This window comes from Benincasa hispida, chromosome 5 (genome assembly GCF_027475165.1).
Source record: "Benincasa hispida cultivar pf3 chromosome 5, pf3_genome.v1.1, whole genome shotgun sequence".
Lineage (NCBI taxonomy): Eukaryota > Viridiplantae > Streptophyta > Magnoliopsida > Cucurbitales > Cucurbitaceae > Benincasa > Benincasa hispida.
In genome coordinates, this window is record NC_143482.1 from 28509557 (window position 1) to 28581645 (window position 72089).

General features: G+C 36.1%; 1 protein-coding gene and 1 pseudogene across 1 annotated transcript; one reads left to right on the plus strand and one right to left on the minus strand.

Moving 5' to 3' along the window:
* Window positions 1–1399: 1399 nt before the first annotated feature.
* Window positions 1400–45314, minus strand: LOC150036019 (uncharacterized; annotated as a pseudogene).
* A 4452-nt stretch (window positions 45315–49766) lies between these two features.
* On the plus strand, window positions 49767–52273 carry LOC120078106 (UDP-glycosyltransferase 74F2-like). The gene is made up of 2 exons (XM_039032322.2): window positions 49767–50704; window positions 51358–52273. The coding sequence occupies exons 1-2, from the start codon at window positions 50075–50077 to the stop codon at window positions 52090–52092; spliced, it is 1365 nt and encodes a 454-aa protein (XP_038888250.1). The 5' UTR covers window positions 49767–50074; the 3' UTR covers window positions 52093–52273.
* The last annotated feature ends 19816 nt before the right edge of the window (window positions 52274–72089 follow it).

The following is a 72089-nucleotide window of genomic DNA, read 5'->3' on the forward strand; positions in this document are numbered from 1 at the left end:
CTATATAACGCATAATATCAGAGCGCATAGTAGGTTCAGAGATAAAGTTACTTGCATCTTTATTCTGTTCTCTGTAATCAACGCATGTACCCTAGAGATAGAAATACATGTGGCATTCCATTAATGTTGAATTAAATATGAACTAAGGAATAGAAACACCAACACATAACACTAACACTTAGTTTGTAAACCAACATTCATACCATTTTCATCTCACTTTCAATGTACTCACAAGCTTGTTACTCTCACTTGGGATTAAAGCATATCATCAGTACTAAAGACCATTCATCCATAATTTTCCCTTCTCCCTCTGAACTCCTACATCTTCTTGTATGCTTGCATTTAGGTTAGTGAACATAATTCACACTTAAGCAAATTTAGGAACCCTCTACATTAGATTGAAAATAGAATCTGCGTTAGACTACTCTAGAGTCCCTACGTTTGACCCTTGACTTATCAGGAATCTTACGTTAGATTTATACTTAGATCTGATTTAGGAAAGCTTGTATGCATTTCACAAGGTATGTTTACATCCACTTCAATGTATCGCCTACTTTTCTTAAAGAGAAGTTAATCCATCATCCATCTCCACTCATCTCATCCATTCATTACCATCCTTTATCTTCACTCATAGCACTTTTAGGCCTAAATCACGAGGCAAACAAGAATCATTCAGCCTACAAGCAAAGGCATACAAATCATTGGATATCATTTTACCACGATGCAACATTTGAGCCTAATCATAAAGATAATGCTTAGATAAAACTAAAGGTTTTATAACTTAAAGATATGAAAGCCACCATACCTTTGATTTGAACCAAGTAGAGAATTCTAACTGTTGCCTCTTATGCAAATCACCATGTCCATTATTTGATTCAAATACTCTCACATTCTCCCTATGTTTTGCAAGTTAGTTTAACTTTCTAGTTATATTAAAAATAAAAAAAAGTGAAAGGTTGCACCTCATCACAATTGTTTAGAATGTATCAGTGTGATTTCTCTAACTCATCAAGAGTTAATTGTCGAAATAGCCCACAGCTAACTATCGTATATGTTTAGAAAAAACTAATAGCCCACTATGCTCACTAATTACCCTTTTTCATTTCACATTGCGGCTTGTAGGATTCTTGCTCAACATAGGAAAACTTATTGAATTCAATTGATTTATAATATCTTGTCTAGATAATATATTCGAAGCTACTAGCATTTCTTTTTTTCCATCATGTTGCCTACTTTTACGCCATGAATGTGTAAAATGTATATATCAAAGATGCCCCATATAACAAATTTTTCTCTTTAGTCTCATTAAGCTTATATCAACATTACAAACTAGACATGCTTTATAACTTTTTGTCCTTAAACTAGATAAATCAGCAAAAGCTAGAAAATCATTGATTTTTCACAAAAGTGCAACATGAAGTTGGAAGAAATAAGCACTGAAACTATCATATGTTCGAACACCATTAACCCACAACTCATTTAACTCATCTACTAGTGGTTGTAGTTAAATATCAAATTCTTTACCAGGAGACCTTGGACCAGGGATGAGTAGAGATAGAAACATAAATTGTGCTTTCATACACTTCCAAGGGGGCACGTTGTATGGAATAAGCATAACTGGCCGCATGCTATATGATGTGCTCATGTTTCCAAATGGGTTAAAACCATTTGAAGAAAGTGCTAATCTGACATTACAGGCATCCAAAGAAAAAAAAGGGTATTGGGCATCAAAATGCTTCCAACCCTCAACATCAACAGGATGTTGAAGTATTCCTTCAGTTTCACACCTCCTATCTTTGTACCATCTCATATCCTCAGTAGTATGTTTTGAAACAATCTTGAACATTACCACGAGAGTAATCTTATTATTCTTTAGGATTCCAATAAAGGGATAGATGGTATCAAACTATTGGGAGAGGGAGAGGAGAACAGGGTTTTAGAGAGTAGAGAGGATTCTCTTTGTGGTTTAATGTATAACACTTGTGTGTCGTGTATTGTCAGTGTATGTGTCTCCCAAAGGGGACATAGGGAAGTCTTTATATAGAGAAGCGCCAAGCCATTTTTCTAATCCTTTTCCTATTTTCCTTTTCCAAAATTAATTAATTAATTAACATTTATTTAATTAATTAGTCCAATTAATTAAATAACACTATTTAATTAATTTAACACAATTAAATAACACTTATTTAATTTAATTTTCGCATTAATTAAATAACTATTTATACATTAAATCCAATTTAATATATATATATATAATTATCATAAACATCATATGTATATGTGCAATACCTCTCTGTTAATTAATTCTTTGTGAATCTAATTCACTTAAATTAATTAATTGAATATTATTCAATTATTACTTTCTAATTTAATTTGAATTATAGATCATATCCATAATCAATTATATATTAATCACATTAATATATAGTTTTCTCAAATTAATTTGAACAATTAAAATCATCCCTCTTATATATCCTCTAGTGAGCTAACAAGGGAATCTGGTGGGCCTACAGATCAGAAACTCCAACGATATGAGATTAATTGGCTAAACTCAATAATCAAGTTAATCAATATTCGGTAACTATGTGTACACTCCACTAAAGACCCACAACTCCACTCTTCCACTACAAATATATTTCTGTGTCCATGGATAAAGACCAATAACAGCAAGTTAGTCCTTCACAAGTGTTCGTAACTCTAACTGGGTCAAATTACTGTTTTACCCTTGGGTTACCTCTGACTTCTTAAGTACCAGTGCTCCTCTAATGAACAACTTGTTTATGGTCCAACAAATAAACAAAAACCCCTCTCGGACCAATGAGAGGATAGGGCCCTTTATTCAAGTCTCGGAAACACTCATCTACTTACCCTTAAAACGAGGAGTGAATTCCATCTTGTATTATTATGTTCCCAGCTTTTCACTCGATCTTGTCCTTAAAATGGTATGCATATTGGGTCGACCAACTGGCCACCCTCATCCATACAAATAAAAGGACAGTTCCTCATGAACAGGAGTTCATAATACACTCAGGATTAAGACTAAGTTACCTAGGTCATCCAATTGAAACAGGAACCTAACTAGCTAACGGTGTTACATCTACTGGTTACTATTTCGCAGTTCAGTCTTATACAAACTCATTGCATAGGATACCTCCACTCACATGTAAACTACACGAACACGTTGGATCATTGTGTTTATATCAAATACAAAGTGGTTCATATCCAAGTGTTATTAGGATAAGGTACCCAGCCTTATCCCTATACTATAGACCCTTCAAGTTGTATCTTTAACATTGATCCCTGTATGCCTCCACATATAGTTCAAGACTCATAAGCAGCCTTGGATGTTAGTTTATTGGATTTAGGGTTATTAAAACAAAAATAGACCAACAATACAAACAATAACATTTATTGAATTAACATCTATAACTCCTTATTGATGACGGTCAATTAATAATATTTACTATCTACGAGTTTTAGGGCATAAAACTGATGGAACATAAAAAACGCATGCATAGTGGAAGCGATGAAATCGACAACATTCTAATTGCAATAAAAACAAGAATAAGCAAGGAAAAGGGATAGAAAATACAACCTTTGAACCACCCCAATCTTCCTCACCCAAGCTTGATCGACACCTCCAACGGTAAATCCCACTATTCTTTGGTTGAGGAACACGGTTGTGGGACCGTTATGTTAGTGAAAATAAGAGAATTTCATTATAAAAAGAACGAGAGTAAAGAGAAATGAGGTAGAAGTTTTTAGGTCAAAAGTTGTGGAAGCATTAGTCTTGCAAAATACAAAAACAAAGCCTTTTGTAGAGAAAACGCATGCAAAATCTCATGCAAAATCTCATTTTGCATGTCTTCCACCTCAAACTAGATTAGCATGTAATCTATAGGTGTCAAGTTTGGGAAATGCCACTTCAATGTCCACTTAGTTAGTGGGAAAATCCAATAATTGGATTTTTCCACTAACTAATTTTTTAATAAAAAAATGAAAAACAATTTTCAAATTTTAGAAAAGTATTTAATTAAAAAATTTTCATTAAATAAAATAAATAAATTTAATATCATATATTAAATTGTTTAAGACACCTAGCTTTGATTAATCACATTAATCAAGTTTAAAAAATACTTACATGCTAATGATCAAGTATACTCTAAAAAATAAATAATTATTATTTAATTATTTAATTGTAAATTATATCTTATATAAAATACAATTCTCCCTTAAGACCGAATTTGAACATTTCAAATTCTTACTTCACCTAGTTCTTCAATTTTGTCCGTATTAAGCTAGTAAGGAGAACTGATGGACCTACAGATCATAGGCTCCAACGGTCTGAGACTAATTGGTCAAACTCTTTAACCTAGTTAATCAACATTCATTAAGTAATAGGATGTCCACTATAGCCTGTAGTTGCACTCCCCTCACTGTAGATATATTATGTATCCATTTGATATAATCGTCATCAATAAGTTGATCCTTCACAGGTTGTTCACAGCCTTAGCTACATAAAATACCGAAATACCACTGAGTTACATCTTTTCTCCTTAAGTACCACTGTCCCTCTAATTGATTTAGGATCATAATCACTAAATCTGTTCCCTCTAAGGCCAACGAGAGGATGAGGCCCCTTGTTCAAGACCCGGGATCAACCCTTAAAGGAAAAACCTTTCAACTATCCCTGAAATAGGTAGAAGTGACTTCCATCTTGCAAATTCTATGTCCCCAGCCATTTACCCGATCTTATCCCGGAAAAGGAAGGCATATTGAGCAGCGAGGTTGGGCTTACCCTCACCTATTCAGACCAAAGGATAATCGCGAATAAACAGGAGTTTATAGATAGCTTAGGATTCAGATCAAGTTATCTAGGTCATCAAGAAGTGAAATTAATCAATGTTAACGGTGTTAATACATAACAGTGATTATTCCGTGGTCTATCTTTCACAATCTCATCGTGTAGAGCACCCCCGCTCACATGTCTCGACCTGAATGAACTGATCACATCATTTATGACACTTTAAAACATTTGTAACAATCATAAAGCAGGTCGTATTCAATAGTATCTCCAAAAAAAGGTACCCAACCTAATCCAAAAACTATAGACGATTTAGGCTATTTTACTCAAACTTAATCAAGTTTATGTCTCCACATAAAGTCAATGTATTCATGACAATAGCCAAGGGTTCGTAGTTTATTGGATTTAGAGTTATTTACAATCAACAACACTTGTCTGAATGAACTTCATATATGTTTACTATTTAAAAAACTATGAGTTTTAGGACATACAACCCAACAAACTCCCACTTGAACTATCACTCTTAGTGGATTACAACAAAGTTGTGTTATGAGAGAAAACTAAATAGAATAAACTAGGGCATCTCATACCCATATTTTCTCCCACTTACCTATTTATTCTACATGTAATCCTAAACGCTTTAGGTGACCCTTGAAAATCTTAGTAGAAGGGCCCTTGTAAACGGATCAGCAATATTGTCCTCATTCTTAACAGCAATCCAATGTTCATAATCAGGATTGGACTGATACCTATTGACAATCCCTACTGCAAAGCATATGTCTGGACAAGTACATAGCATTGCATACATCAGACTTTTGACTGTTAATGCATAGAGAACCCGTCTCATATCCTCAACTTCTTGAGGTGTCTTAGGATAATGTTCCTTTGACAAATGTATTCCATTCTGGAAAGGTAAAAGACCTCTTTTGGAATCCTGCATCTTAAACCTAGGCAACACCTTGTATATATAAGATGTTTGAGACATGGCTAGCGTTCTGTTCTTTCTGTTTTGAATTTGAATCCCAAGAACATACTGCGCCTCTCAGATCGTTCATTTGAAATTGGGCTGCTAGCCAATTTTTAATGTCAATTAGGTATCCTACATTATTCCCAATAAGTAGGATATCATCTACATACAAAACTAGAAATTCTATAGTGGAGTTGATGATCTTTTTGTATACACACGATTCATCAACATTCTGTTCAAAGGCATAAGATTTTACCGTAGTATCAAATCATATATTCCAGGATCTGGATTCCTGTTTCAATCCATAAATAGATATCTTCAATTTGCAAACCTTTTGCTCCTGACCCTGTTCAATAAACCCTTCTGGTTGGACCATATAAATACTCTCTTCAAGATCTCCATTTAGAAAGACAGTCTTGACATCCATTTGCCAAATTTCATAATTATAAAAAGTAGCAATTGACAAGAGTATCCTAATTGATTTAATCATAGCAACAAGTGAGAAGGTTTCCTCATAGTACACCCCCTCAATCTGGGTATAACCCTTTGCTACTAACCAAGCTTTATAGGTCTGTACCTTCCCCATATGGTCTCTTTTACGCTTATAAATCCACTTACAATCGATAGGTCTTACCTCATCAGGTTTATCTACAAGTTCCCAGACTGAATTAAAGTGCATAGACTCTATTTCAAGGTCTATAGCTTTGATCCACTGATCTCGATCAACATCATCCACTGCCTGTTTATATGTTAATGGATCCTCTAAGCCATCATCAGAGCCTGTTTAAATGTTAATGGATCCTCTAAGCCATCATCAGATATGTTGACTTCGGTTTCAATTAAACCCATATTGCGGTCAGCTATCTCACAACCCTCCAACTATGTCGAGACTCTCTCAACTCTTGAGTAGGATGTGACGGACCAGATGTCCTTGATCTATATATAACTCTTGTTGATGTGCAAGGCTGATCGAAAAATTTTGTTGATTCGTCTGTGGCATTATTTGAAATCTCTTCCAATACGAGTTTACTACGGGGTTTATGATCTCGAATGTGGTCTTCCTCTAGGATTGTGACATTTGTCGATACAATTATCTTATCATCTTGAGGATCATAAAACTGACCACCTCTTATTCCTTTAGGGTAACCTACAAACAGGCATAATTTTGAACAATGTTCCAGTTTCTTAGGATTTTGCACCAAAACATGTGTCGGGCAACACCAGATCCAATAATAACGTAAACTAGCTTTACGTCCTATCCATAACTCATAATGTATTTCTGAAACACTTTTAGAGGGAACGTTATTCAAAATGTAAGCTGCAGTCTCTACTGCATACCCCCAGAACGAGTTAGGCAACCAAGCATAACTCATCATGGACCGAACCATGTCCAACAAAGTTTTGTTTCTCCGTTCAAATACATCGATCTGCTGAGGCATTCCCGTGTTCTATCATATAGTCCTGGAATTTCAAGTCCAAATCCCCACCTCGATCAGATCGAAGTGTCTTAATAGATTTACCTAATTGGTTCTCAACCATGGTCTTAAATTCCTTGAACTTTTCAAGAGCTTTAGACTTAAAATGAATTAGGTAAATGTAACCGTACCTTAAATAATCATCTATAAAGCTGATGAAATATTCATAACCTCCCCATGCTTTAACACTCATCGATCCACAGAGGTCCGAATGCATGAGCTTTGAGGTTTCTTTGGCTTGAAGAACTTTTCAAGAAAAAGATATTTTTGTCATTTTTCCTTCAAGACATGACTCACATGGCGATAAAGAGAAATCTTCTAACTTGTTTAGAAGTCCATTTTTCCCGTCATCAAGTTTTTGGCGTCGTTGCCGGGAACTTGGCAGCTAATTGTTTGTTGAGTTTTGTGTCTCTACAAGCAACCTTTTTATCTTGGGAGTATTATAGCTTGTGCGACCAAGTTGCAAACAATATTGAAGTGTAGGCGATGCGCCAAAAGCCAGTATTGACCCCAAGGTAGGAGGGCAATCAGTCACATGAGCTGAAGGTAATTCTAAGCATATGGTGGCCAACATGCGCCCAACGATTGTCGGAAGTTCCAAAGGTCAGGATGAGCTTCTTAACCCAAGCAGTTGAGAGCCATCTCCTGCATGGAAGACTCCTTGCGGTGAAAACACTCCAATTTTTCCAGGGATGTCTTCTACTCTATCTTTACCTTGCTTTCTTAGTTTAGTTTATTTTTATTGTTATTTTGGATATATGGATGCTTCCTTAGTTGTGGTGCGATTGCTCCTTGTAGGTGCGATAATAACCTCCTCAGTGCGCAGTACAACGAAAGAATTCCCTCCATCCCTCAACGCATGGCTTCGATCGCGTGGATTCCAACGCATGATCGCATGCGTATTTTGCCTAAGGTCCTTTTCTTGTTATCTTTCATGAATTATCCTTCTGAAATTCTCCTTTCCCGATTGCGATCCTTTGCAATGTTTCTAGGATGGTACATATAATTCATCGCATCTGCTAACTAAGCATCACAAGGTTCTCTTGACTTTTAATAGCTTTTTCAAAATTTGAAAGTCTTAAGTTTTATTATGTGCAAATCTTTGCTCAACCGTTTGTTACCACATTCCTGTAAGTTTGTTTTTAGCTTTGCGGTGAGAACAATGCCAACCTATAAGTTTGGGGGTGGCAGTGATCTCGAAGAATTACGTTCATTACATTGCGGTCATTGAAAAAAAAATGCGTGTTTTGGAGAATAATAACTGCACTGTCAATGCAATGGGAAAACCCATGTTGATAAGAGTTAAGTTGTGAAAGTCACTTACCCGTAGTTGGATGTCCGCATGACACACATGGGGGCAAGCCAAAACAAAAATGAGTTGTCAAGATCAACGCATAGCGCAACTCCTCTGTCCGGCGCAAGCCAAATCAAACAAGACAAGAGTTGAGTTGAATATGGAACACAACCAAAGTTGGATGCCCAAATGACACACGTGGAGGTAAGCCAAGACAAAGAGTGTATCCAGGTTCAATGCCACATTCAAATAAGTCACCGTAAATTTTTGAAGTGTTTTGAACGAACGCATTCTCAAAAGCCAAACACAAAATTACGATGAACAAATAAAAAGGTTTTGAGCAAATTCTTATCAGATTTAAACTTAGAAAAGATGTTTTTGAAGAAGCAGCCAAAGTGAAGGAGAGCATTGTGGCGATGGTTAGAGGTATGAGGAAATTATATTCTGAGAAGCTGGTCATCGCAAAGGAAAGCAAGAAGGTCAGTTAAGAATTTCTTGAGTATAATGCATGCTTGAGGACAAGCATGATTCTAAGTTTGGGGGTGTGATGACGGGCAGAAATGTGTGTCATCATAGGCCATTTATTTAGAATTATGAGGGCTGTTAAGCATAATATGCAGCAATTATGTTAGGAATTCATGAGAAAATGAGTTTACATCGTTCTGCATTAAGAATCTCGGTTAATCCATTATTATGCATTATTATGCATTCAACAGTCTATTTTTGTAGCTAACGCGGGAAGTGGAAGCAAACGTGGAAGCTGGGCTACCGCATAGACAACCGCATGCGGAGCAACTCTCCATTGCAAACGCGAACGCATACGATCAACGCATGGGTCTTGCGGTAATCAGCAGCATGCGTCCATCGCATAGGAGTTCTGAACGTCAAGCGATTGTGGTCATCATGTAGAAGTTGCGGTATCAAGCGAATGCGGTCACTGCACGATTGTGGCTACACAATAAAGCATAATAGTTGGATCACCGCAAGGTTGGTGGAATGAATACATCAAGCATCTCTCGGGAAAATCAAAAGATGATGTTGACATTTCACCTACCACGCCGTTAGCAGTAGAGATTCAGAAAAGGACTAACACACCACGAATGTCAGAATCAGAGTAGCCCATAAATGTTGTCGATGATCCAAGCTATATATAGAAGCCGCTGAGTAGAATTTCAATTTATCCAGGGTTTTCCCTTGCGATCCAGACTAATGCGTGAGAAGAAAGCTTGAGAGTTCTTCATTTCCTTTTTCCATTTCGAGTGACGACCGAAGCCTTCGATCGGAGTTAGATCTCGAGAGAGTCAGCTCCACTGCCCTTCCATGGCACCACCGGCAACCTTGACGCACATCCGCTGGAAGCAAGACATTTCTTCCAGCTGGTCATTTCATTTTCTCTTCTTTTCTTATGTTGCATTGTATTACATTTTGTGATTAAGGAATTAATACATTATGTGTTCAATGCATTTCTTTGTTTCCTTCGATTCCATCTACATCTTTTTTTACTTAACATCCATAACTTCTTTGCATCACTTAGTGAGATTGCTAGAGTATCGCATACTTAGTCATGTGGATTAAGGATATAAAGCATGTAGCAAACCACTGAGAGGTATGCGTTGCGTGAGTATGTGAGTAAACCTTATTTGCTTAGTGTGAAGCTGTAGCAATGTCTGTCTATAGACGGATACAATGTTTGTCTATGAGTAGAGTCAGCAACAACTAACTGCCCGGGAGGGAAGTGGTTGGTCGCATTAAGCAATGTAAGCAAGTATTCACTAGAGATAGGAATAATCTTATGTCAGCAAAGTTCATGCGGTTACCTTGTCTTATGAGCAAATCATTCATCATTTAGGCATACTTAAGAGAGTAGTCTAAAACCCAAATCTAAGACTTGAGAGAGAGGATTGGAATGCATAAGCAAGAATGGGGAACTTAGAGATAAGCTCCGTTTGCTATCACACAGCGTATGCACCCTACGGAGAGGCTATTACATGCATCCAGTAGGATACGGTGGTATGCGGCCATCACGCTCATGTGGCGAGAGCACCTGAGCGAGTTATAAAGGTTTAGGCAGACATAGGCATCCCGACACTATCGCATATACATCGCATACGTCCTAGAATTAGGCTCAAGTGTGTGTAGCATGATCGCATAGCTTGCATTCGCTGAGGTTGCCCTTATGATCAAGATCAGTGTTGCATCGAAGACAACTCCCCATTTTATCTATTTTTCCATCCATTTACTTCCTGTCAATAGTTATCGTGTCTCTACCTTCCATTCATATTCTCATTGCGTTGTGTTAGTTTGGAGTAGAAGTAGTGTTAGCATAGAAACCCCTTCCATCATTCTTTTTTCAACCGCCGCATACACATTACTGCATACATCTAGTACAAGTCCCTGAGTTCGATCATTGCATACATTCGATTAACGCATAGTTCATTCCAACGCCTGACCACCAACGCATGATAATCAACGCATACACTAAGAACATGCATCGCATAGTGCGTTCACCTAATTTTAGTTATCAAGTCCTTGATGATTTGGTAATCTAATTTCTCGTCATCACCAACCTGAAGAGTAATCTCATCTTCTTTAAGCTACCTCAAGGAACTAGTTTCCTGAGAAGAAAAACAAACATGATTAGTGGCCCCTGAATGAAATATCCAGGTAAAATCTTCATTCTCCACTATACATGTTTCAATAACCAGTAAATCTACTTTACCTTGTCTTTCTTTTTTAGTTTTCTTCTTGGCAAGATATTCAGGGCAATTTCTTTTCCGATGCCAATTTTCGTTGCAATGGAAATATTTTCCTTTGGAAACTTCCTTTTTGCCTTTCTGTGCAGCTGGAGCCTTCCCCTTCCCAATTTTCTTCTTTTTCTTTTGAATACATCTATTCTTGGAGAAAGAAGGGCCAGATTTACTCCCAGAAGACGATTCTTTCTGGGGTTTCCTTTTTTAGGTGGAAGCAACATTTGCTTCTGCCTATAAACCTTTATATTTCAATAAAGATTCGTAAATCTAGAGTTCGGTGAGAAGAGTCATCAAGTTATACTCAATCTTATTAATCATTGCATCGTTTTGAATTGAAAAAACTCTTCGAAAGAGACTGCATGATGAATCCAACTTGAATCTTCTCATTCATGATGGCTCCGTTTAGTTCTACAATATTGAAGTGAACTATCATGTTCAAAATATTTTCCCTTACAGAGGTTCCTTCATTTTGTAGTTTTAAATTTATTTAATTCTGTCATGCATGACAGATGTGGACGGTTGTCCAAACAGGCCCTACAAAGAGTCCATGATCTCTCTTGCAGTAGCTAACCTCTCGTGTTTCTTAGATAGTACATCAGATATACTGGCTAAAATATAAACTCGAGGCTTCTCATTAGCTTTGACCCATTTGTCATATGCATCCCGAACTGTTCAATTTGCGTTAGGACCAGGAGATGGAGGACACTCCTATGTTAAAACAAATCGAAGATCATCTATTATTAGTATCATGTTTATATTCGATTTTCAAGTTTCGTAATTATTGTCGTTAAGTTTTTCAGAAGCTGGAAATTGTATAATGGATGTTGACATTGTTGAAAAAATAAACAAATTTATTAGAGAATTGATTTTAACTCCTTTTAATCCAATTTATTTAGCAAAAATAATGTACCCATTCTATTTATTATTTTGCTACGATACTTTAGTGAGTCAGAATAGCCCCCACCGAAGGGCAGTTGACTACTCCTTCATTAAATCAAGACATTCTTGACTAAATACTAATACCAAAATAACTCTTATCCTTATAGTACTTAGTTACCATTAGTCAAGAACTTTACTAACACTTAGTTAGTCTTGTAAGTGTATACCCGCCACTTTCGAATTACAGAGATTAAAATCAAACAAGCCCTCGAAGAAGAAACAATTGTTTGAAAACGGACCTAAGCAACCCTATCCATTTCTGGACTTCACGAGTTTCGAATCCTATGTTACAACCCTCCGAAGGGATAGTCATCACTAAACGACTAGCAAAGAGTTGCATAAAGCCAACTAGCAGGCACTACATAGGAATCTCACGGTGTGGCCTAATGGAAGGGATCGTAGGATGTGTTGACACACACCCTTCACCCATTTACTATGAACTACTTTCCCTATTCACCTTGTTATTGACCCATGCAAACACTTTCCAAAGGGAGATTTCCGCTAATAGCAACTCGAAGTCGAGCATGGATCTCACGGTGTAAACTTTTAGGGATGTGAGAGCTAGAAATAATATATCTCATATACTATTAATCTCCCACTGAAGCTCTCTACTTTATAAAAGATTGGGTATTTACTAGGTTATTAATCGGCTATATTGAACTACCTAAGTCTAGGTGATTTTTCCTAATATAACTCTTATATCAGGATTAACCTATGATGTCTAGGTGATAAAATAATTTTATTATCTTACACCACTCATGCATGCTCATAAAACTAGGGTTATTGATTTAGACGCCAGTTTGATCTCCAGGTAGGAGGTCTTCCGTAAACCGTCAACTTAAGTACCCCCAACCTTCGACAAGATCTCCCTAGGTAAGTAAACAACTCTTGTTTTACAAGTAATCGACCTATTCTAACTCTTAAAAATGCGATTAAATTGCACCGGTTAACCCTACGTGAGCATGTATCTTATCTTTGTTATAGATTTTAATAGTCTGGGTTATTTTATAAAAATTATAAAATAAACTATAACATTTATAACCCTAGAACATTCATTTATAGCATGCTTCCTTAAACAAACATGCTTTATTATAACACTTATATTAAAACAAAGCATGCATATTATATACATTATAACACTTATAACATATAACAAATACATGCCACATGTTTATCCTATGGTGGGGTTTTTAAAAAACTATATGGCATATTTTATGCACACATAATAAAACAATATTATACATCACATGTATAATAAGTAAATTGAAGGAACTCTTAATGAAGAGCATCCATGAGCGCATTCGGATCTTTCCGATTTCATTATGACCGAAATACAACACATACATTCTAAATGACAATTATGCAAATTAACACTAATTAACGGCATGCTTCGAAAAATAAAATACAAGGGAAAGAGTTCTCATACCAGTTGAAGACTCTCTTCAAACGTCGAACTCAAAGCAACAGAAGAACCTCTCCTCGAAATCTATCGCTCAGCAAAACAGTCGGCTACAGCAGTACAATCGTCAACACGAATAGTCATGAACAAGAAAGCAGCAGGGACGACATCACCAATTAGAGCCCTTTGTATTCTCGGAGTGAGAATCCAAAGTGTAGTCTTTGGTGAATTTGGTAGAGGTCGGAGAAAAGACAGATCGTGTAAACGATAAACAAGTGGAAGAGAGAGAGCTATGGTATAGCAAGGATGCTTATCGTTTAGATGAAGCTAAACAATCGTGTAGGTTTTACTAAGAAATCATTTAATAAAAGGTATACGATCATTTAGAAACGTAGCACGCTATGCGATCGTTTAGGGACAGACGTGCAATCGTTTAGGCTCTGATGTGCGATCGTTACGTTTTAACGCCGATTGCGAAATTTTGTACTTTTCGCCAAATGAAAAGAAATTTCATTTTATTCATCGGTTACCAAAACCGAATGTGGCTGCTCCCACTAACGCATGATTGAGGAGAATAATACGGCCAATTATCTCATAATTAACCAATTTAATAATAAATGAATATAATCATATTATATTCTTACCCTATGGTTTAATATCATATATCTACTATAGTAATTTCTCCTCCACTTGATATAAATTATATTTATATCAAATTTCCTCCAAAATAATGTATCTTATACATTTAGCCAATTATATCATATATATTTAACCAGTTCAATTATACCATATATCATCGAACTCCCTCTTGTCATTTGAACATTTCAAACTGACTCAAACATTGATTCTCGACTTTATGCAAGCTACCTAGGGGACCTAATGGACCTGTGGCTCGAAGCTCCAACGGTACGTGAATAGTTGACTAAACTCTTTAGCCACAAGATCCAATATCCGTAAACTGTCAGGCATTCCACTAAAGACCAATAGCTGAACTCTTCTTACCACAGATATAATTCTGTGTCCATCGGATATAACCAATCATGAGTACAATGACCCTTCACATATGCTCGTAAGTACAGCTGGGCCAATTTACCATTTTTCCCTTGTAGTTACATCTCACTTCTTAAGTACCACTGATTCCTCTAATGAACAATACAACATAGTCCAACTATGTTTGAACACCTCTCGGGCCAAGAGAAGGTATGTGGCGCCACATCGTTCAAGCCCCGAAATCAGCCCTTAACGAAGCTATTTATCTACTTACCCCTGCCTCAGGGAAGGAGTGAATTCCATCTTGTATAACTGAGCTCCCATCTCTCAAATCAGATGAATCCCCAAAATGGTAGGTTTGAATCGGCGACCTGGCCACTCGCACCCATACGAATCAAAGGACTGTCCTCAATGGCAGGAGTTCCCAACTCACTCAGGATTAAGGTCATGTTACCTATGGTTATCCTAGTGAATTGAAGTCTCTATCATGAACAGTGTTATATAACGAGACGTTAACACTTCGTGATCAGGTCTTATACAAACTCTTTATATAGGACACCCCCGCTAGCATATTCCCTACATGAATTATCAGGATCAGACCATCTATGACAAGTCACAACACTTGTGACCATTCCACAAAGCGAGCCGCACCCGTAGCGTTACTAGGATAAGGTCTCCCTCCTATATCCATATACTACAGACCATTTTAGTTATCACTCAAGACATGATCCACTTGTATGTCACCACATACATGCTTGAGTTACATACAGATAACCAGTGATTTTATGTTTATTGGTTTGTGGTAAAGCAAATAAAATATACAATTGAGCAAAATAAAGATGTGAAATAAATATCATATATTATACAACACAAGCGTTTGTACAGACAGCTTCCTACTTGTTCCAAAAGCAAAGTGGGGTGTACATAAAACTAGTACAAAACAATAAACTAGGGCATAAAAGCCCAGTACAAGAAAATATCCCACTTGCCCTAATCTAGCCGCGGGCGATCCTATAGACCCATTCTCCGTAGATGAGCCTCAAACACTGTAACCGTGAGAGCCTTCGTAAACGAGTCAGAAACATTGTACTCTGAAGCGATCTTCATGACGATCATGTCTTCTCGATGCACAATCTCGCGGATCACATGATACTTTCGTTCTATGTGTTTGTCGTGCCTGTAACTCCTCGTCTACTTCGAATTTTCCACTGCACCACTATTATCACAATATAGGGTAATGGCCCTAGACATATCTGGAACAACTTCCAGTTCTGTCAAGAACTTCCTGATCCAGATGGCCTTCTTAGCAGGTTCGGAAGCTGCTACGTACTTCGCCTCCATAGTGGAGTCAACGATGTACCTCTACTTAGTGGTTCACCAAAATACAGCTCCTTCATTAAGCATAAAGACTGACCCTGATGTGGACTTGCGAGAGTCCTTATCAGTCTGAAAGTTAAAATTCGTGTATCCAGTAAGGATCAAATCCCTAGATCCATACAAGAGCATGTAGTCCCCCATCCTCCAAAGATACTTGAGGATGTTCTTTACTGCGGTCCAGTGACCCTGCTGGGTTAGACTGATACCTACTGACCATGCCCACAGCGTAATAGATGTCTAGACGAGTACAAAGCATCACATACATCAAACTTCCAACGGCAGACACCCGTCTCATCTCCTCAACCTCTTGAGGTGTCTTAGGACACATATCCTTAGACAAAGTGACTTCATGTCTGAACGGTAGTAGGCCTCTTTTGAAGTCCTACATCGAGTACTTGAGTAACATCTTGTCAATTTACGATGCTTGAGATAGTGCTAGCACTTTGTTCTTATGATCCAAAAAGATCTGTATACCTAGAACAAACTGAGCCTCTCCCAAATCTTTCATTTGGAATTGGGTCGCTAGCCAATTCTTAACTGCAGTCAGTAGACCTACATCATTCCCAATGAGTAGTATATCGTCTATGTATAACACTAAGAAGACTACTGAAGCATTGATGATCTTCTTGTAGACACAAGGTTCATCAACGTTTTGGTCAAAGCTATATGACTTGATCGCAGTATCAAACCATATGTTCCAAGATCTAGACGCTTATTTCAGCCCATAAATGACTTGATCAATTCAGCTTCCAAACCTTTTGCTCTTGACCTTGGGCTATGAATCCCTCGGGTTGCACCATGTAAATGGTCTCCTCAAGATTTCCATTCAGAAAGGCCGTCTTGACGTCCATTTACCAGATCTCATAATTATAAAAATCTATAATGGACAGAAAATGCAGATCGACTTTAACATGGCAATAGGCGAGAAAGTCTCCTCATAGTCTACTCCCTCTACCTGGCCACAAGTCGAGCCTTGAAGGTCTGTACCTTCCCATTAGCACCCCATTTGCACTTGTAGGTCCATTTACAACCTATAGGTCTTACCTCATCATGTCGATCTATAAGATCCCATACTGAGTTAAAGTACATCGACTCTATCTCAAGATCCATGGCCTTGACCCATTCATTCTGATCAACAACCTCCATTGCCTTCTGATAAGACAACGGATCCTCAATGTCACCATCTGCTACCATAGCAAGGATTTCCGTGAAACCCAGATTGCAAACAGGTGGGTTCATAACCCTCCCACTACATCGAGGTTCCCTGCACTCTTGAGGTGGAACCGACCTACTACATGAACTCCCATCAACAACTCTTGTTGATGTAGCAGGCTCTTCAACAACTCTTGTTGAAGTTTCAGTAGTTTCATTGGAAAGCTCACGTAACACGACTTTACTTCGTGAGCTGTGCTTCTTTATATGATCCTCCTCTAGGAAAGTAGTGTTCGTTGAAATGAACACTCTATTTTCCATCGGATCATAAAAATAACCCCCTTGTGTACCTTTGGGGTAGCCTACAAAGAAGCATAACCTCAACCGTGGTTCCAACTTCTTGGGATTAGCCTCAAGCACATGTGCAGGGCAACCCCAAACAAGCTTTACGCCCATTCCACAACTCCAGAGGTGTTCTCGCAACACTCTTGGAGGGAACACTTTGAGTAAATATACAGCAGTCTCCACTACGAAACCCTAAAACGAGTCCGATAAGGAAACCTAACTCATCATCGAACGAACAGAGTCCAACAAGGTCCTATTTCTCTTCTCTACTACACAATTTTGCTAAGGTGTACCCGACACTGAGAGTTAGGAAATGATTCCATGTTCTATCAAATAGACCCAAAATACCGAGTCCAAAAACTCTCCACCTAGATCCGATCGAATTGTTTTAATCTGTCTATCCAATACTTTTTCAACTTCAGCCTTTAACTCTTTGAACTTTTCAAAGGATTCAGACTTCTGTTGCATAAGATAAACATACCCGTACCTGGAGTAATCATCAGTAAAACTGATAAAATACTCATATCCATCTCGGGCTCGCACATTAATAGGACCACAAAGGTCAGAATGTACTAGGCTCCTTGGCACTATAACCTTTTCTAGTAAAAGGTCGTTTAGTCATCTTACCTTCAAGGCAAGACTCGCACACTGGTAAAGAATTTTCTTCTAACTCACTTAGAAGTCCATTCTTCACCAATCTCTCAATCCTATTGAGATTGACGTTCCCTAAACGAAGATGCCAAAAGAATGGCATTTTCTTTTGGAGAAATATGTCGACGTTTTGTTTGGGTTACGACAGTTTTAAATAATTTTGTGTAATGGAGAGAATTAATGGCTAACGGCCTTAGCACATATAAATTATATTCCATATTTGTTGTACAAATAATAAAACCATCTTTATGAATAAACGCTTTATCCACATTGAAAGAAATAGTGTATTTACATTACAATAAACAGTTTACAGAAATGAAGTTCTCCTTAAGTTCAAGAACAATATATACATCATTCAAAACTAGAAACCTATTCTATAAAACTAACTGGAGCCCTCCCACTACCACAGCTGAGACGACGTGCCCGATACCTACTCGCATCATCATCTCACTAGCCTTCAACTGTCGCTAGGATCTAATCCCCTGAAAATAAGAACAAACGTGGTTAGTCTCGCCCGAATCAATTATCCAAGCAGAATCATCATTATCCACTAAACAAGTTTCAAGTACAAATAAATCATATTTAACTTTATCTGCCTTGGCCTTAGCCTTGGTGGCCTTCCTCTCTTTCAGCCAGCGAGGAAAATTCCTCTTCCAATGTCCATCCTGATTGCAGTGGAAACACTTTCCCTTTTTAACCGGTGGACACCTCCTTAGGGTGACAGACGGTGGGTTAGCAGGTGCCTTCTCTTTTCCTTTACCACCCTTCTTCTTCTTCCCCTTTGCAGAGTTAGGAGTAGAAGGTGCAGACTTAGTCCCTAAGGTCGAACCTCTATGGAACGTCCTAGAGAATGAAGCAACATTTGCCTCACCCTTCTTCCTCTCCTTACTTTTCAATAAAGATTGGTAGGTCTGCAACTCGTTGAGGAGAGTTGTAAGGTTATATTTCACTTTATTAAGAATCACATTGCTAACAAAGTGCAGGAAGCTCTACGAAAATGAATGCAGAATTATGCTAACCTGGCTACCCTCATCGATTGTAGACCCATTCAACTCTTGCCACATTGATTGGACCATCATATTAAGCACATGTTCACGAATAGAGGTGTCTTCTTCCATTTTGGAGTTGAATATATATTTAAGAGCATCATGCATAAGCTGTACAAATGGTTGTCCAAACATCCCCCGCAGGGACACCATGATCTCATGTGTTGAGACCATAGGCTCAAGTTTCTTGGCCAAAACTTCAAAAAAACTTGTCAAGTTGTAGGCTCGGGCCTTCTCACTCACCCGTGTCTATCGCTCGTATGCCTCCCGAACATTTTGAGCGACATTTGGAGCTGGAATATGAGAAAAAACCTCTGTAAGAGTGAAATGAGATCCTCAATGATTAGGATCGTCGTGATCATGTGTTTTCATGTCGAAAAATTATCGCCAGTTAATTTTTCGGCGCCAAGCAAAGCTAACGTGGTTGTTCCCATTTTGAAAAAGTTGTTGCTGAAAATATGAACATAACATTATTAGATTTTGCTAAACCACATTCAACCAATTAGTTTTGCAAAACAGTTTCAAGTACCCTAAGTTAAAGACTTCTATTTTCCAATGATGCCCCACGAGGCAGGACATACGTCACCGTGGGGTGCCAATCCCGCCGTAATGAGCCCACCGTAGGGAAGAAGAATATTAGGACAAGATACTAAGTTACCTCATCCTCTTACAGGAGATCAAATAAAGAAACGCGCAAAACTGCCATCCTTTAGGGGGACACTCCCAGGGTGCCTCGAGGTGATACGCAGTAACTTTATTCAATCCAACGAGGCAGATCGAGGGATATGTTATCGCACTTCCCACTCCCACTTACTATGGACACTCTCTCCATCCACCTTGATATTGACCTACCCAAACACCATCCATTAGGGGGACACACCTGATAACTTGTAGAAATAAAAGTTATTTATGCTGCCTTATTCAGATATTGATGCCGAAAGAGAGAAAATATGTGTTGATTGTATGAAAATTTGCTCAAAAATACAATAAATATAAATTATCGCAATTACACCCACTAACATCATTAAGATGGTAGAAGAAGATATTTCTACTCTGTTTTGCAAGAAACCAAGTCATCGCCTGCGATCAAGGCTCAATGAGAGACTGAATAATGCATCTTTGTCACATTGCTCTCATAAAACCACAATGAAGAGACGACTAACGCAATGACGATGCAATGCGATAGTCGATCTCGAGTTGAATTTCAACTACATGCGGTAATAAAATCAACACCGCATACGAGCAATCGATCGAAAGATGAAAATGAGCAACACAAAGGCGAAGGATTGCGACACGTGTACAACTAACCGTTGTGCAGATTTGAAGGTCTAATTACATAACAAAAGGAATATTTATTCCTCCATCTTCCGAATTTCCATAACAAGAAGTGGGGTCCACCAGCCAAGAGTCAAAGCTTTTCACCTATAAATACCCCCATAGAATTCAGTGAAAAATATACTTGATATGGGAATAATTTATACGAGGGCTAATTGTTGCTGGATTATTGAGAGAGAGGCTGAGCTGAGTACTGATCAAAAGAAATCCCGGAAGAAAAGAGATAAGGCAGAGAGATGAGTCTCCGTGCGATTCTGCCAGATCCCAGCTTATTTCTGTTCCTCCGTTTATCGTTTTCTTCATAAAGTTTTCTTAATACCTTGGTGATTAATATGAATTAAACAAGTACTTAATTTGTGTTAAAGAAATAAAAACGTTTAGCTAAGGCATGCTAGACGACATCTTCACCTATGAGAGCAGAAGTAAAGATGTCATTCTGATCTGTCGAGAGAAGGTTAGAAGAATGCGTTAACTAAAGTAAGAAGTACTACCAGAGATGGAAGCAACCTTGCGTTCATTACGTTTGTCCCTGTTTCACCACAGAGATGTGGGAACGCGACCGATCACCGAGAGGTATACGCCAAGGGAAACGTGGAACCGTATTTATGCCTTTAATGCAATTAAGGAACTTACGATGTTTGTAATAATTATCTTCTCTTTCTATTTCACACATAAGACTTGCCACCGCATAACACGATCTTTGTATATTCTTCACAGTCAGCCTTGACCTCAGTATCTTGTATCATGAAACCTGTATCTTGTATCATCTTAGATTAGATTTACTTTATCACAATTTATTTTATTATCGCAACTTTACTGCTTTACTTTACTTTATTGCATGTTTATATTCTTGTACATAACAACTTTTTATAATTGAGAAACCCCTGGTCGCATGTAACACAAATATAACGCAATAACCTCAAACAGTCCCTGTGTTCGACCTTGGATCATACCGAGAAACTTGTGGTGGAATTATATTTGGTTCCAACGCAAGGAAACTTGTGACAAGGCATAGTATTCTACTAGATTCTCATAAATAATGCATATCTAGAAGTAGTATCATATATCATCGCATAAAATCTGTGTCAACAAGTTTATGGCATGAACTTGCATTATATGCATTCATGTGTTGTGTGACATAAGATCAATTTTTGCATTACAAGTTTATGGAACCGTTGCTGGGGAATTGGTTACGAGGACATGGACTTTTCTCATACATCATATATCGCTATGCATATGCCTAGGATAGAAACATTCATCAAATCTGCGTTACAAGTTTATGGCGCCATTACCGGGGATTGGTAAACGGTTTAATGCTTGAGTTTGTTTGTGGTATTTGCAGGACAGATCTCATTGTACTGGTTGTTCAACGCGGAGAGTAGCTTGACGGTTTATGGGTACTGGTGTTGAACCAGAATTCGAAGATAGCCCTGAGATCGAGCGTACCTTTCGCGCACGGGCACGTCAGAATCGAATAAGGCGAAAGAAACAGCGAGTATGACAAATAATAATTACAATGCGGTTCCCGTAGTAAATCAAGAGGTTGTTAGGCCAGCGCAGGATCCTGTGTACCTAGCTGCTGATCGCAACATCCCCATGAGGAATTATGCGGCACCCAACCTGTATGATTTTTCGCCTGGGATTTCGAGGCCTATTGTTGAGGAGAATGCAAGGTTCGAAATAAAGTCGGTCATGCTGAATGATCCATAATGCAGTGTAATTTGAGGATCTGCAAGGTGAAGACCCGCATGCCCACTTGACCAGCTTTGTCGAAATGTGCGGTAACTTCTCATTACCTGGCGTAACCCTGGAGTGTATTAGACTGTATTTTTTCCCTTACACCTTGAGGGATGAAGCCAAGAAGTGGGCTCACTCACTAGAGCCGAATGAGATCACATCATGGGATCAACTGGTGGAGCGATTCATGAAGAAATTCTTCCCATCGGCCGTCAACGCAAGGCAACGAAAGGATGTACTAAATTTCAAGAAAATGGAGAATGAGACCCTGAGCATCGCCTGGGTGCAATTTAGAAGATTGGTGAAAAACTGCCCGTATATCGGGATCCCCGATTGCATGTTGAAGGAGACCTTTTATAACGGCCTGAATAGATCGATGCAGACTGTTGCTGACGCCTCCACGACAGGCGGTTTTATGGACAAAACGTATACTGAGGCTAAAGTCATCCTTGACCGCATATCGCGGAACATGGATGATTGGATTGATGATGGCTATGGAGGCCGAGGCCCCAAAAGAAGGAAGAATGAAACGGTCATTGTACTTGCGGAGACAATGACCACGTTGGCCGCTCAGATGGCTGCGGTGACCTCCATCCTTCAATCGATGGAAATCAATTAAGAAGCCATCCCTTAACAATCAGTGCAACCCGCTGCATCGACTCAAGTGGCCGCAATAAGTTGTGTTAATTGTGGAGGGGCTCACGTAGCGAAAATGTGCCCATCAAACATCTAGCAAGTATGTGCCATCCAGAACAACTCCTTCAGCAACACCTATAATACTAGCTAGAGAAGCCATCCTATCTTCGGTTGGGGAGGTAATCCTAACCAAGGGGGGCCAATCAACCATTAGAGTGGCAGTCGAGGAAATCCTCCTTTTCACCATAACTCAAACCAGGGGCAACCAAGGCAATCACATAAGCAGCAACCCTCATCATCAAACACCTCTGGAAGCTCATTGGAGGGCAGCTTAAACAATATGGACAAAAATGACACAGTAATACAAGCACAGGCATCTTTAATTGGAGATCCAAGTGGGCAAGCTGGCATCTGAGCTGAGAAGTAGAGCACCAGGAACGTTGCCCAGCAACTCAGAAGCCCCGGGATCTAATGGAAAGGAGCAATGTCCCTAGGACATTGGGCAGGTAAGCCAGACCGCCTGCAGAGATGTGAATTACGCTCATTCGAAGAAACACATCTTTCGGTCCATATCTCACAACTATGTTTAATGCTTTCTTTAATTTTTGTCTTATTGAATTCTTGAATTTTGCCTTTACTTCTGCCTTTAATTCGTTTCATGAATTTATGAATTGATTCTTCATTTATTTCCTTTGCATTTATTTTTGTTCCGTCTTTACTTCTTTGAACTTTTCTGTAATTAATGTGTTAGTCTTTAAATGGTGAATGAATGAGAAATAAAGGGAAATTTACTACCGCAAGTCATAGCAACTTGCGTTGATGAAAAAAATAACAATAATAACAATAATTATAAAATCATATAATTAACAACAACTATGCAAGGCGATAATGGACGCATCTTAAATAAATGAGATGTGCTTTGCGTTCACCCAACTCAAATGTGTTGAAACTGAAGGGGTGTATTGCGTGCTATATGTCCTTTGCCTGTCCTTAGCTAAATGCACTATGTTGAGGTATCCTCTAGAAATGTGTTAGTTAAGGGGTGTGTTACGGGGGTGTATGCGTTGTTGCTCGTCCTCTGCAAAGATGCATTTGCGTTGGTGAACACAGTGCATTAATCTTTATATTGCGTCCATTCAAATAAAATATTAAAGAAAATTCTTTTGCATTTGAGAAGTTCAATCGTTTCGTATCCCAAAGACATGATGGTTTTGTAGATGAAAGGACGTTTTTCTAAAATTTCATAAATGAGGGAAGTTCAAACGATGGGCATTTTGAGCTTCTCGAGGCCTGTCGCCGCAAAAATCACGTTGGGCCCACTGCAGCCCAACCTATAAATAGGAACCCTTCCCCATCTGGGAGATTTTTACCTCATTTCTACTCTGAAAAAACCCTAGCGCCAGCATACGAAGCCTTCTTCTTCCCAAAACCCTAGCGAATTTTTCAGTCTTCCCTAGCTTACCAAGCTTCCCAACACTCTGCTTTACCTTCAACCTCTTCCTTTGACAAAATCACCATGCGAGAGGTAGCATTCTTTGCTGCCAGTCGCAGGCTTTCTGCCCAACCCCATATCGTCCCAAGAATCGCCAGTAGAACCCGGAGAAACCCACTATCCGTCTGGCCTCCCCGGTTCAAGAGGGGACACAGCACTGAAAATACCCTAGTTCCAACTTCTACCGTCTCAACTGAGAGTGAGAAGAAGAGGCGTGATGACAAGGAAGTGTTTGGCAACATTCTGAGTCATTTGGAGAAAGGAGAAGGATTACCCGAGGTAGGGGTTGTAAACCAACCACTGTCCACAGGGGAGGTGGCGGCGGTCGTGGCTGAAGAGGTGGCGATGGCTGAAGAAATGGTAGTGGCAGAGGCAGTGGTGATTGAAGAAGAGACAAGAAGAGGCACTTTGACCTTTAAGACTCTTGAGGTGACTGCCAACGCAGAAACCTATGGCAGAACCTCCAAAGTTGCGGTGGAGGAGGTTGTAGTGGCTGAAGTTGCGATGGATGAGGTTGCAGTGGAGACGCAACCGGAGGTAGTTGAAGAGGAAAAGAAGAAGAAGAAAAGCAAAGGGAGAAAGGCTGGAGAAGCTGAGTCATCTCATCATCGCAAGGAGAAAAAGAATAAAGAGAAGAAGAATGATGATGAAGATGAGGTAGCAAAGAAGGAAAGGAAGAAGAAAGAGAAAGAAGAAAGAAGAATGCGTCGGCATGAAGAAAGGCGCCTAAAAAAGGAAGAAGAAAAAAAGCAGAGCGCTCGAGCCCTGAAAAAAATGGAGAATCAACCTCTGTGAGGGAGAATAGGGGGGAAATGGCCCAATTGATGGAACTGACGCAACCTGAAACAATGCAAATGGTTACAATGGAGGAAGCCAAAGAAGGAGAAGATACTCCCCTGAGCGGCGTCGCAGGGAGAATGCGCCGCAAGGGTCTACTGTTGACCCTCAAAGATTAATCATCGCATTAGAAGAAAAACAAAGAAGAAGAAAAGAATACAAGGAGAAGCAGGAGAAAATGGAGCGTGCAAAGCTCATCATGGCAGAAGGAAATCACAAAAGAAGACTGCAAGATGAGGAAATGCGTAGTAATAATGAACTCGCAAGGCTTGAAGCAATAAGGCAGAGCGAAGAGGAACAACGTCTGTTGTTGGCCTCCGAGTAGTTTGTAGAAGAGTTCGAGAGAGAAGAAAGAGAGGAAGAAGAGGAAGAGAAAAAGAAGGAGGAAGAAGAGGAGAGATGATTAGAAGAAGAGAAGAAGAAGAAGCGCGAAGCTAATAGGAAGCGCTTAAAGAAGAAGAAGGGCAAGGAACTTACCGAGCGAGAGAAGAAGGAACAATGCAAGGAACGGGAAAGAAAACAAAGGCAACAAACCCGCCTTGTGTTGGCCAAAGGAAAGGACAAAGCGGTCACAAAAAGCAGCAAGCCTGCATTGGCAAAGGCACGTCCATCCAGAAAGAAAGAAAATGACAACTTGTTGATGGAGATGGGCTTTTACCCTGTGTCAATGCCACTACCTGATCTCATCACGAGTGTGATCGTGGAGCATAGCTGGGACACATTTTTTGCCCAGCCATTGTTGTTTCAAAGGTAGTGCGTGACTTTTACCATGGACGGCTACATGGCACAAGGAATGTGGTGACCATAAAAGGGCAAGTGGTGTCTTTCAGTGCAAAGGACATCAATGAACTATACCAAATGAAGGATAACTCGGATGCACCGGGTAACAAAATCATTGATGATCCCACGGAACAGTTGGAAGATGTGCTGCGAGTATTAACACAACCGGGCACGAAGTGGTCGGGTTCTTTAAAAGGCGTCAAGACTCTTGCATCCAAGACTCTGCTTCTAGAGGCAAGGCTTTGGGTTTATCTGGTTAAGAAGCAGCTGATCCCAACTTCCCATGACAAGACTATTTCAAAGGATTGAGTTATGGCTGCATACTGCATTTCACGCGGCATTCCAATCGATGTGAGTCGGTTGATCACAAGTCAAATTCGAGGCTTTGTGGGGCACATTAGAGGACAATACTTCTTTCCATGGACTATCTCAAGTCTGTGCCTGTCAGTGGGGGTAGGCATTGAGGAGGAACCCATGCAAGAAGTCCATGGCCTCATCAATATAAAAATCCTGAGGCTATTCCTCAAAGACTCCTCAAATTACCCAGAGTTAACTTTAAAGAGGCCTCCAATCGATCTTAATGTGCCGCAAGAACCCAGGCCAAAGAGACAGCGCAGAGATGATAAGGGAAAAGGGAAAATCCAAGAAGAAACAATGCAAGATCCAGAACTATTGGACCTTTTACCCTTAGTAATCCGCCCTCCAAGCCCTTCGAGCCCACCCGCACAACCTTCTTCTCCACTCTATGAGAACTTCACCAACCTTCTCCTCACTCCAAATTCTCCAACCCATACCCACTAGTCTACTCACCTGCAGCATCATCACCACATCATTCCATTCCACTGCTGCATATTGATGACCCACACGTTTTGGGTGAAGGCACCTCTGCCCAACACCAAAACGGTGCTAGCGAGACATCACAGGCGCAACCTTCCATCCCTTCCTTGGCTGCTGAGTTAGCTGAAATGCGGTCTCTTTTTTCCCAACAACAGCAACTCTTTGCTCAAGAGCAAGACTTCTTCAACCAAAGATTTGAGGTGGTAATGGAGCAAATTGATGATATACAGCGCAGTGCTGCCACATCAAGGGAGGCTTGATCAATATTCAGAGCAATATTTTTAAAGTCATCGCCATCAAAGATAGATTGCAGAGCGTAACCATGAATACCTCAATTTTCTCACAGCATATCTTTATGGTCCTATGGTGCCTCCGCATCTTAGGCAGCAACTGAATTTTGAAGAAGCTCCCTAAGTACCCCCTCAAAACCCTCCTCCAGATCCTTCTGCTTCTCAACAGAGATCTTTACATTTTTGCGGCCATTCATTATTTTGTTATTCAATTCATTATTTTTTTTTTTCTAAGTTAACAAAATACTTTGATTCTTTGTGTAGGCAACAATTTTGTATTGCGTCAATTTTTAATTCTTTGTATACTTTAATAATATTCAATACAAATGAGTACATATTCACTCCTTTTTGTCTGTGCCTTTTTCTTTATCATCCTTTGTCAATATTTGCAATGTTCTGAATCTTTTACTTTTGTGTTATTCATTGCGCTGCCATTATGTAATATATGTTTATACCTAGAAACATTTCTCATACTTTGTAAATTCTGACTAACAGTTAGTTAATTGTTAGCTTAGCAATATTTTACCTTTTATCTTTCGAAGTACTGCTCAAACCTTCTTTTTGAAATTTTATTCTAAGTGTTTGTCTAGTCTATCCAAACAACGCAATGAAAATCTTGTTCATCTTTAAATTTGGGGGTGGGGAAGGTCTAAGCAGATGAGATCAATAATATGCAGTATTTAAGAATATGCGTTCATTTTTTTCATAAAAAAAAATTTAAAAAAAAGTTCCATACAAAGCTCCAATGTCAGAGCAAGGGAAAACCTCAAAAGCATTCCTAACCTGATAAGAGTTAAGTTGTGAAAGAAGCCTACTCATAGTTGGATGTTCGCATGACACTCATGGGAGCAAGCCAAAACGAAGGTGAGTTCCTAAGAACAATGTAATATGAAAAAAAAATAAGAAAAATAAGAAAAATAAATGCAAGAGACAACTCCTCTGATTATCATGAGTTAAGTTGACATTGGCACACAATTATAGTTGGATGTTTGCATGACACCCATGGGAATAAACCAAAACGAAGAGTGTAACCATGGCCAACAGTCTCTAAATAAATGATGCAAAGTTTGACCACCACATATAGATACATCGAGTTGTTTGACAAAGAAGAGATAAATATTCTTTTTTTAAAAAAACTAGAAAAGCATTTTTGCGCAGAAATTTGTTATGTAGAAGAATAAAGTAGGGCTTTGTTAAGAATTAGCAAGGATAGGAAGAAATTGTGTTGACAAGAAATGTGCTTAAGTGTAACATTTGGAGCAACCAATCGACGCAAAAATATAGGATAGGAATTAAGCTTTATTACATTAGTAAAAGATATACTTGAGGACAAGCATATATCTAAATTTGGGGGTGTGATAACTTGTAGAAATACAAGTTATTTATTCTGCCTTACTCAGATATTGCGGCCGAAAGAGAGAAAATATGCATTGATTGTATAAAAATTAGCTCAGAAATACAATAAATATAAATTATCGCAATTACACCCACTAACTTCATTAAGATGGTAGAAGAAGATATTTCTACTCTGTTTTGCAGGAAACCAAGTCACTGCTTGCGATCAAGGCTCAACAAGAGACTGAACAACGCATATCTGTCACATTGTGCCCGTCAAACCACAATGAAGAGACGATTAACGCAATGATGGTGCAATGCGACAGTCGATCCCGAGCTGAATTTCAACCGCATGCGGTAATAAAATCAACACCGCATGCAAGCAACCGATCGAAAGATAAAAATGAGCAACACAAAGGCGAAGAATTATGACACGTGTACAACTAACCGTTGTGCAGATTTGACGGTCTAATTGCATAACAGAAGAAATATTTATTCCTCCATCTTCGGAATTTCCATAACAAGAAGTGGGGTCCACCAGCCAAGAGTCAAAGCTTTTCACCTATAAATACCCCCATAGAATTCAGTGAAAAATATACTTGATACGGGAATAATTGATACGAGGGCTAATTGCTACTGGATTATTGAGAGAGAGGCTGAGCTGAGTACTGATCAGAAGAAATCCAGGAAGAAAAGAGACAAGGCCGAGAGGTGAGTCTTAGTGTGATTCTACCAAATTCCCGTCGTGAAGCTCTATGCTTCGATCTTTGCTACCGGTTGAGCAAGCCTGAGAGGGAAGCTCATCCTTCTACATGATCCATCCACATTGGCAAGCAAATCTCCATCCAAATCAGCCCCAAGATGTTGGCGTTGATTTATATTTTCTTTTAACTCTATTCATCACTGTATTTCATCTTCTTAATCTCTTCATTCACAAATCATGTATCAGACGCTGAATAGAAATATTGAATGTCTCGATCGTTTTCATATCCCCTTCTCTGTCTATTTCCATTCCTCCATTTATCGAATTCTTCATAAAGTTTTCTTAATACCTTAGTGATTAATATGAATTCAACAAGTAACTTAATATGTGTTAAAGAAATAAAAATGTTTAGCTAAGGTATGCTAGACGGCATCTTCACCTGTGAGAGAAGAAGTGAAGATGCCATTTTGATCTGTCGAGAGAAGGTTAGAAGAATACGTTAACATAAGCAAGAAGTACTTCCATAGATGGAAGCAACCTTTCGTTCATTACGTTTGTCCCTGTTTCACCACAGAGATGTGAGAACACGGTCGATCACCAAGAGGTGTACACCAAGGAAAAAGCGGAACTGTATTTATGCCTTTAACGCAATTAAGGAACTTACGATGTTTGTAATAATTAACTTTTCTCTTTCTGTTTCACACATAAGACTTTCTACCGCATAACACGATCTTTGTATATTCTTCATAGTCAGCCTTGACCTCAGTATCTTGTATCATGAAACATGTATCTTATATCATCTTAGATTAGATTTACTTTATTGCAATTTACTTTAATGCAATTTATTTTATTATCGCAACTTTACCACTTTACTTTACTTTATCGCATGTTTATATTCTTGTACACAACAACATTTTATAAATTGAAAAACCCCTGGTCGCATGTATCAATAACATAACGCAATAACCTCAAACAATCCTTGTGTTCGACCTCGGATCACACCAAGAAACTTGCGGTGGAATTATACTTGGTTCCAACGCAAGGAAACTGTGTCGGGGAACATAGTATACTACTAGATTCTCATAAATAACGCATATCTAGAAGTAGTATCACATATCATCGCATAAAATCTGTGTCAACAAGTTTAGGGCATGAACTGGCATTATATGCATCCATGTGTTGTGTGACATAAGATCAATTTTTGCATTACAAGTTTATGGCACCGTTGTCGGGGAACTGGTTCCAGGGACATGGACTTGTCTCATACATCATATATTGCTATGTGTATGCCTAGGATAGAAACATTCATCAAATCTGCATCACAATGCCAACAGTGCCTCGAGGCCGAGGGTAGATCCCACGGTGTAGAATTTTTAGGAGAAACATGAAAAGTTTAAGTGAAGCATCTTATGCCCCAAGCACCTCCCACTGAATGTTCTACCTAGGGATTCATTAACCTAGACAATCTGACTACTGATTTTAGTCTAAGTCATCTTTTTAATTCTCGCTCATAAACAATGTTTGTCTATGAAATATGAACAAGTTCACGTAGTCATATTTAAACACTTTAATGGACTATCCTTAACTTGCATGCATGCGTCAAATCTATCTAATTCATCTTTCCAGGTAAGTTCCCAAGTAGGGGTGTTACGTTTCCGTCAACTTAAATACCCTAGCCTAGACAAAACCCGCCTTAGACAAAAGGTCCCTTATAGATAGATTTGCTACACTTTAACCTTTTATTAGTCAATTTAATTCTATTAAACTGAGTAAAAGATTAAAGCTTTAGGGTTGCTAATCATATTAGAACCGTGATCTTAGGTCTCTGTGATCCAAGTTTTAAACATTTTAAAACAAGATTTAAACCTAAGTGAGCATACATGTCTTTCTTATTTCTTTTAATTCTAATTTCTTTTTAATTTTTAAAAAGAAACAACTAAAAAACCATTGCGCACAACAAGGTGTTTATAACATTTATAAAGTAACCTATATGTCATGCTTCATGCAATATCCGATCATTACTATACATAACTTTTATATATACGCGTAATAACCAAGCAAAACATGCTTACCATTCACCCTTATACTATAACAATTATAATATAAAGATGATGCATGTCAATGCTTCTTATGCATGCATAAATATAATTCTTATATTATATAATGCATGAGCATGCACTTACATAATTAAATCATGCTTCTCTAAATTATAACATTTACAATAAATAGATGATACCAATGCATAACCTAAGATGGGATTTACTATATGTATATACCATATGACATATAAAACCATACATCGCATGTATTAAACTAAGGATTAATGGACCGGGATGAGCCTTTACAAAAAACAGGAATGAAATAACCCTATCTATTACATTTTTCATCGAGCAAACTGATTCACAGGCTAACCAGGTCTTGAACCGCCAAGAGGACTCCATCGTATAGTAAACGCTGAAGGTAGAAGATCCCCCAGCACGCACTAGACGATAGGCGCAAAAGCTAAACAATTGCTTAGACAACAACGAGGTTATGAAGCCTGATCGTCTAGGCGATCGCTTAACGCAGCGAAAGGTAAATCATTTATCGTGCATTGCTAAGCGATCATTTAGTCAATTACTAAGCGATGAAGCTTGCTGAGCTAAACGATCGTCTAGTGTGCGTGCACGTTAAATGATACGTGAGCATCCCATCATCTACACAACTCGATATTTAATGATCACTTACCCCATCGTCTACACGACCCGATCAACCCTTGATCATCTCCTTCCACGAAGAACTGCAACTCTTGCTCCAAGCTTCGTCACAAATGACTCAAGACTCAAACTGACTTTGAATTACAAACTCGATAGCGATTATGAATGCCCAAAGATGCAGGGGCCTTTACAATCAACCAAAAATGTAAAAGAATTAAATCAAACTGAGGCTAACATCCATTCATCCGCACATCCACAGCAATTTAACGATTAAACAAAGTAGATATGCACCCACCAAGAACGTATATGTAATTCGTTGCAACAATGAAATTAGAATATCCTAACCTGGCTCTGATACCAATTGAAGGAACTCTTAATGAAGAGCATCTATGACCGCGTTTAGATCTTTCCGATTTCATTGTGACCGAAATATAACACATACATTCTAACAGACGTTACGTAAATTAACACTAATTAACGGCATGCTTCGAACAATAAAATACAAGGGAAAGAGTTCTCATACCAGTTGAAGACTCTCTTCAAACGTCGAACTCAAAGCAGCGGAAGAACCTCTCCTCGAACTCTATCGCCCAGCAAAACAGTCAGCTACGATAGAATGATCGTCTACACAAACAGAAGCAACACGAACAGTCACGAATAAGAAAGCAGCAGGGATGACACCACCAGTTGGAGCCCTTGGTATTCTTAGAGTGAGAATCCAAAGTCTGGTCTTTGGTGAATTTGGTAGAGATCGGAGAAAAGACAGATCGTGTAAACGATAAGCAAGTGGGAGAGAAAGACCTATCGTATAGCAGGGATGCTCATCGTTTAGATGAAGCTACACAATCGTGTAGGTTTTACTAAGCGATCGTTTAATAAAAGGTAAACAATCGTTTAGAAAATGTGGCACACTATGCGATCGTTTAGGGATAGGTGTGCGATCGTATAGGCACTAGTGTGCGATCGTTTAAACGATGAGCTACTATCGTATAGGCTCTCAAGCTAGGCGATCGTTACGTTTTCACACCGATTGCGAAATTTCAAACTTTTTGCCAAATGAAACAAATTTTAATTTTATTCATCAGTTACCATAACTGAATGCGGCTGCTCCTACTAACGCAAATTGAGGAGAATAATACGGCCAATTAACTTATAATTAACCAATTTAATAATAAATGAATATAATTATATAATATTCTTACCCTATAGTTTGATATCATATATCTACAATAATTATTTCTCCTCCATTTGATATAAATCATATTTTATATCTAATTTCCTCTAAAATGATGTATCTTATACATTTAGCCAATTATATCATATATAATTAACTTGTTCAATTATATCATATATAATCGAACTCCCTCTTGTCATTTGAACATTTCAAACTAACTCAAACACTGATTCTCGACTTTATCCAAGCTACCCAAGGGACCTAATGGACCTGTGGCTCGAAGCTTTAACGGTACGAGAATAGCTGACTAAACTCTTTAGCCACGAGATCCAATATCCGTTAACTGTCAGACATTTCACTAAAGACCAACAGCTGAACTCTTCTTACCACAAATATATTTCTATGTCCATCAGATATAACTAATCATCAGTACGATGACCCTTCACAGATGCTCGTAAGTACAGCTTGGCCAATTTACGGTTTTTCCCCTGTATTACATCTCACTCCTTATGTATCATTGATTCCTCTAATGAATAATACAACATAGTCCAACTATGTGTGAACATCTCTCAGGCCAAGAGAAGGTGTGTGGCGCCACATCGTTCAAGCCCTAGAATCAGCTCTTAAGGGAGTTATCTATCTACTTACCTTTGTCTCGGGGAAGGAGTGAATTCCATCTTGTGTAGCTGAGTTCCCAGCTCCCAAATCAGACGAATCCCCAAAATAGTAGGTTTGAATCGGCGACCTGGCCACTCGCACTCATACAAATCAAAGGACCGCCCTAAATGGTAAGAGTTCCCAACTCACTAAGGATTGATACAATAAAATACAATAGGTCAGCAATGGAGTATCCATATACCTATTACAATAAAATAGAGTATCCATATACAATAGGTCAGCAATCAAAGAATCCAAAAAGCAAGATCATTGTAAATAAATACAATAAAATAGAGTATCCATATACATATTACACATCTTCCACTTTCCCTAGATTATATATTATACACGTCTCGTAGATCTAGACTCTCTAGATTACCCTCAAACACTTTAGCCGAGAGAGAGCCTTTGTAAATAGGTCAGCAATGGTTACTACCCCACTGTTTTTCACAGTATAAGGTGACGAGCAGGTCCATATTTAGAACCACGTCCAAATCACTTAGGAACTTCCTGAGCCAAACTGCTTTCTTGCTACTTCACAAGCAGTTACATACTTAACTTCCATAGTGCAATTTGTAATACATCCTTGCTTGATACTATGCCACGTTACAACTCCCTGTTCAAAGTAAACACTGGTCCTAACATAGATTTCCTAGAATCCTTATCAGTTTGGAAATCAAAGTCGGTGTATCCTATAATGATCAAATCCTTTGCTCCATATACCAGCTTATAGTCCCTCGTTCTCCTAAGATACTTAAGGATGTTCTTACCTGTAGTTCAATGGTCTAACCCTAGATTGGACTAGTACTTGCTGACTATTAATGTCAGTAAGGTACCCTACATCATTCCCAATGAGTAGGATATCGTCTGCATAAAGTACTAGAAAAGCTACCTTATCATTTATGACTTTCTTGTAGATACAAAGTTCATCAACATTTGATCAAAACTAAAAGATTTGACCGTTGTATCAAATCTAATGTTACAAGATCTAGATGCCTGTTTCAACCCATAAATGGACCAATTCAGCTTGCAAACTTTTTACTCTTGACCTCGGGCTGAGACATAAAGATATTCCCTTCAAAATTGTCATTCAGAAAAGTAGTCTCGACATCTATTTGCCATATTCATGGCCATAATATGTGGCTATGGACAAGAGAATACTTATAGACTTAAGCATAGAAACAGGGAAAAAAGTTTCATGAGCGTGCATATACTACAATATTTATACTATATGATGCATGAGTATGCTATAAAAATAAAATCATGCAACTATATATTATAACATTTATAATATAAATGATGCATGAATTATGCATAACCTATGGTCAGATTTTTACTATATGGCATAGACTATGACATATAATAATAAATAAGAATCATACATCAAATGGCACAATTAAAAATAATAATTATTGACTAGGATTGAAAACCTAAATAATTAATTAAATTAATATAACACTAACGACTACATTAAATTAATATAACAATTATATTAATTTAGTTAATTAAAACAGCTAACTATTACAAATTAATATCCAAATCGGTTCGAAACAAGTGAACTAGGTCTCGAACCGCACGAACTGGATTGCCCAGCACCAGAATCGGCCACGAATTGGTCGAACTAACCGAACCAGATGCAAATCAAGTGAGCTACAAACCGAACCGGGCATGATCCATAAAAAATTTCCATCTTAGAGAGTTGCAACAATACGAAAATTTTCGTCCGCCCACCTATTCGCAACGCTACAACGCTACAGTACAGTAAACACTTTACAATTGCAAAATCCTTCAATTCTCCTCCGATTTTGGCCTTGTTTTCTCCAGAAATTCACCAAAACGATAAAAAATGACTCAAGACTAATGAATACAAACTCGACTACAAAAAATATGCCCAAAGCATTGGGCCATTACAAACCAATTTGTAAACTTAAAGTGATAATCTAAAATCTCTATCCCGAAAACATCCAATAATCGAAAGCATTCACCAAACATTCATCATATGAATAGAATTTTAATAGAATGCAAAATCCCATTAATTCTGTAAAATTAATTTTGGAAAAATAAAATTTGGGACTAAAAAGCTGGCTCTAATACCAATTGTAGAAAACTGTGAAGGCCCTAAGCGGAATCGTGGAGATCGTCCCAATTTTATTTTTACATAATACAATAAGATTGTGCATAACACAGAATTTGAGGCATGCAATTCTAAGAAAGGAAAAGGAAGAATAAGGTTTAGGAACCCTTACCTTTGACGAACCTTTCTTCACATATTCTCTTCTCCAAAATGTCACAAACAAAAAGAATCAAATGGCCACCATCACAAAAAAAAACCTCCTATATTCTCTATTGGGATGAGAATTAATAAGGAGTTTTGTGGGCTCTTAGAATTTTTGGAGAGGGAGAGATTGAGGGGAAAAGAGAGAGTGAGAATCTGTGTGAAATTTTCCCGAGAGATTTTTCAGCAGCGCTTCATCTCAAAAACTTAATGTTTCATGTAAAAGAACAAAAAATCATTCTGGAAAGAAAACCAATCACTCACCACGATTATTCAGGGAGAATTAAGAGGAGGGGGTGGAGGAGGAGTTAGAAATAACTCCCTCCTCCATTTTAAATTAAAAATAAATTAATTAAAAATAACTTTAATTTATTTAAAAAATATAATTATACATTAACTAACTTAACATATAATATATACTTACTATATATTATATCCAATATAACATATAACATATAGTTAATATTATATCAAATACAACATAACCTATAATTTTTAATTCTCTCTTCAATGCATGATATTTAATTAAATCTCATTTATACTAAACTTAATTATATGAATCCAATTCACATAATTAATATTTGAATCATATTCAAATATTTATTTCCTCTCAAATAATATATCAAATACATTATGTAATTATATCATATATAGATTAAATTAATTATATCATATAATTAATTTCCCTAATTAATTTGAACAATTCAAATTAATCCAAAATTGATTCTCATTAGATTCTTGTTGAGCTATAAAGAAGACCTCGTGGACCTGTAGATTGAAACTGCAATGGTATTTGAATAATTAATTAAACTCGTTTAATTAAATTACTCAACATCCATTAACTGTCGGGCACTCCATTAAAGACCAACAGTTTCATTCTTCCCACTACAAATATATTTCTATGTCCATTGGATATAACCAGACAGCAGCGCGATGACTCTTCACAAATTGCTCATAAGTACAACTAGGCCAAAATTACTGTTTTGCCCATGTAGTTACATCTAACTTCTTAAGTACCACTGATCCCTCTAATGAATAACAAGTTATAGTCCAACTATGACCAAACCCCTCTCTGACCAGGAAAAGGTGTGGTGCCACATTGTTCAAGCCTTGGAATCAGCCCTTAAGAGAACAATTTATCTACTTACCCCGATATTGGAGAAGGAATGAATTTTATCATGTGTGGTTGTGTTCCCAACTCCCCAATCAGACAAATCCTCAAAATAGTAGACTTATTGAGTCGGTGATCTAGACACTCTCACTCATACAAATCAAAGGACCGCCTTCATAAGCAGGAGGAGTTCATAACTCACTCAGGATTCAAGATGTCACTTATGGTCATCCTAGTGAAATGTAAGTCTCAATTATGAACAGCATTATATAATGAGACTAGTCATTTTGTGCTCTGATCTTATACAAACTCCTTTGTATAGAATACCCCGCTCACATGTCTCCACATGAATGATCAGGATCAGACCCTTTATAGCACTTTACAACAATTGCAACATCTACAAAGCGATTCGTATTTGTAGTGTCACTAGAACAAGGTATTTAGCCTTATCTATCTACTACAGACCAATTAGGTTATCAATTAAAGATGATCCACATATATGTCTCTACATACATGTTTAAGCTATAGATAATAACCTTGGATGTTAGTTTATTGGTTTGTGGGTTTAGTGCTACTAAATGTCAAATAAAACATCTCATATTTTATGAAATAAATAAAATGTTTGTACAATATAATTAAAAACTACAGAACCCTACGAGATTTAGGGCATCAACCCCAACACTCTCCACCCAGATCAAATTGAAGTGTTTTAATTGTTTAACCTAATAGGTTTTGAACTTCAGCCTTATACTCTTTGAACTTTTTAAAGGCTTCAAACTTATGTTCCATTAAGTATAAGTAACCATACCTTGAATAATAATCTATGAAAGAGATGAAGTATTTGTACCCTCCTCTAGCCTTTATATTCATTGGACCACAAAGATCCGAATGTATGAGCTTTAAGGGTTCTTTGGCTCTATAACCTTTTCCACTAAAAGGTCTATTAGTCATTTTACCTTCGAGACAAGATTCACATGGAGGTAATGAATCATCTTCTAACTTGCTTAAAAGTCCATTCTTTACCAATCTCCCAATCGTATCGAGATTTATGTGGCATAATCTCAACTGCCAAAGATACTATCATTGTTACATGGAGAAATTATTCGCCTTTTTGTTTAAGTATTAGCAGTTTTAAACATCTCATGATTTAAAAGTGCTTTTGATTCAGTTAGACTTAATACATATAAATTGTTTTCTAGTTTAGCTGAACAATTAGTCACACCATTTTTCATAATGAATGATTCATTTGAATTAAAAGAAATAGAGTGTGATTGTTCAATTAAACAGGAAATAAAAACAAGGTTTCTCCTCATTTTGGGAACAATGTACAGGTTTTCTAAGAACAGAAATCTACTTTCAAAAAAGTACTTGGCAGCTCCCACTGAACGAGCTAAAATGGCCTCTTCTGTTTCAACCTTGAGCGTCATTTCAACCTCTTCAAGCTGCTATTAGGAACTAATTCCCTGTAAAAAAGAATAAACGTGATTAGTGGCTTCTGAATCAAATATCCTGAAATCATGGTCATTTTCCACTAAACAGGTTTCCAGGACTAGTAAATCATATTTACCTTTCTTCTCTTTTTTCTTCTCAGCAGTGTACTTGGGGCAATTGCATTTCCAATGACCATCCACATTACAGTATAAGCATTTTTCCTTATAAACCTTAGCTTTGCCCTAGGCTTTTCAATAACAGAAGCCTTCCCCTTCCCTTCTTTCTTTCTTTTTTTTTTTTTTTTTGTTTAATCTTTTTAGAACCAGAGGTTGAAGGAACAGACTTAGTTCCAGAAGATGAAACGTTATGGAACTTTTGAAATTGGCAAAATTTTTCTCTTCTTCTACTAGTCTCTTATCTTTTATAAGTGACTCAAAAGTTTGTAACTTGTTTAGAAGGGTAGTCAGATTATACTGTATTTTGTTCATAACTGCATTGCTGTGGAATTGAAGAAAACTCTTTGGAAGAGATTCTAAAATAAAGGGCACCTGACTCTGCTTGTCAATGACCACATTGTTCATTTCGGTGACATTAAACTTGACCATCAGATCGCGAACATGTTCTCTCACTGATTGGATTTTTTTCATATGCACATTATAAATGTACTTGAGGGCCTTATGCCGGATCTGAATGGACAGTTGTTTAAACATCTCTTAGAGGGGTCCACGATCTAAGTGCAGACATCATGGTCTCATGCTTCTTGGTAAGAACGTCAAACAAACTTTTCAAGATGTAGACTCGAGCCATATCATTGACCTTTATCCAACAATCATAAACATCCTTCAACGCTTCGGATGCATTTCGAGTGGGGACTGGTCCATCAAGACAAATCGCAGATCATCAATAACCAAAATCGTAGTCATATTAGATTTCCATGTTGCGTAGTTTTTACTAGTTAAGTTTTCATTTTTAATCAAATATATGATTGTGGAAGACATGCTAAAATATATAACTATCAATTGACCATTTCAATTATATTTGTCATAACCCATTACTTAATAATCCAATCAATTTAGTAAAAACATATATAATCATGGAACCCTAATTAAACTATTAATTTTTATTTTTGCAACGATACTTCAAAGGTTTAGAGCAACAGCCACCTAAGGGTGATCAGATACTCTTCCCCTGAATTGAGACAATCTTAACCAATCAGTAATATCAAAATAAATCTTATTCCTATAATTTTTAGCTAACGAAGGGAAAACAACTGTTGTAAATTAATCTAAGAAACTTTATCTATTGTTGGAGTTTGCGTTATTCCAACCCCTATGATAAGGCCCTCCGGAGAGATGTTCGCTCTAAGACAACACACAGGCGGACCATAGAAATCTCACGGTGCAACCTAGTAGAGGAGACCATAGGATAGTTGGCACGTGTCCCTCTCCCACTTATTATAATCACTTTCCTTATTCACCTTGTTATTGACCCATGCAAACACTTTCCGAAGGAAGGCCGCACCCAGGGCGATGATGTGTTGTGAATGTGATGTAATAATGCTATGAAATTGCGGTGATTTGTTATGCATTGCATATACAAGTTTTCCTAATAAGATCCAAGTATAAATCTCACTAGGTTTCCTGGTAAGTCCAGGGTCGAACACAGAGACTACTGAGTTACTATGTGACAGTAAATTTAATTCCTTTGCGGTGGCAAGAACAAATAAGTTGGATGGTATTTTGTTTGAGTATATTTCCTATGCGATGGTTTCCAGTAAAGAGTTGATGAAATCGAGAATTACAATGAGTATGTGATAAACGGGTTGATAAGGGATTTAGCTAACACTTCCTAAGATTGCGTTCAAGTTATGCGATCATGCTACTCACATACAACAGCATGTCATCTCCCAATGCAAATGTCATAATTCCTATTTCTAGGACGCATGTGATGTATACGATAATGTCGATAGGACTTATGTCTAAGCCTCTGTTCTTGTCTATGTGATGATGAATGATGCACACATACACAAGGTGACCACATACTATCATATCCTATCTCTAGGATGCATGTGATGTGTTAATAGCAACAGAACTTATTTCAATGTTTCTATCTCTTGCTTATGCGGTTCTAATCTGACTCTCCCAAGCCTAGTTTCTATCTTTAGACCACTCTCCTGAGCATCTCTAAAGGGTGACTGACGCATACATAAGACAAGATGATCGCATAAAGTGAAGATCTTAGGTCATGCTAGCTAAGTACTTCTCAAACCATTCAGAAATTTAACTACTTATGTGAAGTAAGGAGAGATTGAACACAAGTTGAAATGAGATTTCCATTGTCTATAGATCAAATGCAGAATATAGAATAACAATAGAATGTAGAGATAAGAAGCCCAGTAGCAATGTCTTGCTTCCCGTGGCCTTTTACAATGTCTTTTCACTCCAACTCTACTTAGATGAATATCCTTGCTTCCGCAAGTGTTGGCCCTCTCTCCTTTTGTAGTGCTTCCCGATAGTCTTTCGAGCTCTTCAAGAATGATCTCTCGACGTCTTCTTCTCTTCACTCGTCTCCATCTTCTAAGTACTATGAACAGGCTAACAGCTAACTATCTTGTATATGATCTCTATTCTATCTATGGCAAACTTCTTTAACGATGGTGGTCTTCGGTATTTATAGAGCTCAAGGTGCAGAAGCTTTTCTCTCTAATGATTACAAGGATGGGCGGTCATTAAATCTCTTACTCTGATGCGCCGATTATCGGTCACTAAAAGTTGAGTGTACTTTCTACAGTGTGTCGTTAATGGCTTGTCAACTAAATTCGGATTCGACCGTCGTCAGCTTTCCGTCCCATCATGATTTATTATGCTTTCACCTTAATGCGTCGTCTTTATGTGGCCACCTTCTTGAACGACTTTTCGTGAACGCATACGATCACATGACTTTGCAATCGCAATCTTTCATTGCACGCGGACGCCTAATCCCTTGGATTGCAATTTAACTTGCGCCAACGTATTTTTCCTGCACAAAATAAGTAAATTAGCTACTTTTATGTGATGGGCGCATGCGATCGCAATTTTCTCAGTTTAACACTTTTGGAAATGATTTTGTATATTTTTACCATCATATTCCCTCATTGTTTTACTTATTTGCGTTGTAATAACGTGCATTTCTACACGTTATCAGGCGACATAAAGCTTAGCATGAATATAACGGTTTGAACTTTTAGGGACGTGAGAGCTTCCTTAGACAAAGGTTTCTTATGTGCAATTATCTTATAAATTTAATCTTTTAATTAAATTCATTTTATTCTTATTAAAACAAATTAACATATTCCTAATCTCATTAGAAAAAACATAGCTTGATTAATTTAAACTATTTAAAATTAATTTGGGCCTATGTTTGCATAACTCTTGGTTATAGATTTTAAACTATCTCATTGAAACTATAACTTTTTATATTTTAATGCTTTATTAAAACCTATAAAATTGCATCTAATGACATCGATTAAATAAAAATTATATTTATCTAAGTAATGTCATGCTCAATACAAATTCCATTTATATTTGTTAAATATAACACTTATATAAATCATTCATGAAAAACAAACATTCATATACATCCTTCCACTATTTATAACAATTTTAATATATAGTATGATGTATGGACATGTTTAGGTTAATCATACATCACTAACATAACACTTATATCATGATGCATGAGCATGCTAATTTAATCATACATAATTATGGTGCATATACATGTTTATCCTAAGGTGGGTATTTTTTAATCTATATGACATACAATATGTAATATGAATTCAAAGATTAATTTAAACATCCATCTGATGCATAATTAAATTAACTTAAACAACAAAAATTGGACTTATTTTGACACCCTAATGCAAAATTAATGATTAAATTAATATAACTATTAAATTAGTTTAATTAATGAATATTAATTAAATAATACAAAGAGAATTAGGTCAAAACAGCTTCAGCCGAACCGTCCTCGTGTGCGTCGTTAGCACTCTGTCAAAACTTGGAGCATTGCAACTTTGAGGGCAACGTTGCAACGCTACGACTGCTTTGTATTGCGTCTATCTTCCAGTGTTGCAACGCTACATAGCAGCGTCGCGACGCTGAATGGTAGAATGTTGTTGTTCTCATTGTTTTTGGCTCCGAACTTGCCACAAATACTTCCTTTCTTCTCGATCTCTTCAACAACCGTTGCTCTTTCGATCGACTCGGACTTATAGACTCAAAGCAAGAATTAAATTGTCCAACAAATACAATAGGCCCTTACAATTAATCAAATTAAAAGTAATCTAGTACCAAAATTGAAAACTTACAATCTTGCAAAGAGACATTCAAACATTTCAAATGCAATATTAAACCCACCTCTAAACTAATTTTCTTTCAAACGTTACGAAGAACAAAGATGCAAGAAATTGTCTCTGATACCAATTGAAGGGATCGAATCCCATAGTGGAAGCATTTATGTGAGAACGCCTTGCATCCCGCAATTTCATTTTTTACATAAAAAATTCATTATACTAAAACAAAATATAAACATGTAGATTAGCATGCTTTAGGAAAAAAGATTAGAACCATTCTTACATTTGTAGATTGACAAGTTGCACGAATAATCCTCTTTAAGTTCCAACGATTTCTTGAACAATCTCGAACACTACCACGAGAGTAACCTCATTATTCTCTAGGATTCCAATAGAGGGATAGGTATCCAACTATTGGGAGAGGGATAGGAGAAAAGAGTTTTGGAGAGTAGAGAGGATCCTTTTTGTGGCTTAGGAAAAATTTTGCACAATAACACTTGTGTGTTGTGTATTGTCAGTGTATGTATCTCTTAAAGGGGCCATATGGAGATCTTTATATAGAGAAGGGTCAAACTCTTTTCCTAATCTTTTTCCTATTTTCCTTTTCCTTAATTCATTAATTATGTAATACTTATTAATTAATTAGTCCAATTAATTAAATAACACTTATTTAATTAATTTAGCATAATTAAATAATACTTATTTGATTTAATTTGCACATTTATTAAATAACTATTGATACATTAAATCCAATTCAATGTATATATATTTAATTATCATAAACATCGTATGCATATGTGCACCTCTCTATTAATTAATTATTTGTGAATCTAATTCATTTGAATTAATTAATTGAATTTTATTCAAATATTACTTTCTAATTTAATTTGAATTATAGATCATATTCATAATCAATTTTATATTAATCACATTAATATATGGTTTCCTCAAATTAATTTGAACAATTCAAATCATTCCTCTTATATATCCTCTACTGAGCTAACAAGGGGATCTAAGGGACCTATAGATTAGAAGCACCAATGATATGAGATTAATTGGCTATGAAATCAATATTTGTTAATTGTGGATATACTCCACTAACGACCCACAGCTGAACTCTTCTCACTACAGATATATTTCTATGTCCACAGATATAGACCAATAACAGCAAGTGTTTGTAACTCCAACCGGGTCAAATTACCATTTTACCCTTGGATTACCTCTAACTTCTTAAGTACCAGTGCTCCTCTAATGAACACCTGTTTATGGTCCAACCAATAAACAGAAACCGCTCTTGGGCCAATGAGAGTGTAGGACCCCTTTACTCAAGTCCCGGAGACGCCACTTAAAGGAACACTCATCTATTTACCTTAAGACGGGATTGCGTGAATTCCATCTTGTATTATTATGTTCCAGCTTCCCACTCGGTCTTATCCCCAAAATAGTAAGCATATTGGGTCGTGAACTAGCCACCCTCACCCGTATAAATCAAAGGACAATTCCTCGTGAATAGGAATTCATAATAGACTCAGGATTAAGATTAAGTTGCCTAGGTCATCTTATTGAAATAGAAACCTAACTAGTTAACGGTATTACATATAGTAGTTAATATTTCGCGCTTCGGTCGTATGCAAACTCATTGCATAGGAAATCCCCACTTGTATATCAACTACACGAACGCGTTGGATCATTGCATTTGTATCAAATACAAAGTGGGTCGTATCTATAGTGTTACTAGGATAAAATACCCAGCCTTATCCCTATAGTATAGACCTTTCAGATTGTATCTTGAATATTGATTCCTATATATCTCCACATACAGTTCAAGACTCATAAAGCAGCCTTGAATGTTAATTTATTGGATTTAGGGTTATTAAGATAAAATAGACAAACAATAACATCTATTGAATTAACATTTATAATTCTTTATTGATGATGGTCAATTAATAACATTTACTATTTACGAGTTTTAGGGCATAAAACCCAACACCCTTCTACTTCATGAAACATTCCATTTGTTTTATCTGACTCATTTTGCTCATTTGATTCTTTTATAATTTCTTAAAAAATTGTCCCATGCAAATCATGAAACATTTCTAGCATTTCATCATCTACAATATCTTTAACTCTAATGTTTGCTCTAAGATTTCCACCATCTTCTCTATTTTCAATTGAATCTAAAAATATTAAACCTAGAAACCTTGAATTAGATCTTAAAAATGGAGAAAAATCAACATTATCTCCATAGAATATTCATCAGCTATAAATTGGAGACATGTCATATTTACATAAATTGCGTTCCACGATATCTAATTTATTCCAACTAAAATTCTCACCGTTTGAACAAAGACATCTTGTTTTTCCTTCTTCTGCTAAATAATTTTTCGCGACTTCGATAAAACAATCAATACCGTTAGAATATTGACTAGATATTCGATCTCTTAGATTTATCCAACTTTGATCCATAATAAATACAAAATAAAGTACCTAAGTTAGAAATCAAAGTGTTAGAATTTAAGTCATATATAAATTGCAAAATAGGCGATCAAAATAGTAAATTACTAGATAGTTCCAATACCACGTTAAATTACGAATAACATTCAATTTTAAATTGATAAGTTGAGATATATAGTAACTTTTCTAGTCAAAGCTAAAATCACTTGCTACAAATCATTAAAACCACCCTATACTATATTCAGAGTGAAGAAAAGAGATCTAAATTGAGTTGTTCTTGCACTACCAGTAAAAAAAATTACTTTACTAAATTTTTTATTTTCCATGAAACTAATATAAGAAAATACTGAAAATTATCCCTAAATTCTTAAACTTAACTTCAATTTTAGGGATTTTGTACAAAAGTTTTCAATTCTTTATCATTTTATCTTCAATATACAAGAAGCATGTAACACCCCGCACATTTTTTTAGTAATAATGTAATTTCAATAACTTTATTATTTGGAATTTCAGTAATTGTTATTAGTTGGAGGGCATTTTTGAAATTTTGAAATTCAAGTGTAAGTGCGGGAATTTAATTGTTGGCGTGAAATTATTCAATTTGAAATTCAAATTGAAAATTAATGGCAGGAATTAATTTTTTTTTAAACGAGAAGGAATTTAATAGTATAAAACGGAAAGGAATTAAATGTAATTATATTTACTTCCTTTTTTGTTTTATTATTATTGTTGTTGTTTTTTTTAAAAAGTCAAACCCCACCCCCCTTTTCTTCCTCACGTTTGTGACCTCGTCCGACGCCGCCCAAAGCCACCGCGTCAGTTCTTCTTTATGACCTCCGTCCACCACTGTTCAAGCGTCGTTCGCTTTTTCCGTCACTGGATCTATCGATTTGGGTAAGATTTTTGCTGTTTGGGTTGTTTTCGATTGATTCTTGCATACTCATTTACTTTTGGCATCAATTGGTTGATACCCATTGTGTTTCAACTTTGGATTCAAGCTTATGAAGGTATTGAGGTGTTGTTCAGTGAAGTTGGAGTTTGTTTTAGTGAGTTTTGGTAAGTTTTATGCTTTGATGACCCTCTTGTGGATTAATTTTGGTTGTTGAGAAATTTTGGTAAAGTCATTTGGAAATGATTTTTGACGAAGCTACATATGGATAATTTATTTGAGACATTAGTAGTGAAGTATGTATTTGATTCAAGCTTTAATATCATGTAAGCCTAATTTCAAATATGATTAGGGGGTTGATTCAAGAATTTCATTCAAGATGAAGAAGAGTTTGGTTTGCTAATTATTTGAACTTAAAATTAGAGGTTTGGAAGGTGAATTCGAATTGGAACACACCTTAGGTAAAGTTATCTGGAAATATTTTGTAATATTTGGGTGTTTGGAATTTGGCCTTAACTATTAATTTTAAAGCTTGGTTTATATTTAGGCTTGATTAAGGATTCAAGAATTTCACAAAGATTCAATTACTTTTTGGTTCGACCTAATATCAAGGTAAGTAATCTTACTACTGGAACTGCCCACGGGCTAGGCATTAGATGTATGCTAGCATGTTAAATGAAGGTTATGGCAGAATGACAGCATGAAAGATCGATAGTATAACATGATTAAAGTATGTTCTATTACGAGATCCGAATTATTTATTTATGAACATAGGCACTTGAATGCTAGCATGAGATGGTATGTGATTCTATATGGTTGTATTTAATCTGTTGATGTTGAGGATTGTAAGACTGGTTATAAGGATAATTTTGGCTATTTTGAGATTTAATAGACCGTTTAGATAAGATATATGAACATGCGATAATATGACTGAAGCATGTTAATGTATGAGCATGATTTAGAATTTTATGAAACATATTAAAAGGACGATTGGGCATGACCCTAAATTATGAGTTAAGCGGCACTACTACGGAAATGTCTTAAAGTTAGGTGAAAGTTGGAGCATTTTGTTGATGTGCTTATTGATGTGATTTATTATGAAGGTGTGCATGTTATATGATGTATTATGAAATTTTAAATGTTTGATTGTTACATGAGTTAGTGCATGAAAGTGATGTACTAGAGTGGATCCATTAATACTAGATTAATTAAGTATGTTGAGGTTAACTAGCCTAACCTTGATCAGGAGATTTTTTTAGAAGATTCATGATTAGGTGAATGTTATATGTAATATGAAGTTAGATGCAATCTCTTTTCCTTTCCAGACTATGTGACTGCATGAAAATGATGCACGTTCAAAAGCGCTAGTACATGAAAGAGATGTACTGCGGCTGGTGTGTATGAAAGTGTTACATACCTAGAGGGTACGTACTGAGGTGTACGAAAGAGGTACACACTCAGTAGATTATATGTATACGAAAGAGGTGTATGCCTAACCATGTGTATGAAAGAGGTACACATCCCTACATTTATAGAGAGGATCTGGGATGTACGAAAGAGGTACATACTCAGTGGGTTATGTGTATACGAAAGAGGTGTATACATAACTAGATGTAGGAAAGAAGTACATACTCAGTAGGTTAGGTGTATACAAAAGAGGCGTATACTTAACCAGGTGTACGAAAGAGGTACACATTCAGTGGGTTATGTATATACGAAAGAGATGTATACATAACTAGATGTACGAAAGAGGTACATACTCAGTAGGTTAGGTTTATAAGAAAGAGGTGTATACTTAACCATGTGTATGAAAGAGGTACACATTAAGTGGGTTATGTGTATACGAAAGAGGTGTATGCATAACCATGCGTATGTAACAGATTGTGTTTCCTTCTTGATTCACCAGAGGTTGTGGATCCTATGGGACTTACTAGAGATAGTGGACATACTTAACTACAGTATAATAGAACTCAGTTTTTCATATATGTATGTGTCCCATAGGGACTAGAGCAATTTATATGTTTCACCAGAGGTGGGTACCTAGAGGACATAGATGCCCAGCCTGACCCCAGTAGTGGGGTTACTTACTGAGTATTTTATACTCATTCTTCTCATGTTGTTGTTTCAGGTAATGGTAGAGATGCACCGGTGATGGACAAGCGGAATTCGTGATCGAGCCACTGGGACTAGTTTTTATGCTTCCGCTCATAAGATTTAAAGTCCTTTTCATGTTCCTCTTAACTTTTAGTTTTGATGCTTAAAACTTACTTTTAAGAATTGCTTTTCAGACTTATTTATTGTCCTTTATAATTTATGGGTACTCTATTATTGTTTTAGTATTTGAATTTAATGAAAGACTTTTGAACTTACCTTATTTAATTAGTATTTATTTCCCCATAACCGAGTATCGTTTTGAGTTCCATTCATGCATGTATTTAGTAACGGTCTAACTTAAGTCCTAGGGGGTCGGGTCGTTATAAAGTATTTCTCATCAAATAAAGAAACTAACAGGTATTAATCTAAATAACCAAACCCATATGTTCTTGAAATTAGAAATTAAAACTTGTTGAGTTCCTAAATTAAGTTCTTGATGGAAAATTGATTGGCTAAATATATTAACAAAATACGTACTAATTGATGGAAATTGCACACAAAAATAACCTAGAAATAAGTGGGTTATCTGAAAATAAGTCATTTCTTGTTTGTCGAAAAGTAGAAACCTATCGAAAAGATGCTTCTAGTGTACTAATTGATGGAAATTTCACATAATAGTACATGAAAATGAGTAACTAATTGGGAACTGAGATCATATCTATTGAAATAGTAAAAAGTCGTTGTTGGCCTTTCTTAATCATAGGGGACATGAAATGTTGAAAATTGTTGAATGATAAACTTCTTTTGATAGTATCGGAGAAAAATATTCTACATTTGAAATCTTATCAAAAGGTTACAAAGGTGGTAACGACAAGATAATATGTATTAGATGAAAAAATTAATTTGTCTAACTTAAGTTTTTTGATCGATTAGTGATTTAAGATGGTATCAAAGCAGGTTGCTTCAAGTGTCCTAGGTTCAAGCTCCTCCAATGTTGTTTCCACTCCATTTAATATTTATGAGATTTTTACATGCAAAATCCTCTTTAGGCCCTATATTTCATAAATTTGTTAAATTTGAACATTTTTAAAGAATACTTTATAGGCAATTTTACCCTTTGATCACCAAATTAGCATTTATTACTATTTATTAGATAAAAAAAATTCCATAATCTCCAAGCATTCTTAATGATGGAGAGAGAAATATATAAATTTTATATTAATTAATGTGTTGCAAAGAGAATATGCATTTATTATATAATATTAATTAGTTGAGATTTTTTCCCTATTTGCAATTAATATGCTTTTCAATTCTTTTTTTAATTAATATGATTTTCAATCTATTTTCACATAAGAAGCATTTTTTGCTTTTTTGTTTATATATATATATATATATATACGAGACTTATTTCAAATATATATGAGGTTATTTCAAATATATTTAGAAAAAGTACAAATTTCAATCAAAAGTAAGGCTTATTTAACCGATGTTAATTATTTCAAAAGATTCAGCTAGAACTTGATTTGTTGAGGTAGATTTTAGCTCATTTCTTTTACAGGCTTCAACCAAAAGGTCTCATATCATTGGACATATTTTTCCATCCTTATTTAACCATGGTGGGACTTTGATCTTATTCTCATCCAACATAGTCTTTCCTTTGTCTCTCCATCTCCATGTGACATACATCCAAGCTAGATAGTTACATGATAAGAGAGAGTTTTATGCTATAATAATAGAAACTTCAAAAAAGAAAAGGAGAGGGGAAAAAAACCCATAGAAAGAGAGAGAAATGGAGAGAGGAAAGAAACCTCATGTATTAGTAATTCCATACCCAACTCAAGGCCATTTAAACCCTTTAATCCAATTCTCCAAGTTCTTATCCTACAAAGGACTGCACATTACGGTGGCCATCACCAAGTTCATCTTCAAAACCTTCAAACCATCAACCGATACCTTATTCGATTGGGACACCATCTCCGATGGCTTCGACGACGGCGGGTTCGCTGCAGCAAGCAGCATCGACGAATATCTCATTCGAATCCAAACGATCGGGACAAAAACCTTGACAGACCTAATCCGCCGCCACGAAAGCTCGAGCCATCCAATCGACGGAGTCGTGTACGATGCCTTCATGCCTTGGGCTCTCGATGTCGCCAAGGGCTTCGGGCTTATGGTGGCACCATTTTTCACTCAGCCTTGCTCCGTCAACTTCATTTATTATTGTTTTCATAAGGGGTTTCTAGGTCTGCCCCGTTCGAAGGTGGCCTCGTTGCCGGAGCTTGAGCTGCAGGACATGCCGTCGTTCTTCTCTGCTCCAGAGTGTTACCCAAATTACTTCAAGTTGGTGTTGAATCAGTGGTCCAACACAGAGGGAGCTGATTGGATTCTTGTCAATTCTATCTATGAATTTGAGCCAAAGGTTCTTTTTCTCTCTCTCTCTATTTTTCTTCACCTAACCACATATGTCATTTTCTCTTTTGCATCATCCACTAAGCTGCCACCCATTGTTCATCGGGTTTGCATAAATTATCACATAAGTAACTAATTATGATGATTAAAAAATGTATTTGTTTTTTTTTTCTTTTGACAATACGTGGGATAGATTAGATTGATAGTAAAATATTATATCGGTGAGTTATGTCCTCTCGTACTAGCTTAATTTAACTAATATTAATTAACTAATCAAACATATTTAAGATATTATTGAGTTGTAAAATTGGATCAAATATAAATTTTTTAATGTAATATTATTGAGTTATTCTGGTTAAATAACTAATAAAATTATTTTGGTAAATTTAATATCAAATAGATGTAATTAATTAAACAATTATATTCAAAATAAAATGTAAATGGATGAGAAGGAAATGAGAAAGCTTGGCCCTACCTTCTTGTAAAGCTATGAAATACCCTTTATCCAATAGAATTTAAAAGTTGTGGAAGAGTATTAAAAAGTCTTTTAATGTATAACACGAGATAAATAACTGCAATCTCTTTTGAACCAACAATGTTACCTTTTAATTATGGGGTTGAATGAATAATGTTTATTAGTGTATTCACATGAAAATATTACAGGAAGGAGATGAACTATCAAAAATTGGTCCAACACTAACAATAGGACCAACTATTCCATCTTTCTACATAGACAACCATAATGAAAATGACAAGAAATATGAGTTGGATCTCTTCAAAATTGAGCCAGAGGAGGCATCTTTAGCAAGAATATGGCTTGATACCAAATCAAAAGGCTCAGTCGTTTACGTATCATTCGGCAGCATGAGCAACATTAGCATAACTCAAATGGGAGAATTCGCTAGTGGGTTAGTTGAAAGTAACTACTACTTCATCTGGGTGATTAGGGAATCGGAAAAAGCAAAACTTCCTACCGGCTTTGCACCAGAAAAGGGGCTAATATTGGAATGGAGCTCCCAACTAGAAGTGCTTTCGAACAAAGCCGTTGGGTGCTTCTTCACACATTGTGGGTGGAACTCGACGCTTGAAGCTCTGTGCTTGGGCGTGTCGATGGTGGGCATGCCACAATGGACAGATCAGCCTACCATCGCCAAGTATGTGGAGGATGTTTGGAAGGTGGGTGTGAGAGTGAAGGTGGGTGAAGATGGGATTGTGGGGAAGGAAGAGATCAAAGGTTGTATAAGAAAAGTGATGGAGGGAGATAAGGCCACAGAGTTCAAAGAAAATGCTTTGAAATGGAAGCAACTTGGGTTGAAAGCACTTCGAGAAGGTGGTAGTTCCATGAAGCACATTGATCAACTCATTTCAAGCATGAGGGAGAAGATATCAGCAGATTAACAATTTTATATATATATATATGTCTCTCGGTGTGCTTTAGAATCTTTCAATGTTATACTACATGTGATTTTGAATTATGTTTATCAATCATCTTTGTCATTGAACATTGGTGGTGTTAATAATGAACTTGTAAGCTTTATATCTTAAACGTATATATACAATTTTAAGGTTTAAATATTAATCTTAGAGTTCATTTGGTATAAGATTTTATAGATGCTTGAAAATAAAGGATGTCTGAAAATAAGATGTATCTGAAAATTAAAGATGATTATGTTTTGTTAATGCATGGGAATGTGTTATACTTTTTTATGTAATTATAAAGTATAAAATTAATCATAATTAATTTCAATAATTATTTTTTGTTTGTTGTTTTATTTTTATTACATTAAATTATTAGATCAATTTTAAGCCATTAAAATTTAATTAAATTTATACACTCAGTTTAATATATTTATTATCAATTAAATTTTTTATATTGCACATTTATATTATCAATTTTTATTAAAAAAAATATTGATAATTAATTTAAATATCAGTTTTCTTTATTTTTTCTATAGTTTTGTTAATTGAAGATCAGTTAATTAGTTAATTGTTTAATGTCAATAAGTTTTATATCTATACAAAAGAAGTTGATATAAACTAATTGATTTAAAATTATCAAACAATATTTTTAATTTAAAAAAATAACTATAATTTTAGATTAAAACTAGAAGCACAACTGTATGAGATTATTTAGTTAAAAAATTATCTTATTTTATTATTATTTATTTATTTAATAATCTTTGAAAATTAATTAATAATTTTAATAAATAATTTATGATGTTAATATATATTACCAATAAAAAGATATTTAAGCAAATATAGTTATGGTAATTATTCATATTTTTTCTTAAAAGATTATGATTTTTCATATTAATTCATAATAATAGAATAAATTATTATATTAGTATTATTATTAATAAAATTAATTATATATGTTAATTATAATTCAATTTAAACATATCTATCAAAATTAAATAAATTAACCAAAATCAACAAAGAAGAAAAACAAATAAAATGAAGAGAGAGAAAGTAAGAGAGAAAAAAAACCATTAGGAATAGAGAAAACCCACTTATTTGGTTGGTTATGAAAAACCTCCATGGATGAAAAAATGAAATGCTTAGAATAAGATATTCTCATTCCAAGGTTGAAAACTTATACAAACATGTGATAAAATATCATTTTTCATTTCCACCTCGTGAACCAAACGGGCCATTAAGGAAATTGATTATGTTAAATAATGTTTTCCTTTTTTTTAGTTTATGATTTTGTAAGAAATAGATTCATTTGATAATCATTTGCATTTCTTGATTTAAAAATTTAACTACTATTTGAAATAATTAAAAATATTACAAAAATTAAGCTAGTATCTCCAACTTTTCAAATTTGCAAAAATGGCAACAAAAATAAGCCCAGCCCAATTAGTAGATTTAGAAGAGTCTAAAAAGTCCTCAGGGCGTGGTTAAAATATGTACTTACCATTTTTGCAACTTTGATTGATATTCACTGTCAATACAATAGAAAATTATTTGATATCTGATATATTATTGATATACTTGAAACTTTATTGATATTTGATCTACTGTTGATATACTTCAATAATTGATATTTGATATATTATTTATTATAGCATATATACTTGAAATTCAATATTAGGTGTGTGAAACACAATTGATATATTGAAGCGTATGTTGGATACACTACTCATATATATTGAAAGTTGCTTTTGATAACGAACATATGATTGTATACTTGGTCTTTGTTTGAAATCAAGTTTAGATATACTCTTGATAGAATTTAGATATATTTGAAACTTGATTGATATCTGATGTGAAATACAATGGTAGATGTCAGATGTACTATATTAGGTTTATCAACCAATACAATATCTCTAAACAATATATATGATTTTTTTTTCATTACAAAACTAGTTTCGCTATAATTATTAACAAGGTTTGTTGCATAAATAAAAATTGGGCTCAAAATAATAAAGGTTGTAGCACAAGAATAAACATAATAGAGATATGGTACAAAATTGAGGCCAGATATCAATGATATCAACTATCAGTGATAGTCATATTGGTAAAAGACTAAAAATGTAACATCCCAAGTTTGTGGGTAATTTAAATTCAGTATTTTGTAAGATTTAAGAATATTTTGAATTTTGGAAGTTAAATTGAATTACTGTAAAAGGATAATTAAATTTTATTATTTGTTCAAAAGGAAATTTTGAAATTTATATTTGATTAAAGGAAAATTTGGGATTTATGTCACATTATCTCAATTTTATTTTAGTTCAGAGAAATTGAAATTAAAATTTAGAGAAGATATTTGGAATCAAGTTGGAATTAAAATTTGGAGAATATATTTGGAATCAAATTGATTCAAGTAATTGAGATAATTGGTTTAAATTACTTTCCCAAAAAGATTTGAATTTTTTTTTTAATCCAAAAGGATTAGGATTTTGAAGAGGAAAAGGAAAGGAAATACACATTTAAATACACATTTAATGACCCAACCTTTCGAGTACTCTGACAAAGGCTGTTACAACTATACACATTTAAAACCCAGATACTTTGACCAAAAAAAATCACTAAAACAATAAGGATAGTTTTTCCAAAATAAATTAGAAAACAAATAAATAATAAATAAATAAAACTTTTATTCGGGGTCCCCTAAAAATAATATTCATAAAAAAATATTGAAAACATTAAAATTTGTTGTCTCACATTAAATTCTAGTTTCAACATTCAAATGACAAAATCATAGATTGGGCGGAAGCAATTTCTCTTGTCCCCATATGGCTCTGTCATGAGTTCCATCGGTCACTCACCAACCTGTTCCTGTCATTCCCTAAAAAACATAAAGGAAGAAAGAATAAGTATAACAATATCCAGTAAGTGACCCGCTACTGGGTCCTCTAGGTTACTTATTAGCTAGTTTATCATATCAGTCATAGTGTGTACACCCATCATATCAGTCGTAGTGATCCCGAAGGAGCACGCATCAGTCTTAGTATGTAACCCGAAGGTCCACCAATCAGTCATAGACATGAATCCAAAGGAACATAAATCAGTCATAGACATGAACTCGAAGGAACTGAATCAGTCGTAATGTGTAACCCGAAGGTCTACAAATTAGTCGTAGTGTATAACTTGAAGGTCCACAAATCAGTCATAGACATGAACCTGAAGGTACATGAATCAGTCATAGACATGAACTCAAAGGAACATGAATCAGTCATAGTATTTAACCCGAAGGTCCACAAATCAATCATAGACATGAATCCGAAGGAACATGAATCAGTCATAGTGTCTACACCTGCCCAGATAAGAAAAACAATCAGGAACCCTATAACTTAGCATCCATCAATTTTCATATAACTCCTATGTTAAATTTTCCAGTCGTTTAACTTAGGGGTAAACTTTCATATAAATCCTCAGTCAATGGTACAATCATCATAGACAAAACAGTCCAATCCAGTCAGTCAATGTCATTGAGTCATATAGTTCAATCAATCATAAATTATCAGTCCCAATAGTCTAAAATAATCAGTCAAATCCATCTTAACAGTCTCAAGAAATAGTCCATGTAATCTTAAGTATCCAGTCCATGTATTCTTAAGTAAATAGTTCAAGTAATCTTAAATATGCAGTCCAAGTGGTAAGGATGACTGGTTTGAAGGCGAACCAGTAAAGGACACTTACCTCAACTTTTAGTTAATACAAGCTCAAACAATCTTAACTTTTATTTGCCCAAAAGATCACGAACCAAGTCCTAAATGATACACCAAAAATTAGGATCTCCAAAATAAGGCCAAAATTCTCAATCAACCAATTTACATCATCCATTAAGGCCAAATATTTACAGTCCCAAGGTCCAATTACTTACCCAAATTGTCTCAAAATTGATCTCAAATTTTGTGAACAACACTTCAAAATCCTTCAATTCTTAAGTCAAACCCTATACCAACAATCAAAATTAATTCCATCATTTAGGACATAATTCCAATCACAACTTTACCTGAATGTCTTCATACAACTTACCCAACACGTAGTTTGATTCCAAAACCACTTCGAAGCTCCAAAATCAACATAATCCAACAACTATATCACCAAAATCATCCTTTAACTTTAATGGACAGCAACTTTAGACCTTTTAATCCAACCTCCAAAAATCACAATTAAAACAAAAGTTAAGACGACACTTAGTGGTTATCTAAAAATTCTCAACAAAAACCCCAAACCTTACAAAAAAAAAAAGGATGCCTAACAATTTTAATCTTACCGAAAAGCACCTTGAGTGTCTGTAAAATCCAATTTCAATAACAAAACAATATGGGTAAGCCAAAACTTAAACTAAAATTTGATGGTATTCAAGATCTTCCAAGAAACCCCATAAAACACCAAATAACTTACCCAAGATATCAATTCTAGTGACAATGGCGCCAGCGACGATGGCAAACATAGATAGACGGTGGGTATTGCTGTCGGACGACATAAATTGTTTAGGCTAACAACTGGTAGTGAGGATCTTGCATTAGGAGGGTTTGCGAGAGTGAGAGAGAATGCGAATTTCTAGTTTTACAGGTTTTGTTCAGCAGCGATTACGAACAAACCAGAGACTCTATATGTCCTGAACAGACTGACCAAATTTGAGCATGATCCAACGGTTCAAACACCGGCAATCGACAATTTTGTAGAGGCTGTCGCTGAAAAACCGAATTGCTTTCTCCCCGATTTTCATCTTTTCACTCTCCTTTAATTTCGAAAATCTCAATTCTTTCATTTTTTTTCAAATTTTAAAAAAATAAATAAAATATTTTATCACAATATCTCCAAAATTCGAAAGATTCTATTAAATTAATAAATCAATTAACTTCTCAAATTACTTTAATTTAGAATTCAAAAACCAAAATTAAAGCATAAAATCCATCAATTTGATACAAATTAAATTCTTTCAAATATTTAAAACAATTTAAAACCACATAAAATTAATTATCTTCTTAATTGTTTTAAGTTGGCTCCAAAATCCAAAATCAAAGGGAGGCAACATTCAATATTTTCAAGATAATTAGTTCAAATAACTAATTAATTAAATTCAATTTAACCAAGAAAATATTTTCAATTATTTCAATTTAATTCCAATTTCAAAAAATGAAAGGGAAATTAAACTAAATAATTTTAGATAACTAACTTAAATTTTCCTGAAATTCGGGATTGTGTGTGTGAAGGAAAGGAAAAAATATAATAAAACTTTATTATCTCTCTCCCCCTCTTATTTTTGCATGCGACCCCCCCCCCCCTGTTTTCGATCTCTCTAGCACCTACACAAAGATCTAAAAGCCATTTGTGACCCATGTCGTCGCACCCCGTCTGTTCATCTGTCGTTAGGGTTTTTGACCGTCGTCAACTGCAAGCTGAATCACTCAGTCGTTGGCGATTCGTCGGAGCTGCGACGGATCGGAAGACTCCTGTCGTCGTAGATTTGATCTCGCCTTATCTCGCGCCATCAAAGAACGCCGCGCCCCAACCGCTCACGCCGTCTCCTTCGATCTTCGTTCGTCGCAACCGTCAGTTTGGGTCGAGCCTAGATGCACTACAAGAAATCGGACCTCTCCCGTCGCCACAATTTGCTGGGAAAGGGTGGAAAATGCATCGGGAGATCTTCTACCAGCGAAAGATGGATCGTGAGGAGTTTGGTCGAGAAAAATTTGTTAGAAGAGGAACTCCCGACGCATAAAACAAGGCGTCGGGAGTTGGTCGAAGAACTCCCGACGCATGTATAGGGCGTCGGGAGTTCCTCAAACTGTCGACGCATCATATACAGCGTCGGCGGTTTGAGGAACTCTCAATGCCCTATACATACGTCGGAAGTTCTTCGACCAACTCCCGATGCCTTGTTTTATGCGTCGGGAGTTCTCAAACTCCCGACGATCTGTTTCATGCTTCGGATGTTTGAGAACTCCCGACGGTTTGTTTATTTGTCGGGAGTTACAAGAACTCCCGACGCGCTAAAATATGCGTGGGGAGTTCCTTCATTAGTTGAATATTGGCTTTTAAATTTTTTAAATTTATAATTTGTAGTTTTTTTAAATTTGATCTGAATAACCTATAAAACATAATTAACCAACTCAAACAGATTCACATAATAGATAAAACAAAGAAAGCGAAGTCCATACTATAACAAATAAATGAAAAGTTACAATATTCTACAATAAAACAAAGTCGATACTAAATAAAAGAAATTTGTTATCACAAATACATGGAAGAAATAAAATGAAAACAATGTCAATAAATACAAAAAACGAAAACAACGTCGGGAACACAGCATTTTGAACAATCATCCAACCTCATCTTCGAACAACATCCTATAATAAAACAAAAACATTCAAATGTTATAATCTTTAAACATCTACAACACGTTCAAACTTCATAAATAAAACATCCACAAATGTTGTAATCGTTCAACCAAACATCATAAACAAACAATCTAAACCAAACTTCATAAACAAGAACGAACACACATAAAACTCAATTTTTCTCCTCAAAACAATCTAAACCAATCTCGACCCACCCCTTCCCACAACATATTCAAACTTTATAAACAAGAATGAACACACATAAAGCTCAAACTTTCTCCCAAAAAAAATCTAAACCAATCTCGACCCACCCTTCCTCACTTCCCCCTCCCCCCCCCCCCCCCCCCCCCAAAAAAAAAAAAAAAACATATTAGAACTTCATAAACATTCATAAACACACAAAAACTCCAAGTTCAACAACAAAACGAGTATAATCAAACTCTACCCACCTCCCACGACAAACATGATACCTCCCAAATATCAAAAAACACACAAAAACCTAAAAATTAACAATAACATCCACAATCCACAATAACATCTAAAGTGTTTTTAGGGGTATAGAGTTTAGAGGTACAAACATCATAGTAAATTAACAATAACATCCATAATATTAATTACATGTAACATCCATATTCCACAATTCACAATAATATCCACAATTCATCAGATTACAGAAATTTAACATAAAAACAACAAATGAGATAGATGCTAAATGACAATAATCCACTAAATTGCATAAACTGTAACATCCATAATCCACAATTCACAATAATCCACCAAATTGCAGAATTTGTAACATCTATCATAGTAAATTAAGTAATCCCTAGCCTTAAGAATTAAAGGAGAAAAAAAAGACTCAATCCACAATAACATCCACAATCCATAATCCATTATCCACATTAGATTACCAACATGCAAGAAATGAGATTGATGCTAAATGACAATAAATGAGATAGATTCTAGAAATTGTAACGTAAAAACAACAAATGAGATAGATATTAAATGACAATAAATGAGATAAATGCTAGAAACATTACCAACATGCTAGAAATTAAACATTACAAACATTACCAACATTACCAACATTACCAACATGTTAGAAATTAAACAGTACCAATATTAATTACCAACATTACCAACATGCTAAAAATTAAACATTACCAACATTACTAACATTACCTGAAGGAAATCGGAATCGCGATTTCAGTGAGCAGCGGAACCAAGACTATTCCAAATTACAATCATGAATGAACATACCATTTACAGTCGACTTCAAAACAAGCGGTTATACAATGTACAGAAAAATTACAGCATGAACATCAAATGTACAGAAGGAAAAACTATACTATCAATGATAGAAGCGTCTCCATGCTCCAATGCACACTCTGATCGAACAACAGCAATCACGAGCGCTAGACAAGATGTATCTTTACAAAACAACGAGACTCCGGGAGAATTAGGACACCAATCCCAACAATCTCCCATTTGTCCTTATGATCGGGAGACTAATGTACAATACAATATAAAAAAGTACAATATACAATAAACTAGGTCATACCCCAGTATCATCTCTCACATGCCTTAGACAAGATGCCGCATGTCTCGCAGACCCAGACTCTCCAGGTGACCCTCGAACACTTTAGCCGTGAGGGCCTTTGTAAAGGGATCAGCAACGTTGTGCTCCGATGCGATCTGCTCGATTATCACATCATCGTGACGCACAATCTCCCTAATCAGATGATATTTTCGTTCTATGTGCTTACCTCGACGATGACTCCGAGGCTCCTTTGAATTTGCCACAGCCCCACTGTTATCACAATAAAGAGTGATAGAAAAATCCACATTTGGAACAACTTCCAAATCTGTAAGGAACTTCCTCAACCAAACAACCTCTTTAGCTGCTTCATAAGCCGCAACGTATTCGGCTTCCATAGTGGAGTCTGCAATGCATCCTTGCTTGATGCTTTGCCAAACTATAGGCCCTCTATTCAGAGTAAACACTAACCTCGATGTCGATTTGAGAGAATTTTGATCGGTCTGAAAGCTAGAGTCCGTGTATCCTGTAAGGAACATATCCTTATCTCCATACACAAGTATGTAGTCCCTCATTCTCTGAAGATACTTGAGGATCGTCTTGATCGCCGTCCAGTCATCAAATCCTGGATTGGACTGATATTGACTGATAATCTCTACTGCATAGTAAATGTGGGGTCTAGTACACAACATTGCATACATCAAGCTTCCTACAGCAGAAGCATAGGGAATCTGTCTCATCTCCTCAACCTCTGGAGGTGTCTTAAGACATTGATCCTTAGACAGAACGATTCCATGCCTAAAAGGTAACAAACCCCTCTTAGAATCCTGTATCCTGTACCTGATCAACATTTGATCAATGTACGATGTCTGAGACAGGGCTAACCGTTTGTTCTTGACATCCCGAATGATCTGGATCCCGAGAACATACAGTGCATCACCCAAATCTTTCATTTGGAACTAGGCAGCTAGCCAACTCTTAATGTTAGTCAGATATCCTACATCATTCCCAATGAGTAAGATATCATCCACATATAGTACCAGGAAAGCTACTGAGCTATTGACGATCTTCTTATAAACACAAGGCTCATCGACGTTCTGGTCAAAGCCAAACAACTTGACAGCAGTGTCAAATCTGATGTTTCAAATTTGAGATGCTTGTTTCAGTTCATAAATGGATCTATTAAGCTTGCAAACTTTTTTCTCTTGATCTGGAACTACGAACCTCTCTGGTTGAGTCATATAGATGGTCTTTTCAAGATTACCATTCAGAAAGGCAGTCTTGACATCCATTTTCCATATTTCATAATCATAAAATGTGGCTATGAACAGGAGAATCCTGATAGACTTTAGCATGACAACAGGTGAGAAAGTTTCCTCATAGTCAACTCCCTCAACCTGGGTATAACCCTTTGCCATGAGCCTAGCCTTAAAGGTTTGCACCTTTCCATCTACACCTCTCTTTCGCTTATAGATCCACATACACCCAATAGGTCCTACCCCATCAGGTGGATCAACGACCCTATCATTCATAATGACGTTTTGGGCTTCAGTCAAACCTATGTAGTGATCCGGTGGGTTCATAACCTTCCCACTAGGTTGAGGCAGTCTCAACTCTTGAGCTGGTTGACTAGACGTCCCGACCTCAACAACTCTTGTTGATATGTCGTCCTGTTCAACAACTCTTGTTGAACTCTCAGCAGTCTCAGTCTCACTTGAGATCTCATGTAAAACGAGCTTACTTCGTGGCTTATGATCCCTCATGTGATCTTCTTCTAAGAAGATAGCATTAGTGGAAACAAACACTTTGTTCTCACTTGGATCATAGAAGTATTCTCCTCTCGTTTCCTTAGGATAGCCCACAAAGAGGCAAACCTTAGAATACGGTTCCAACTTCTTTGGGTTAGTCACTAGCACATGTGCCGGACAGTCCCAAATCCTAAAGTGGCGTAAACTACCTTTACGGTCTCTCCATAACTCAATAGGTGTTTTAGAAACATTTTTCAAGGGAACGTTGTTCAGGATATAACATGCAGTCTGCACTGCATAACCCCAAAACGAGTCTGGAAGATGAGCATAACTCATCATAGACCGAATCATGTCCAACAAGGTCCTGTTTCTCCTTTCTGATACACCATTCTGCTGAGGTGTACCAGAGGCCGAGAGTTGGGACGCAATCCCATATTCTATCATATAGTTCTGGAATTGGAGGTCCATATACTCTCCACTACGATCAAATCGTAGTGCTGTTATCTTCTTACCTAACAAGTTTTCAACTTCAGCCTTATACTTCTTGAACTTGTCAAGAGTTTCAGACTTACGTTGCATTAGGAAGAGATACCCAAACCTTGAATAATCATCTATGAAAGAGATGAAATATTCATACCCACCTCGAGTTCTAACATTCATCGGACCACAGAGGTCTGAATGTACAAGCTCCAAGGCTTCTTTGGCTCTGTAACCTTTTCTAGTAAAAGGTCGTTTGGTCATCTTGCCTTCGAGGCATGATTCACATACCGGCAAGGAGTTTTCTTCTAAACTCTTTAGAAGTCCACTTTTCACCAACTTCTCAATCCTATTGAGGTTGATGTAACCTAACCTTGGATGCCAAAGATGAGCATTTTCCTTTGGAGAAACCTTTACTCATTTAGCTGTTGTTTCCGTACTGAACATTTCAGTGTTAAACAAGGCTTTTATGACTAATGGCCTTAGTACATATAAGTTATTTTCTATTGAACCATAACCAATCTCCATTCCATTCCTGAAAATAAACACTTTATTAAGGAGACGATATAGCCTTGTTCAATGAGACAAGAAACCGAGATTAAGTTCCTCTTAATATGAGGAACTACAAAAACATTATCCAGTAACAGAAAAAGTTTCTTGTCAACAAATAACTTCAGCCTGCCTACAGCAACAACTGAAACAACCTCATTATTACCGACTCAAAGAGTCATCTCTCCCTGTGGCAACGTTTGCCAGAAACTAAATCCTTGCTAAGAGGAACTGACATGATTGGTAGCACCTGAATCTAGGATCCAGCCAGAATCATCATTCTCTACCAGACAAGTCTCCAAGACCAATAAATCATATTTACTGTCTTGTCTCCTCTTTTGGAGAGTAGTGGGATGGAGGCCGTTTTCCACGAAATTCGTTTCACACGATTCTTTCCACCGTAATAAATCGGTCATTTTTAAAAGCTTTAAACATAAATACTAACGAGATGCTAAAAAGAAAAACACATTGACCTATGTTAGGTTTTAAGCAAATACCCGTTGTAAAACAAAACAACATCCAATAAGGTTTTAGCAAAACCAACATAAACCCCGTCTGACATCTAGTTTCGCAATGATACTTCAAAGGTTTAGGAAAAAACCTGTCGAAGGGAGGTCAGTTATCCCTCCTCTGAATTGAGAAGTTCTCAACCATTCATTAATACCAGAATAACTCTTACTCCTATAACGACTAGCCATCATTGATTTAGCCAAGAGATCATTAACTTACTTAACAATCTCCCGTAAGTGTGACTCACCATTTTAAGCCCTAGAGGTCCATCCCAAAAGGCCAATCCGAAGGGAAAAAATCCGATTGGGGCAAAACCTAAAGTGACTCTATCCATTTCTAGAGTTCACCTTGATATTGACTAATTGCACAAAACCCATCCGAAAGGAGCCGCATCGAAGGCGACACGAGGGCGTACAGAATGATCTCACGGTGTGAACCAATGACAGAGACCATAGGACATGTTGGCACACACCCTTCACCCACTTACTATAAATAATCTATCCGTCCACCTTGATATTGACTCATGCAAACACCATCCGAAGAGGAATACATCCTAGGGCATTTCGAGGCCAAGCATGAATCTCATAGTGTGAACATACAAGGAGAAACGTGAGTGGAATCATAGACATATCTGATACACCTCCTCCTCCCACTGAGTATTTTATAACCTAAGGTTTAGTTTACATAGAAAAAAACACGACTAAGGATTTTAACTAAGTGATTTTTAGGTTTTCCCAAGAGTAACATTTACCTTGGATAGTTGAACAACTTTTGATCATCATCCATTAAACTCTTTAATGGAGTCTTTGACCAAAACGTCACATGCTTGTTGAAAATCTATCTAATTCACCTTTCCAGGTAGGTTCCTAAGTAGGGATGTTATGTTTCCATCAACTTAAGAACCCCAGCCTAGCCAGAACTCGCCTTAGACAAAAGGTCCCTTATAGATAGGTTTACTACAAATTTAATCTTTTATTCCAACCAATTTAATCCTATTAAACCGATTTTAAAAGATTAATCTAGGTTACTAAACTCTTTAGAACCATTTGAACTTAGGCCTATCTCAATCTAATTTTAAAACCCTTTTAAAAAACTTGAGTTCACCCTAAGTTCGCATGCAACTCTGAATTATTGATTTTAGGTCTAATTTCCTTTATAACACTTATAAACGGAAAACAACCACCACAATGCGAGGCTAACACATGCAAGGCATTCATAACGCTTATAAACGGCCTAAGTGTCATGCTCAATGCATTGTCTATTCATTGCTACTTCTTTTATATAACACTTATACAAAACCGTAATGAAACAAGCAAAACATGCTTCTATTCACCCTTAGACTATAACATTTATAATAAAAGGATGATGCATGATCATGCTCAATGCATGCAAAATATAACTCTTATATTTCATGATGCAGGCACATGCTTTCAAGTAATTTCTTCATGCTTGATTATAACATTTATAATACATGATGCATGAGTAATTGCACAACCTAAGGTGGGTTTTAAACTATATGATAGACACTTTGACATATATGAACCATACATCACATGTATAAGAAATAAAATTTGATGAATCGGGTAAAATTGCCTTAAAACATAAAAGGGAAAGCTAACTATTACAAAGACAAGGAGTCTTCAGTTCAATCAGACGAACCGGGTCTTGAACCCTCAGCAAAGCATCGCTTCTCCAACCATCCATCGTGTACTAAGCTCACCGTGATCGTCTAGACGATAAAACAAACTCTTTCTCTATCGCTTACCAACACTCCAGAGTTAAACGATCGTTTAGCATTACTATACGATCGTCTAGAAAAATCCAAACGATTGTGTAAAATAAACCGAGCTAGACGATAGAGCTAAACGCTCGTATAGTTTTTGCTAGACGATTGCATAGTTTTATCTAAACGATTAGGCATCAACCTATACGATAGGTTTCGACTTCTCCCACTTGCCCAGTCATGAACACGATCATTATTTCCTCCGTTCGTCTACCTCACACCAAGTCCGAACAGAGCCCACCCTCTAGATTCTCACTACCAAGGTTGCCTTCATGGTGGTGTCATACTCAACTCGACATTGTCAAGGTTTTTCGGAGGCAGTTCATGGTGCTGCAGAGGCAGTTCGTTGTTGAAAGGAGTTCGTGACCGAGGAGATCATTGAGGACGAGCGCGAAGTGTTCGTGCGGTGTTGCAATCATGTAGAACGAGCACTTGTGATTGCTATTGTTCGATCAAAGTGTGCATCGGAGCGTGGAGACGTTTCTGCCATTGATAGTATAGTTTTTCCTTTTGTACTTTTGATGTTCATGTTGTAATTTCTTTGTACATTGTATAACCGCTTGTTTTGAAGTCGACTGTAAATGTTATGTTTATTCATGATTGTAATTTGGAATATTCTTACTTCCGCTGCTCATGGAAATTGCGATTCCGATTCACAGAAATCTAATTTCTTTCATTCAACGGCCTCCGAAAAATCTCGAAGATGTCGAGTTAAGTCTGACACCACCAAGAAGGCGACCTTGGTATTCTCGGTGTAAGAATCCAGAGGGTGGGCTCTATTCAGACTTGGTGTGAGGCAGACGAACGAAGGAAACAATAATCGCGTACACAACTAGGCAAGTGGGAGAAGTCGGAGACCTATCGTATAGGTCGATGCCCAATCGTTTAGATAAAACTATGAGATCGTCTAGCAAAAGCTATGCGATCGTTTAGCTCTATCGTCTAGCTCGGTCGATTCTACACGATCGTTTACCTTGGGCCAGCGATCGTCTAGCAAAACTATGCGATCGTTTAGTAAACACTGCACGATCGTTTAGCTAGCACCTGCACGATCGTTTACCTAGCCCAGCCGTCGTTTAGTAAATCTATATTTACTTGACGACTTCTGTGAGTTTCTTTTCGCTAGAGAAAAAACTTAAAACTTTTTAAACTCTTGTGAAAACCCTTTTTTTAAAATAGGAAACTGATTTCCTTTTAAACTCATGGTTACCATGATCAATAACCACCCACTACTTTTGGTTATTTAAAAAAATAGTAATTATCTAATAATTAATATTATTATAAATATAAATGATAACCAACTTATCATACTATAATTATAACCTATAGTTTTAATATTTCATCTCATGAAACGTATAAACCATAGTTCTTTTTCTATTCCATGGTACTTAATGTAAATCTCATTTACATCACTCCTCCACTACATGTATCTCATACATCATACTGATTATATCATATATAATCAAAATACCTCTTGTCAATTTGAACATTTCAAATCAACACCAAGAACTTGATCCTTCAACATGAATCCAAGCTACCAAGGGGACCTCATGGACCTGTTGATCCGAAACTCCAACGATACGTGAATTTGACTAACTCTTTAGTCACGGGATTCACCATCCGTTAACTGCCAGACAGTCTACTAAAGACCGACAGCTGAACTCTCCTCACACAGATATATTATGTGTCCATCTTAACCAATCAGTAGTGCAACAACCCTTCACAGATTGCTCGTAAGTACAGCTGGGCCAATAACCGTTATGCCCCTGTAGTTGCATCTATCTCCTTAAGTACCACTAATCCCTCTAATGAACATAAATCATAGTCTTACTATGACTGAGTCTTCTCTTCCAAAGAGAAGTCGTGGCCACTATGTTCAAGCCCTAGAATCAGCCCTTAAGGGAGCAATCTCTCTACTTATCCCTGCTTCGGGAAATGAGTGAATTCCATATTGTGGATTGAGTTTCCAGCTCTCAGATCAGACAAGTCCCCAAAAAGGTAGGCATGTTGAGTTGGCAATCTGGCCACTCTCACTCATACTAATCAAAGGGTCACCCTCAAAGGCAGGAGTTCACAAAACACTCAGGATTGAGGTCGTGTCACCTATGGTCGTTTAGGTGAGATGCAAGTCTCTAGTATCAACGGCATTATATACAGAGTCTAGTCATCTCGTGGTCCAGGTCTTATACAAACTCTTTGTATAGGACACCCCCGCTCCACGTCTCCACACGAATGGTCAGGATATACCATCTATAGTAGTTTACAACCCTTGCATACCTCTACAAAGTGAGTCGTATCTGTAGTGTCACAAAGATCAGGTATCTCACCTTAATCCTTATACTACAGACCGATATAGGTTATCACTTAAGGCATGATCCACTTGTATATCACATATACATGCTTAAGTTCACATAACTTAACCAAGGAGTTTTGTTTATTGGATATGAGTAAATGCCAGAATTAAATAACATTTATTTTATTCATTGAACAACGTATATCTTTACAAAACAACGAGACTCCGAAAGAATTAGGATACCAACAACAATACCAACATGCTAGAAATTAAAATTACCAACATTACTAACATTACCAACATGCTAGAAATTAAAAAAAAATGGCTTAAATTAATTCACAAAATAAGAGAAATGAAATGAAAGGGATGTGAGCGAACCTTGTTGAAAGCTTGAAAAGAACAAAAAAATCGCAAGAAATGAAAGGGGAAGGTGGCGGGAAACAGTACGAAGGGGGAAGGGGCAAGCGATAAGCGATAGATGCAAGGGGAAGGGAAGGGGGAGCAGTAGTGGACAGGCACAAAGGGAAGGGAAGAGAGAGCGGCGGCGGGCGCAAGAGGAAGAGTAAAAGGAGGGCGGCTATGGTTGATAATGAGAAAAAGGGGAAAATGAAGAAGAAAGGATCTGATTTTTACCAAATCCAATCTCCCTGCGTCATCCAACAGGCGTCGGAAATCCCTCGGGAGTTCCTTAGGAACTTCCAATGCAGTTCTTTATGTGTCGAGAGTTCAAGGAACTTCTGACAGGCCTTTACGTTGTTGGGAGTTCATAAAGAACTCCCAATGGTCCATTATGGCATCGGGAGAGACCCTGTATCTCGACAACCGATTTAGGCGTTGAGGGAGCTTATTTTTCTTGTAGTGATGTCAACTTCAAAGCCTGCCACCATTCACTTTTGGGTGTCGTCGTTCACCGTCACCAACACAGAGGGTTGTCGAAATATTTGTAATTTTGGAGAGTTTTCTTAAGTAATTCAAGATTTGGGGTTGTTAAATTCATATTCTATCTAGTGGGGGTTGTAATATTCATATTCTATCTAGTGAGGGTTGTAATCTTGTTTTTTGGGATGTTAGATTGAAGTAATTTTGGAGTTTTGGAAGGTGCAAGGTGTTGTCCATTAAGTGTTGTGGTCATATGGCAATTTATTGGTAAATTTTGGTGAATTTTAACCCTTTGGGACCTTTTGGATTAAGGGAGATTGTTGAAATTTTAGTTATTAAACTTGGTTTTGATTTATGATCAAATTGGATAAATAAATTGAACTTTGGGACTAACTTCAAACCAAACCACGAGTTTGATATGTTAAATTGGAGACTTTTTTATTTAATTGGTTAATTGGATTTAGACCCCAAATGATAAGTTTTGAATGCATGATTTTAGGTCATGATTGTTAAATTAAATTTGGCAATTTACGTTTTAGGATTGATTCAAGTTTTTCAAATATTTTAAAGGAGAATAATTTTGTAGACTAATATTTGTGGTCAAATTTGAGGTAAGTAATCTAACTACTGGAACTGCCTATGTGTCAGACGATAAAATTTACAACTTCGAAGATTATGAGATTGTTTGCATCGAGATGCTTGAGGATTAAAAAGTTGATCTTGATTATATTTTGAAACATGTTATGAATGCTATCATGGACTAAATTATTCTTTGCTTATATGATTGGCTAAGATGAACAATGAGTAGGATGATATGTATTTGTATGTTTGTAGGACTATGTTTTATGTTGCTTGTTAGGTTTATGATAGTGATAGTTATCCTTACCTGTAATTAGAAACCCACTAAATGTGGTGATCTCCTTCAGGATTTCACCAAAGGTTTGTGTTTCCTTCGAGATTCACAAGAAGATTTTTATTCCTTCAGGATTCACCAGAGGTTTTTATATCCTTGGGGGTTCACCAGAGGTTTTTGTTTCCTTCGAGATTCACCAGGGGTTTGTGATTCCTTCAGGATTCACCAGAAGTGGTGACCTCCTTCAGGAAAATCACCAAAGGTTTGTGTTTCCTTCAGGATTCACCAGAGGTTTGTGGGTACACATAATCTTTGGTAGAGTGGGTTCAATTATTCACTAATTAGTCGTCTCATAGAAACTAGAGGGTTATGCACGCCCCACTAGAGAGTAGCATCTAGAGGACATAGATGTTTAGTCTGACCTTGGTAGTTGGGGTTACTTCTTGAGTATTTTATACTTATACTTTCTCATGTTTATTTTTCAAGTAAGGGTAAGAATACACCGGCGAATGACAAGCTGACTTCGTGATCGATCCACTGGGACCAGTCATATGCTTCCGTTCATGTTTTCATAATTTTATATTTTAGAACTTTAGTCTTGATGTTTGAACTTGAAGTTTCGAGTGTTTTTCTTTTTAAAATTTTTTTTTCTTTTTGAAAATTCTCTAGTTTTTTTATTTATGAATTTAAGGGTATTCTACTAAATGGGTTTCAATTAATTGGTTTTAATAAAGATAATTATTTTTATATTGTTTATTTGGTTTTATTAAATCATGAAAAGATGTCAATATAATTCGTATGCATACATATCTATAGTAACTGCCTAGTTGAAGTCCTAGGGAGTCAGGTCATTACAAAAAAAATCCATGCGCAACCTATCATTAATTGTTATTTTCTTCTTCTGATTTTCTCAAATTGAAAGTTATCACTGATAACAGCTATCAGTGATAGCCATTGATAGTTACTATTAGTTGTTATCTTTGATAACTACAATCAATGATAGCTTTTAGTTTGAGAAATATTAATACAACTTATTAACACTTGAAATATTAGCTTTCAATTTGCTATCGTTTATCAGCAGCTAGCATTGATACACTTTCATGAATTGGATTCAACCTTGAAATGTTAACACTTAAGGCTATCATTGGATATCAATGATAAACTTTTATATGTAGTTATCAACTTTGAAAGGAAACTATCAACTTTAAAATATTAACATTTAAAGCTATAAGTGATAGAAGTCTATCAATGCGAAGTCTATAAGTGATAGAAGTCTATCAATGAGAGGTCTATAAGTGACTATCACTAATATCTACTTAAGTCATATCATCAATATTAATATTATTAATATCATTCATTTAATTGATATATACCTAAGTCATATTGTTGATATACATATATCACTGATAACTTCTATCAGTGGTTATCATTGATAGACTTTCATCAAATGGAATTGGCTTTGAAAGATTAACATTTAAAGCTATCAATGGCTATCACCGACAAACTTTTATCAATAGTAATCAACTTTAAAAAGATTGACATTTTAAGCTATCTGTGATATAAAATTATTAGTGGCTATCACTAATAGTTTTTAAAAGCTATTTAAAAAAAACTATTAAAAATTATTAGTACAATAGTTGAATTCTTAGCCAAATTTCAAAAACAAAAACAAGTTTTTAAAAGCTACTTTTTAGTTTTCAAAATTAGGCTTTGTTTTTTAAATCGTTAGTAAAAGTAGATAACAAAGAAAGAAATTTAGAGGTGGAACTAGTGTCTATAGGCTTAATTTTTAAAAACTAGAAACGAAATAGTTACCAAATGGGGCCTAATATTTTTAGTTTTTAAAACTTGAGTTGCTTTTTGAAAATATCAATAAAATGTAGATGACAAAACAAGAAATTTAGAGGTGAAAATGGTTTTTATAGGCTTAATTAGTTTTCAAAAACTAAAAATTAAAATCAAATGATTATCAAACGGTTACTTAGGTATTGTTTGATGTTTGAATTTTAAACTTTTGGATTTTATTTTTGTTTTTCCTCTTAATTAAATATTATGGTTTTTACCTATCTTGAAGAAACATTTGATTTGATTACTTAGTCAAATTCTAAAAAAATAAAAACTAAGGTCTTATTTAGTAACAATTTTGTTTTTACTATTTAATTTTATATTTATGCTTGTTTCCTCCCTATTTTTCAATTCTAGTTTTCACCTTTGTTAAAGAAACAATTGAATTATTCATACTCAAATTTTAAAAATAAAAACGTTTTTTTTTTCAAGTTTTGGTTTGGTTGTTTTAAAAATATAATTAGTTAAAAAAAGACCTGAACTTTAGCTAAACTATATAAAAAATACTCCTGGAACTTTGTACTTTATTTCAAAAAATATTCCTGAACATTCAAAAGTTACAATAATACCCTTAAATTTTAAAAAAAATGTTCAAAAATACAACTACTGTTAGTTTTAGATGGAAACCAATACTTTATTTCAAAAATACACTTGAACTTTCAAAACTTTCAATAATACCCTTACTCTTGATATACTTGAGCTGTTATTACCATCTTTTTTTAATACTCCTGAACTTTCAATAGTTTCATTATTACACTTTAGATTTAAAAAAAAAAAAAAAAAAATCAAAAAAAAAATCAAAAAATACTCAAACTATTACTGTAGCCAATTCTTTTGAGGTTATCTTATGTTGAGAAAGAAGCCATTTGAAAATAACTCATATAGACTCTCACTTTTTATATGGATACTCTCGTTTTTTTTTTTTTTTTCTCCATTATCTATTATTACACCAATTTTCTCAACAACCAAAAAAATTCAAAACTTTAGATTAAAGCATAAAATCCCTTAAAATATCACAAAATTCCAAAATCAAAATCTCCACTTAAACAACTAATTAAACAATGAATCACGAAATACAAAAAGGCAAGCAAAGAAACATGCATCAATCATGGGTAATCTTCTTAA

Bases quoted from the DNA above. Each gene is read 5' to 3' on its own strand.
- LOC120078106 (XM_039032322.2), top strand. From the start codon at position 50,075: ATGGAGAGAGGAAAGAAACCTCATGTATTAGTAATTCCATACCCAACT. The intron at 50,705-51,357 runs GTTCTTTTTCTC...AAAATATTACAG, and splicing joins TCTATGAATTTGAGCCAAAG to GAAGGAGATGAACTATCAAA.